The 72,089-nt window shown below is 35.6% G+C and overlaps 1 protein-coding gene across 1 annotated transcript; it reads left to right on the top strand.

Moving 5' to 3' along the window:
- Nucleotides 1-21,092: 21,092 nt before the first annotated feature.
- Nucleotides 21,093-64,372, top strand: LOC110449555 (putative methyltransferase NSUN7). The gene is made up of 10 exons (XM_021496503.1): nt 21,093-21,111; nt 28,652-29,366; nt 39,835-39,893; nt 50,562-50,845; nt 55,671-55,854; nt 56,294-56,498; nt 61,637-61,780; nt 62,408-62,509; nt 63,380-63,630; nt 64,052-64,372. Exons 2-10 carry the CDS (start codon nt 28,886-28,888, stop codon nt 64,370-64,372), a joined length of 2,031 nt encoding a protein of 676 aa, XP_021352178.1. The 5' UTR covers nt 21,093-21,111; nt 28,652-28,885.
- Nucleotides 64,373-72,089: the final 7,717 nt, after the last annotated feature.

Genomic DNA, 72,089 nt, shown 5'->3' with positions numbered 1-72,089 from the left:
TTGAATTAAGAATATCTTTTAACGTAATGGAGATATATAATAAGGATAATATGATATAGCGCTATTGTTTATATATCAATCTTTATTAAGCAATAGGCATAAATGCCTTTGTGCATCATAACCAACATACATGATTGATTGAATGGTAACAGTTACAAATGGTACATTTTCGGCACATGGACATTGTGACGTTTATAAGATATCTCTTAAATATTAAGATATGTATCAAGTAGTTAAGAAAACTTTTCTTGATTTTAATTGTTATGTTTGTGTGCCATAGAAAGGATAATGCATTGTCTTCTTCATGTGCTGTTTTGCCGCAAAATTGCCTAACCTACTTTAAAAAGCTAGAGTGTACGCCCAATATGGTATACATCCTCGAGTCTCCAGGGGCTATACGCTCACTTTCGCTCTCTGCACCTCTGGAATATGTCATAGCAAAATTGAAGGCACGAAGATAGCTGTTTGATTGGTCTCGGTTAAAATAAAACCTGAGTAATCGCCAGGCTGATACCTGTACTTTGAAGATTACAAAGGAGCGACACTCGACTTCAAAGCCAGTCAATTTTTACAGTTACACGACCGCGAGATTCTTTTGATGTACATCAAAGGATCGATTATTTTGTTTTGTTTTAATTTTGTTTAACTTCCTATTAATAGCTAAGGTCATTTACGGATGTCCAAGGGATCGATCTAGTCTTCCTGTCTCATCAACATTGTAGCGCACACACTGAGCCTTCAATTTTGCTATTACATATTCCTGGGTGCAGAGAGCGAAAGTAAGCGTAACCCTTGGATATCGAGAATGTATGGTATGATGAGCTTGACAAAGGAAACCATGGCGTGACGTATATGGTTTTTGGTAAGCTTTTGATCTTGTTGACCACAAAATTCTATTTCAGAAAATGAAAATACAATATGGATGTTCAAAAAATGCTATCTGATAGATTTCAGTAAGTAACTTTTAAAAATGTCAAAGTATTGTTTTGTAAATCCACAACCGCTGTTCCACAGGGTTCAATATTCGGGCCCTCGTTGTTTTCAATACTCCGCTCGAAACATTGTACATATATATATGCAGATGATGCCACCTTTTACATAACGTTTATTCCTCCGTATTTGAACATACAATAGGTATGGAAAATGTACACAAGACAAACTAAAAGTGTATTGTACACAGATAAATTGATGAATTACATAACAAATCGACTAACAATTTTTACCAAATTTCAGCAAAGGAATCGAGTGGCGTGTCCAAGGTAAAGGGACGTTAAACAGCGATATTTTCTACAATGAAGATGATACACCAGTTCTGGCGTAGATTCAAACTAAACTAGGCGGTCTGCGCACAGGCGCACGTAATTTCTATTAATAATGATCTTGTAAGACTTTCCGTCGCCTGGTACGTTGGTATATAACGTACCAAGCAATATCCTCGGTATCCAGGGGTTACGTTCACTTTCGCTCTCTGCCCCCCTGGAATATGTCATAGCAAATTTGAAGGCACGCGGCTAGCTAGTTGATTGGTGTCAGATGAAAAAACCTGACCAATCACTAGGCTGATACTTGTCCTTTAAAGATTACAGAGAAGCCACTCCCGATTTCAATGCTAGTCAGTTTTACCGTTACGCGACCGCAAGATTCTTTTGATGTACATTACAGGATCAAACTAGCCTTCTCGTCTCATTCACAAGGCGGTGCACTCTGAGCCTTCGATTTTGCTATGACATATTCAAGGGGGGCAGAGAGCGAAAGTGAGCGTAACCCCTGGACATCGAGGATGACCCAGTGACTGAAAGTCTAACAATATCAAAATTAATAGTAGTTACGTGCCTCTGTGGTCTGTACATCTACGAAAGAAGTTGACCCACTTATGTTTCGTCTCATCGGAATATCGTATTTGATAGTAATATTTTATATTATGCAGATGCCCACTGTTTGTCTTTAAGTTTGTAATAAAGGAATTTTACACATTGAAAGTTATTGGAAGAAACTTTCCCCTCTCCCCCTCTTATTCTTTGTATAATGTATCATTGGCTGCATTGACGTTTAGTTCGCCGATGCTGATCTTTAAACATATAGACCAAAAAATGTTGCTCTTTCCTTTTTCTGAGAAAGGGTTTGGATCCTAACAGTGGACATTACTCTGCAATAGTCACTATTTGCCATTAGTTTATGACCCAGAACCCCATGGACTGGGACAAAGGTGCCTTTACAGTATTAGCAAATGTATGGTCGGGTTGGTCCAGTAGGTAACTCTGGTCTTCTAAGCAGGCGGCTGGGGTTCGATCCCCGAAGTCGTCGTACGCATGGATATTAACAGAAAGTGTTTTATCTCCTGCCCACACAACTCCAACAACCCAGGTGGAGTATAAATTGGTCTGGGGTGGATGTTGCGGTATCTGTGCTGCAGCATTCAAGTGAGGTGGCACTATAAATGATGCCGTTGGAAGCACGGTCCCACTACAAACAGAACACGTGACATCTCCAGCACAAACGCAGGCATGCATACATAGGGAGATATTAGCCATGTGGCATATGACTAGTAGTTAGCGCCTGATAAGGCAGCTCCTGTGAATTCCTCGAAATTGTATTGGTAAATGTATATGCTAATTGTATTAATTGTATTAAATTGTATATCTATCTACTGTAAAACGCTTTAGAGTGGCTTATGTTACATGTAGCTAGATATGGCGCTATATCAAATGTTGTATATTATTATGTATGTATCTGCTAAAGTGAACATATATATCACAATACATCCATCACTTACTCTGACCTTGTACATTTACCAAGATTGTAAATCACAGCTACCTACACCATGTGGGAACATATGCTCAAAACTTTCTTTACTGAACAAGTAAAACGTTTCTCAAATAAACGTAATACCAATAAATTGATAATGGGATCAAACACATACTGATAACGTCAGTAGAAATATAATAACTCCGGCATGTTAATGTACGTATCGATCCCGCGCAATCTGTATTACACCTGAGTGTTACTCGACATGTATAGCATTTATATTGGTATTAAAATAATCAGTCAGATGATCCTTTTCAGGTGTCGGTATAAAAAAAATCTTAGTATCCACCGCCATAAAAGTCATTGTTTGTTATAGGAAAAATACGTTGTAGGGGAGACAACTCTAGCACCTGATGTAACTTGTGTAGAGTATAGAAAAAAAAATGAAAAAAATAAGTATAAAGAATTACCGGTTGTTCCGACGCTCGGTATATCGCCATTCTACCACTTACTGTCCTTTATTTGTAAAAAAACTAGTTTATTGTTCACATGTAAATAGGTTCCGCTGTGATAAAAATGACTAAATAACAATATAAAACAAATGCGAATGTGCATTTCCGCATTAGATTCTAAAAGTGGGAATAGAGAGGTAACAGAGTAAACAGATGTCCGGTTTCAGTAGGTAACAATGCCTACACATATCCAGATCAGACAGGAAGTAAAATGTATTATGAATGATTTGGGAACAATTTATAGGTTCAGTTACCCACGTAAGAGCTCTAGTGTCAATACATGTCTTTCCGCGTAACGTCTCGTAAGGACATCCGCGAATAATGTCTCGAATGAAGAACCACATATGATATTTTGGAGAAACCCTCATAAAATGTCTCGTATGGATACCACACAATTACATTGTCTACAAACATATAATGTCTCGTATTCGATACCCACATTAATTGACTTGTATGGTTACTCAAATAATTATATTGTCTCGTATGGATACCAGCATATCATGTCCCGTATAGATACCCAGATATCATGTCACGTATATAAACCCACATGTCATGTCCCGTATAGATACCCCCATATCATGTCACGTATAGGTACCCACATATCATGTCCTGTATAGATACCCACATATCATGACCCGGATAGATACCCACATATCATGCCCCGTATTGATACCCACATATCATGCCCCGTATAGATACCCACATGTCATGTCCCGAATAGATACCCACATATCATCTCATGTATAGATACCCACACATCATGTCACGTATAGATACACACATATCATTTCCCGCATAGATACCCACATATAATGTCACGTATATATACCCGCATATCATGTCCCGTATAGGTACCCACATATCATGTCCTGTATAGATACTCCCATATCATGTCACGTATAGATGCCCACATATCATGTCCCGTATTGTTACCCACATATCATGTCCCATATGGTTACCCACATATCATGTTACGTATATATACCCACATATCTTGTCCCGTATAGATACCCAGATATCATGTCACGTATATAAACCCACATGTCATGTCCCGAATAGATACCCACATATCATATCACGTATAGATACCCACATATGATGTAACGTATAGATACCCACATAGCATTTCCCGTATAGATACCCACAAATCATGTCCCGTATAGATAGCCACATATCATGTCATGTATGGATACCCACATATCATGTCTCGTATATATACCCACATATTATGTCCCGTATAGATACCCACGTATCATGTCACGTATGGTTACACACATATTATGTCACGTATGGATACCCACATATCATCTCATGTATAGATACCCACACATCATGTCACGTATAGATAACCACATATCATGTCACGTACATATACCCACATATCATGTCAAGTATATATACCCACATATCCTGTCCTGTATAGATACTCACATATCATGTCCCGTATGGATACCCACATATCATGTCTCGTATATATACCCACATATGATGTCACGTATATATACCCAAATATTATGTCCCGTATAGATACCCAGATATCATGTCACGTATATAAACTCACATATCATGTTCCGTATGGTTACCCACATATGAGTACGTATAGATACCCACATAGCATGTCACGTATAGCTACCCACATATCATGTCACGTATTGATACCCACATATCATGTCCTGAATATATACCCACATATCATATCACGTATATATAACCACATATCATGTCACGTAGAGATACCCACATATCATGTAAAGTATATATACGCACATATCATGTCCCTTATGGATACCCACATATCATCTCATGTATAGATACCCACATATCCTGTCCCGTATAGATACCCATATATCATGTCCCGTATAGATAACCACATATCATGTCCCGTATTGTTACCCACATATGAGTTCCTGTTTGGATACTCTCGTATAATTTTCGGTTTATTTATATTCACGTAGAGTGGTTCTCATGCGCTTCGTATTTTAATTGTAGGCCCACATATCATGTCATGTATAGATACCCACACATCATGTCACGTATAGATAACCACATATCATGTCCCGTATTGTTACCCACATATGAGTTCCTGTTTGGATACTCTCGTATAATTTTCGGTTTATTTATATTCACGTAGAGTGGTTCTCATGCGCTTCGTATTTTAATTGTAGGCCCACATATCATGTCATGTATGGTTACTCAAATAATTATATTGTCTCGTATGGATACCCGCATATCATGTCCTGTATAGATACCTACATATCATGTCCCGTATAGTAACCCACATATCATGTCCCGAATAGATACCCACATATCATATCACGTATAGATACCCACAGATCATGTCACGTATGGTTACACACATATCATGTCTCGATTAGTTACCCACACATCATGTCCCGTATAGATACACACATATCATGTCACGTATCTATACACACATATCATGTAACGGATATATACCCAAATATCATGTCCCGTATAGTAACCCACATATCATGTCCCGAATAGATACCCACATATCATTTCTCGCATAGATACCCACATATCATCTCATGTATAGATACCCACATATCCTGTACCGTATAGATACCCACATATGATGTAACGTATAGATACCCACAAATCATGTCATGTATAGATACCCACACATCATGTCACGTATAGATACCGACATATCATGTCCCGTATAAATACCCACATATCATGTCCCGTATGGATACCCACATATCATGTCTCGTATATATACCCACATATTATGTCCCGTATAGATACCCACGTATCATGTCACGTATGGTTACCTACATATCATGTCCTGTATATATCCCCACATATCATGTCCTGTATAGATAACCACATATCATGTCACGTATCGTTACCCACATATCATGTCCTGAATAGATACCCACATATCATATCACGTATAGATACCCACATAGCATGTCCCGTATAGATACCAACATATCATGTCACGTATATAAACTCACATATCATGTTCCGTATAGATACCCACATAGCATGTCCCGTATAGATACCTACATATCATGTCCCGTATATATACCCACATACCATGTCACGTATAGATACCCAAATATCATGTCAAGTATATATACCCACATATCCTGTCCCGTATAGATACCCACAAATCATGTCCCGTATAGATATCCACATATCATGTCCCGTATTGTTACCCACATATGAGTTCCTGTTTGGATACTCTCGTATAATTTTCGGTTTATTTATATTCACGTAGAGTGGTTCTCATGCGCTTCGTATTTTAATTGTAGGCCCACATATCATGTCATGTATAGATACCCACACATCATGTCCCGTATAGATAGCCACATATCATGTCACGTATCGTTACCCACATATCATGTCCCGTATAGTTACCCACATATCATGTCCTGAATAGATACCCACATATCATGGCACGTATAGATACCCACATAGCATTTCCCGTATAGATACCCACATGTCATGTCCCGAATAGATACCCACATATCATCTCATGTATAGATACCCACACATCATGTCCCGTATAGATATCCACATATCATGTCCCGTATAGTTACCCACATATCATGTCCCGTATGGTTACCCACATATGAGTTCCTGTTTGGATACTCTCGTATAATTTTCGGTTTATTTATATTCACGTAGAGTGGTTCTCATGCGCTTCGTATTTTAATTGTAGGTCAGGATGATTGAAGAGAAATCTGTTGTACAAATAAGTACATGACGATTTAATGGGCTGATTGTTTTTGTTGACGTCAGTAAAGATTGTGGTGGTATTTTGTTGAAAAAAATAACAACATAACATAGTTTTTAAAGTTACATAAATGACATTTCTCTATTATGCCAAATGACTTTCAGATATATATTCTTACCAACGAAAAACAAGTGTTTTAACATTCGAAAGGAAGGAGCTTATTCAAAACGCCTTTTGTTTTCTCTCTCCTACTATCTCCTACTGCACCAGATGAGCTTTTGGAGTAAGCTCCACAGAGTGCACATTTTAAACTGCCGTTTCTAATTACTTTTTCCTGATTACTGTGAGACGTGTTCATAGATCTAAGGGAGATAATTCAATTATAATACAAGGTACGTGTGAATGTCTCCCATAAACATGCATTACATATCATTTATTTACATGTTCATTTCACACGATGTGGTGTTACAGTAGCCCTGGACCGTGACTTTGTGTACTGTTTGTGTTTTTTTACGTTTCTTTTTACGGGGGTATCTGTTCTACGTTTTTTACCCCTTTTACGATTGCTTTTAACGTTAGAATTTGTCATTAAATTTTGTATCTTAAAATAATGTTGATTCGCTGAGAAAACTGTTTTTAATTAGCTGATACTTTTCTTTCCTTTGATTAGTTAAGTTGATACGGCTAATGCAATATTGAATAGCACTTATTCGGCAACGATTCGCTTTCAGGGCCGCGCTAGGGCGATATGAAGTTACGAGCTATAAAAAAAACCTTAACCCAACAATACCGAAGGGATTTTGTGATGATGTTTGTTTTAATACAAAAATAAGAGAAATCAACGTCCCTATATTTTCATCTCCTATCGACCCCGTCCTTAGGCCTTGAATTTTACCTTTATAAATGTTGTTATTATCCTTGTATGACCTGACTGGTACATTTTGTATTTGTAGCTATTCTGGTATTGTACATTGTATTATTACAACCAATGAACGTAATTGTGATAATAGGTAACTATTTGTCCACAAGATAGCGGTTGTAGCGTCATATTAAGATGAATGTCTGGCGGTTATCTATATTTACTAAAACAATATGTGTATGAACTGATCATCGTTGTAAGGAGATGGGTATGGACAAGTGTCTTTATCCGACATAAGATTAAAACTGTCTCTTTACTTGTACCAGCAGATGCCCTAGCCTACAACATATAGTCTATGTCCACAGATCCTTCAGTCTTTCAGTATCGAATGGTTCAGTTCTATTATATTTTTGTTCACCTGAAGTTTTTCTTCATTGGCCTACATGCAATTATCATGAAACAAATTATTAAGAATTGTGCTCTCTTTGCTTTCTGGACAAGTTGAAGCTAGAGCAGGGTGTAAATATTTAGAAGGAAGTAGATCTAGGTTCAAGATTTTTTTTACCAAGATTCAAGATTTTTTATTCACTCCAGGCACACATTTTGTGTGTAGCAGGAAGTCAATCTTCGGATACGTTTTATAATTGCAGACCAACTGGATGGATTGGTGCATTTTAAAGCAAATGCATACATACAAAGAATACATACTAGGCATAGCATAGCAAATCATAGCATGCATACATATAGCATCATACATACATATAATATCATACATACAAATGTACATATAACATCATACATACATATAAAAGCATACAAACATACATATAACAGCATCCATCCCTACATATAACAGCATATATATAACAGCATACATACCTACATATAAAAGCATACATATAACGGCATACATACCTACATATAACACCATACATCCCTACATATAACACCATACATACCTACATATAATACCATACATACCTACATATAACAGCATACATGCATACTATAACATCATAGATATATATTATAGCATACAAACATACATATGTACGTATAATAGAATACATGCATACATATAACAGTATATATGCATACATATAAATTCATACATGCATACTATAACATCATAGATATATATTATAGCATACAAACATACATATGTACGTATAATAGCAGACATGCATACATATAACAGTATATATGCATACATATAAATTCATACATGCATACTATAACATCATAGATATATATAATAGCATACAAACATACACATGTACGTATAATAGCATACATGCATACATATAACAGCATACATACCTACAAATACCAGCATACATACCTACACATAACAGCATACATACCTACATATAACAGCATCCATCCCTACATATAACAGCATATATATAACAGCATACATACCTACATATAAAAGCATACATATAACGGCATACATACCTACATATAACACCATACATTCCTACATATAACACCATACATACCTACACACAACAGCATACATACCTACATATAACAGCATTCATCCCTACATATAACAGCATATATATAACAGCATACATACCTACATATAACACCATTCATACCTACATATAACATCATACATATAATAGCATACATATAGCAGCATACATATAACAGCATACATACCTATATATAACAGCATACATACCTACACATAACAGCATACATACCTACATATAACATCATACATATAACAGCATACATATAACAGCATTCATACCTACATATAACAGCATACATGCATACTATAACATCATAGATATATATATAATAGCATACAAACATACATATGTACGTATAATAGCATACATGCATACATATAACAGTATATATGCATACATATAAATGCATACATGCATACATATAACACCATACATAAATTAGCATACATGCATACATATAACAGCATACATACATATATATAACAGCATACATGTATGAAAATATCATGAAAGATACATATAGCAGCATACATATAACAGCATACATACCTACCTATAACACCATACATACCTACATATACCAGCATACATACCTACATATAACAGCATACATCCCTGCATATAACAGCATATATATAACAGCATACATACCTACATATAACCCCATACATACCTACATATAACACCATACATCCCTACATATAACAGCATACATGCATACTATAACATCTTAAATATATATAATAGCATACAAACATACATATGCACGGATAATAGCATACATATAACAGTATATATGCATAAATATAAATGCATACATGCATACATATAACACCATACATAAAATAGCATACATGCATTCATATAACAGCATACATACATATATATAACAGCATACATGTATGAAAATATCATGAAAGATACATATAGCAGCATACATATAACAGCATACATACCTATATATAACAGCATACATACCTACACATAACAGCATACATACCTACATATAACAGCATCCATATAACAGCATACACACCTACATATAACAGCATACATATAACAGCATACATACCTACAAATACCAGCATACATACCTACACATAACAGCATACATACCTACATATAACATCATACATATAACAGCATACATACAACAGTATACATACCTACATATAACACCATACATTCCTACATATAACATCATACATATAACAGCAAACATACCTACATATAACCCCATACATACCTACATATAACAGCATACATGCATACTATAACATCTTAAATATATATAATAGCATACAAACATACATATGCACGGATAATAGCATACATATAACAGTATATATGCATACATATAAATTCATACATGCATACTATAACATCATAGATATATATAATAGCATACAAACATACATATGTACGTATAATAGCATACATATAACAGTATATATGCATACATATAAATGCATACATGCATACATATAACACCATACATAAAATAGCATACATGCATACATATAACAGCATACATACATATATATAACAGCATACATGTATGAAAATATCATGAAAGAAACCTTCCGGCACTGATACGGTACCGATCATCGCGTTACATGGCACCAGTACTTCAGATCAAGAAGGGGCCGTGGTGGCCAAGTGGTTAAGGCGTTTGACATTCTGCTCCCATAAGCCCTCCACCACTGGGTCGCGGGTTCGACACCTACGTGGGGCAGTCGCCGTCGGTCGGTGGTTTTTCTCCGGGAACTCCGGCTTTCCTCCACCGCCAAAACCTGGCACATCCTAAATGACCATAGCTGTTGATAGGGCGTAAAACACAAACAAACCAAATCAGATCATGCAGTTCGGTAATCACGTCCAACTGCAGATGTTGCAAGTACAAATGCTATTCTTGAAGTGGAAAGAACACTTGGTTGAGACTGGGGGTATTTGTACAAATAGCAGGATGTTGCTTCTGAGCAAGAAGTAATAGCGAAGTTCCTCGATTATATTTTCCGGTACGTGTTTTACTACACTGAGCACCGTACAAGGTGCTACTGGTTCTACCACTGCACTTCCACCGATGCCATTCGGATGGTGACATGTCCATATAAGGACATAGCATCAGAAATTGACCACTATCGATTTTTCTTCTACTCTTAGTTCGATAAAAAAAATGTGTGTCTTTGGAAAATAATGATTACGAAATACTGTTAAAGACAAAACAAAAACAAAACTTATTACAAACAAATCACTTTATTTTGTTTTACATTCAGGACTTTTTTAATAAAGTTTCACTCCATTACTTTTCGGAGGTTTTAAACACCATGATGAGTAAGATTTAAAGACCATGAATGAGCCATTCATATATTCTCGTCACGATCGGATTCAACGTAGATCATTATTTTAACCGCAAGTCCGTCAATGATATCCATCTATTTTATGTACTGAGAAAATCTCCGTTTAGTCAATTTCAATCAGAGGTCGACACAACCGGATGTTAATACTGAAATAATACCGCCTTTGCATATATAGTGGGCAAAATAAAATAATTGATAAGTAATAACTTTAATGAACCGTGTATAAAATCGCCAAAGTTTAGATAGATCACAAGACCGTAATAAACTCGTTTCTTATAAACAGGTATCGGTATTTGTTTTCGAGGACGGTTTCTATGTAATTCAAAATGTCGAGGTTATCCTAAGGTAACAGGATTTGCCGATCCTAACATTCAGAACAAGTAGAAAAATCATGAAATTAAACTTCTTGAAATCAAGGCAAGACTTAAAAATTCGCATCAAAGCAATTAGTTATTATTTTACATCACCCTCGAACAACAAATGTCTCATTGTACAATACCTCTCTGTAACGTAATATGGTAATCTTTAGTATCAAATACGTGCACAGGGACATGAGAATTTGTAACAGATGTATTTGGACCTAAACTGAGGTGTTCAGAGAAATTTTACGCACATGTACATTTGCATTTTAGGGCTTACCGAAAGTCGCTCTAAACCCCTAAAACGTGTAATATTACCCTGAACACCTTAGTTTAGGCCCAAATATAGCTGTCACGAATTCTCAGGTCCCTGTGGTATCAAACGCAATCAACACGGCACACGATATTAAACTAATAAACGCATTCTTCTATGTCACATGTACATGGTTATCATGAAGAACACCAGTTCTATATAGTGTTCAAAGTGTATTACAAGGGTGTATGTTTCATACATATTGTTATTGGGTTTGTTTTCTTCTGAAAAACTCTTTTTAAATCAAGGTCATATTTCTTCAAAAATGAAAGGAGAAAATCAACTTCAGATGATAAACATTGGTCCATATATATGCTCCTCAAATACATGCATATTGGTTGAACTGTAGGTGAATCGAAACAGTTGAATACATGTACTTAAACAACCGAATGATTGCTGACGTATATGGTATACATGACTGAAAGGCATATATATATAGATTTAATATAAAATACATACAACAGTGTACTATTATCAATAGTCGTCGTAGACTAATGGTATGACGTCGACAACGGTGAGTTTTAAAATGAGATGTGTCAAACAGTGCAAAGTTCGGCTAGCTCGATCGAGTGTGGTTCCACACTACGGCATATAAACACGTCGTCTAAGGGTTTCCCCCGGTAAACCGTCATTTTGTGTTTATCGTAACTCAACGTGTCGACATGGACATCAACAAACACCGTAAATAACACGTAAGAAATCATTTACGTCGAATATATATTAATATGTATAATAAGAAATGCAAATCAACAACGTCCCGGACATGACTAAATAACTTATTTATATACTACAAGAAAGCTAATGATAGCTGCCGTAAGCTTGGTAAACACACTTCACCGGACACCTTAGCTTGTCAACGGTACTGGTCAGTGGTCAAGTACCAACTTGTGGTCAACAACAAGGAGCTTTAATGGATTGTTTATAAGAAACGGTCTGACGGGTTTATGTCCTACCACATACCGGCAACACGGATTGTTTAAGCTTTTAAATCGTCAATTAAGTCAAATGTGTTTATGTAAACTCCTTTCTACAATAACCGAAAAAGCAGATTTTAATTCAATTTCATGATACTGTTAAAATCCGTTCTTGACATGACGTATTTAAATTCTCCCTTGGTGTTTCCATTTCAATGACGGACGTTGGATTTCCCCAGTGACGTTCGTTTTGTTTTACAGTTATTCATAAGTGCTTAATTCCAATGGACGGTATTTAATTTTGTGACTAGAGAATCTCCGATGGCTTTTAACCCCCAAAATTCACCGGTTTCCCCTTAAATGATTTTATGGGTATTTCAGACTTGAGGGGTGGGGATGTGATGAGGGGGGAAGGGAAGTTTGGCAAATGGCCCCCTCTTGTTAGTGGTACATGTACGGGGTATACACGTAGCGCTTACATTCAGGGCGATGTATTATAGCTAATTAAAATCCTTGTGGTTGTTCGTACTGAAAGTATATATGTAGTCAGTGTAAATATATACATATTAGCCATACTTGATAAAGAACAAACATATTTCGCTACATTAAAACCTTTAGGGACATACTACGCACAAAACATGTTCAAGGGATTTATTGACCGAGTGACTGACCTCAAAGTGACCACGTACCACGTGCACTGATGCCGTTCACGAGGATTTCCAGGCGATTATCATTGTTTCCTATCGTCATTCTCGTGTCAACATTTCGATAAAAATAACTCTGCATTATACAACCAAAAATAGTGTGGTTTCAATTAATTATCTTAAAATAAAGACATAAATATCAATCTATTTTCGGCAGTCTGTCTCTGATTATTCGGACCGAAACTCTCCCTTCCAACGATGATCGCCCGTTTGAAGTTTGAATCGATTTTAGAAGTTGGGATATCCATAGGTTTCCCTGAACAACGGGCCCGGTCCAGACCATCCCTTATTAACCAAAGGGACCAGATAATTTGTTACAGCTATATTTGGACCTAAACTAAGGTGTTACTCTGAACATATTAGTTAAGGTCCAAATATAGCTGTATCAAATTCGCAGGTCCCTGTGTTATTAACTATCGAAATTGTCCGTTTTTAATTATGTTGCGATTTTTTTTTGTAATTCAAATATTGCCATGTATAGAAATTCAACTTATTAAGAGCTGTATATGGCTGACATATAGATAATTCATGAGCAACATGTATACATGTATCTTATTCAAAGCGGGTAATATTTTACTTCAAATCAAGTACAGACACATATGTATCAGGAGTTGATGTGAGATAAAACTGAAAATTGATGGTACGCCATACAGTATTGTAAACACATGTACCCAGTCTCATAAAAACGTGCAACTAAGTTATTATGAAAAAGCTCGTAAAAACACTTGACAAAGACATTTATTTATATCAATCGTATTCCCGACCACAAATCGGGAACCGTCAGCACTTTCCGTAAACGGCTATTTATCTCGTTTACGGAAAGTGCCGACGGGTCCCGATTGTTCTCGACCGTATATCAGATGTCAATCCTACTAAGTCTTTGATTTTTTTTTATTATCATTGGGCAGAGGGCACGAGGAAACGCTGCAGCCAATTCTGTTGCATGTTTCACCTAGATCTATACTACGAAGTAAAAAAAAGGTTTCAGTTTCTCGAAACATCTAACAAAGAGGTTTTCCTGCTAGTTAACGTAAATTAACTGAAAATGAAAGGCCTAGGCCTTTTCATATATCTTTTCATATATCGGTCAATATCTTCAATCTAGATTATTTCCCAAAAATGTTTATATGAATATTCGATGTCTACACTGAGTTTCGAAGATTTCTCTGTCTTTGCTAGTCAAACGAATTTTGGACCGTCACAAAGTGATTTTTTTCTTTCTTTCTTGTCCTGTTACACTAGAATAGTAAAATATCTAATCAGAATATTTACGGCAACATTTGTCAGTATGGTGGCTAATTAGTGCTATTTTCGCTTTTTCGCGGTTGAAAATGACTGCGAAAAAGCGAAAATGGTACTATTCAGCCACCATTCTAGCGGTGTCCTGCCGACTGTCTGATTAAAATAATAAAACTTAATAAATAAATTAAAATATTTTGCGACCATATTTTGCATCCAACGCTAGGCTTAGGTATTTAAAAGTCCTTTTAGACAAAGATGCGTTCATGGAATGCAAGATCTATTTCAGAAAATATTTTTCTTGACTCGGAATCCCTTCAGCGATTTTAAGTTAAGGAAACATCTAAGATAAGGTATCTTCATTAAACCGGGGGCAGAATAATAGAAATTCCAGACCATTCCTAAAATATTTCTACAAAGTAAAACGGTACATTTTATTTGTGTTAAGTTGAAAAATGCAATCGATTGAATCGAGCTACAAATCACCATTGGAAAGCGTACTAAATGGCGGGAAAATAAATGCCTTGACGTCAATATCCATTGGTCAATATATTTGTGATCGTCCAATAAACGACCACAATATGCACAATCGCGTAACGTCACACAAAATGGCGGACGGAGGCTGAAACCAAAACAAAAATGAGAGCACTATAACAGGCAGCAGTATGGGAGGCTTTGTAACCGCAATATGGGGTAATCTTATTTCCAATATCAAGATAATTTACACATACATTGTAAGTAATTTAAAGAATATTTGGACATTGGAACTTTTCATTTACCAAATAAGCTGTTTGGGTCTATGACAACGAAGTTCAAGTTAGTTTGCAACGGCATGTTTGTTTTTCGGACAAAACGTCACAGATTATAATATAATATACAAGTTTAGATTAAATTTGTATGTATATGGTGGGCCATACAAGCAGCTACTTGAGAAAGTAATTGCTTCCTACGTATACAGAATTGGTCACTTTCGTAGGGCTGCTTCCAGATCAATGAGATGTGCAGTTGGTCACACGTCAGTTTTGAATTTTCACAACCAGCTTCTTTGGCAATCTTTTTAAAGTAGGCCTAAGTTTGTTTACATTGACACCTAGGCCTAGATAGGAAAAGTCTTTTAGCATTCCATGATAAAAAAAATGTCTGCTGACTGCTTGTAATGGAAAAATCACATAGATTTACAAAAAAATCAATATATATATATATATGTGTCATAATTAATTACTTTGTTGTTAGGTTGGTTGCATTGTTCGCTGATCTTATTTCTGTTACATGCCTGATGTGCCAGTGATAATAACTAACTAATGCTTGACCAGATTTTACCCAGCATTTCCATATCTTTGTAATGGAATGCTGTGTATAGATATGGGCCATAGGGAAATCAGCAGCTAAACAAATCTATCTTTGACAGCCAAGCCCAGTTCTATTGAGAAGTAAAAATCTATCAGACATGGGTCATATGCTAATAACAGTATTGGGCATTAACATCATTCATCTCAATATGTCTTGATCTAACTTGGCAACACAAATGTTTATTGATACATTCAACAACGCAACCCACTTTGTGCGTGGTTGGACTATAAATGACATGTTGGCCCTTCAGAACGAATACATCTGGTATTTATTTCGAAGGATGGCTTAAGTGTTTTTGCAGATTTGCATTTGAATATTTCATAAGTATCTGACAAATCCTTTTTTTAGGAACCAAAGTTATGTGAATGCAATCAAGCTGAAGATAATATTATTGCCTTAATACTCCAAAAGAAAAAAAGTCTTATTGTATATTATAAGTGAAGACAAGCAGTGCATGTGCCACCTATATCTGGAGGATTATGGGATATGCTGCTTAGGCAGGTATGTAGGCCAAGTAGAAACAGGTAGGCTATAACAAAGAAATTAGTATGTAGCCCACCCAAGTGCAATATTTGTTCCAAAAGGTTCTTCTGTACAGAAATGTAATTAATATGCCATAAACATGGTTTAGGGGTTTTGGAAGGACATAAATCTATCTTTAAACGAATAGAAATTTCTTTTGAAGGATATATATATTTTCTGTTTTATGTGCTTCTGGTGTGAACTTTCGTTTTCCACAGTTAAATTACTATTTTACAGCATCTTTATTTTTCAGGCAGGTCAAGTCAAATAAAATCTCACCTTCCAACTAGATAGTGTTACTACTAGATGTCATTTTACAAAGACTAGAGGAAAAGTGAAGTGTCTGGAGTTCAATTGTATATTTTAAGTTCTAGCCTGTGGACTGATTTCACAAAACTGTACTAGTTCGAGCAATATTTTCATATTAAATATAGAAATTTTCACTAAACTCAACATCAAATTTATAAACTCCAGACTTTAACTCATTTACCCCTGAAGACACATTTGAACTCTTCCAGTTCAAAGGTTGGAATAGTTCATTATGAAATTTCAGGGGTGAATGAGCTTATTGGGCTTCCGTGAAAATCAAACCCCTGCCTAAGCACACAAAAATGTAAGGGTTCACCATATTAGTAAGACAACAATTTGAGTAATATGCATTTCAACATTTCATTTCTCCAATCCCTCATCTGTCTTCAGGAAAAGATTTATGAAATTTTAGGGACTTTCACTCTATGAAGCACTATACATACTCTTGGCTCAGAACACTCTTTTTCTGCCAGTCTTCAAGGCCTTCAGCTAAGGTACCTACATTATTATTTTTCTATTTAGAATTGCTAAATTTTGAAGGATGTAATCATCACATCAAGTAAAAGAATACAGTTGAATTATAAAACAGACTAAAAAAAGAGAAGTTTTGATTTTTTTAAAGAAAATAAAGGAATATTGTTTTTGAAAAAATTGCAAAAAGTCGCAAGGGAAATAATGTTATTCAGTTACTATATATATATATATATATGAAACAATGCAAATTCACAAAAGATAAAATCCTGTGTTATTGATTGATTGGTTTTACGTCCTCTTCACTACCGAGTAGTTCGGTTATCCAGCAAACGAAATTATTAGAATATATCACCTTTTATACCTCTCTGAAGATTTTCAAATCGTTCGTACTGATGTGACTGCCTGATCAGAGTCTTGTTAAGATACTGTTGTTGTTGCAATAATGGCAGTTGAGTCCTGCCCTATACACATATTTTGTGTGTCAGAAAAGTAATATTAAACTTCCAACTTATTGACAGTGGCTCAAGTTTAACCTACTTGAGCTGGGTTTTTTTTATTAATCCGTGATCAATTGTAAATAGGGGCTTATGATTTCACAAAAGTGTTTGTGTCCATTTACTTTGAAAAGGAAATTTTAATAAGAAATAGATTTTCTTTCTTTTGCAAGAAAGCAAGGTTTAATCAAATCTTGCCTTTACCCCTTGTAATTTAAAGTGCCTCCATTTCATCTTGTTTATGAATATCTTTATATTTGTGAGGTGTTCTGTTCAGTTTAAACGTTTTTTTTATAAATAAAATTGATAAATGCTAGATTTAATTTCATGCCTCAGAAATTTAAATCTCACTCTCAACTCCTTCGTTGATGCCTGTGATTTATGAGCTGTGATCAAACATAATTTGAAAATTGGAATTTCATGATTCAAGGTGGTATACCTTTAAGATATTACGCCTACAACAAGATTTAAATAATTTAGGAACTAAACGGAATGTCATGTTGGCTTGTCATGGTCACTGCAGGGGTAGGATGATCCAGTACCTGTGTATAACCTGTATACAAAAGAAATAAGTTCAGACCTGGCAGAATGAATAATTTGTACATCCTGCCATAGCTTCGGAATATTCATTACACGATTATCTTAGCGAAAAATGACTCGGCTTTAGCATGATACATGGTTAAAATATCAAAATACTTCACTTTTGAGACAGTTGCCTGAACACTTTCTAATGCTTTAAGTACATTGTATTATTGGGTATACAACCGTTGTCAGTATAATGTGACCAGGCAGAATGCTGTGGTGCTGACTGTCTTCGGCATGGTGTTTCAATGAGATATAGCACTATAAAGTCTGCATCAGATCCGCGCTATTACAAGGAGGCAAGTACACAACATACCCTGTCTCCAGCATACATACACACATGCACGCTTACAGTTAAAAACACACAGAGGTACGTCCTTAAATAACCTTATATTTTAATAGGACGTTAAACAAAATAAAACCAAACCCCTGTCAGTCACTGCCTGCCCAAGGGTATGGTTAATACTCAAACAAATTAGTGTCCAAAAAATTAACCTGTATTTTGGTTCAACTTTAGTGATAAACTTCACAGAAGTACAAATTGTATACCCATTGGATGAAAAAGAATTGTATTAAATTTTAGAGTCACAAGGTCAAAGTTCAAGGTTACAGTTGAATAAAAAGCATTGTTAGAATAGCTTCGTCTTTGAACTTGAAAACTTTCCAGAATGACTTCTATCTGTAAGATCACCAGCTCTATTGAATTTGAGGTCAAAGACCAAGGCCGCAATGATCCATTGCATTGTGCATTTGTTTACGCATGGAACGTTTCTACCAATGACATTTAAAGTTAAATGGGATAACATTTTTTTGGTAGTCAACAGGTTAAAAGTTAATGTCACAGTGACCCATTGTGGTAATATTGTTTCTGGACACTAAAATGTATTTCAACCTAGCTATGATCTTGAAACTTGAAATAAGTAGGTCACTGTGACCTTTGCTTTGACCTTTGATGAGAACCTTTCAAAAAGGTTGTTTGTGGTTTATCTTCTGTACTAGTATTTCACCTGGAGTAACCAGATTTGTATGCAAGAACATGTGCATCCTCGACACTTCAGGGGTTACACTCACTTTCGCTCTCTGCACCCCTGGAACATGTCATAGAAAAATTGAAGGCTCAGTGTACACCACCTGGTGGACGAGACAAGAAGACTATTTTGACCCTTTGATGTTTATCAAAAGAATCTCTCTGTCACATTTTGAAGTAGGGTGTCACTCCTTTGTAATCTTCAAAGTACAGGTATCAGCCTGGCGATTGGTCATTTTTTTTTTACCCGAGACCATGCAATCAAACAGCTATCTTGTGCCTACAATTTTGCTATGACATGTTCCAGGGGTGCAGAGAGCGAAAGTGAGCGTAACCCCTGGCGTGTCGAAGATGGTACATGTTGGGATGGTGAATTGCAGGGGGACTACAGATGGCCTTGTAATACTTTGCCTTGTTATATATCTTCAAATTTTCTTTTGCTAAATTACCAACATGCTACAATATAGGGTCCTTCTCCAGTTGATACATAAAAACATAGTAACCAACCTCACATTTGTTGAATATGCCATGGCCTTCAAAGTAATTGATCTGGACCCCTGGGTTGGGCAGTTAGCAGGGTTTTGCTGTATGCAGATCTCCAGTAACAGTCCCTGAAGCTTATCTAATAGCCTACAGTTAAAATTTAATTTTGATAAATGAAGAAAGCTGTGCCATTAAGTTGTGTGGTAGACCTGACTGTGTACATTGTAGTAGGTTGTAGATAATGTAAGTTTCGGGTACTAATGGGATCAACTATGGCGATGTCAGCTCAAACTCTCGTTAATGTCACCACACCGCCATTGACTTGTAACATTATCATTGCTAGATATATATATATATATAGCATGGTCAATTTAAGGTTGGTAATTTTAAACTGCATGTGGATTTAAGCAACAAGTACCAACAAACAGGGCATCGGAACAAATATGGGTAAGTGTAGGGATCGGAAGTGTGGCTTGTTGTCGACCAGTACGGGTATTGACTGTGCTAGCGATGAACCCTCTCCACTCAAAAGGTCATTTACATAAAACCACACAGACCTTGCCGTCACAATAAACATCCCGTTATGAATCACACCAGAAACAATCACCCAGGTATAAAACCACAAAAGTTGCTCTTTTAAGCCCCATTTACGGATACTTAACTCTGAAGTTGTATGTAAGTTTTAACGCTTCGTTATTTTATACTGTAGTCTACTTATGTTTTCTCGCTTTCAAAATGTTCTCTTTTTGAAATTCAATCTAATGACTTCTACGTGCATTCTGTTACAAGGTGTTTTAACTTTTGGCTGAATTGTATAGTATGCGGGATAGAAATTATAAGTTTATTTTAATGAAAAGTTCTACAATCTGTAATGATCTGCCATATAAAACAATTTACAAATAAATTGAAATTATGAGATATTTCTTGCCATATAGACCAACACTATATTGATATATACTATATATAATATATCAGAGTATCATTTGGTAAATTATTGTAGTTCTGGTTTATTATTTGAAGTGCATGCCAACATTAAAACTTTAAACTGATTAGTTACGAAGTTACCCAAACTTTTTTCAGTAGCTTTAAGAGATTCAGATATATCTTTTTGTCTTATTTCAGTTTGAAACTGAATGTTTTATCTAGCCAGTCTGTTTCTTTCAGGGAAAATCCTGGAGGGGGTCGAAATTGGGGTCAATGACCCCTTAAAACTGAAATTGACCCCTCCATGTTCCAATTTTCTTTAAAATTTACATAGAATGGCCCTTCTTAATTTTAATATTTCAATTTGTAATGTCACTGTACTTTCACTATAGATGTTCGATATTGTACGCAAGTACATGTTCGTGTTACAATTTATCAAATATGCATGTGATGGTGTTATTAAAGACATACACTACATAGCACCCAGGGTATATGATATTGAAAACCTATATAAGCTGGTGTCCATTTATTAAAAAAACACAAATATTATGATAATTTTCTATGGTTTTGTTAAAATCTCATCTGTCTGATCAATGAGTAGAACTATGACTTTTAACCTGTGACATGATCCAGTCAGATTTCACCCATCGCTATACAATGACATGCCAGAAAAATTACCAGCGTTCAAATAACATTGATTCTCTTGTCATAAAAACGGTATAACCACTATAAAATTACCTTTCCGCTTCCTGAATTGTATATTTTGTGGCGAATAAATTCAATAATTGCTGTGGCAGTACACAAGATCTTGTCTGTTGTCTCTAGAATAACATGTCATTCCTGCGGATTAGCATACCAAGCAGTGTTCCGCGTACTTTACTATCTTTGCAATTAAGGATTTTTTTCTTTCTTTTCAGCAGATCAATAATATGCTGACAAAAATCAATCCTCATTTCCTGTCTCAATGACAATTAACTTGTGCATGTGGCATTGCTATAAATTCCTGGTCAATACGGTTATGGGTGGTGCTAGCTAGGTCTTGTGCATTGTTGGATTTTAAGTTTGCTGACTGGCCTGTACATCATTGATAGTGGTACCAGGGTATATATCTTATTCAGGATTGTGCTTGTGCCTGTAGCCATGTGTGTATTTCTTATATGACAATGAAGAAAATGAAGTGTGGAAGTAAATCATTACACGTAATTTCAAAAAAGTTACTTTAACACTAGAATGACAGTTTGATTAACTTATAATGTAGAAAACTTAATTAAGTAGACACAAATTTTATTTTATTATCAAATTTTAATTGATCCTCGCACACAAATGAATTGTCACACTAAAGAGTCTATCTGCTATAGAAAACATTCAGAGAATTTCAATTAGTGTAACGGTTAAAGTGCAAAAAAGGGATAAAATCAGAATATCGCTAAAATTTGCATGTTTGCAGTAATATCAAGTTGCTTAATATGTTAATGCCCCTACTACATGAGATACATGTATATAGATAAATATGTGACACTTAGTACCATAATTATCATAAAAATATGTTGTATTCCCAAACATAATTAAATGCCCAATACTGAGGCCAAAGGTCAAATTATTATATTTAGCCTTTAGTTGTTTCATAATCACAGGATACAGGGCTCTTCTGACGCTTTTAGTTCTAAACAAACATTTCTGATAACTATAACTTTCATTTAAAAATTTAAAAGATCAATAAACAGAATTTGATTTAAACTTAGGAAGGAAGTCTGGGTATTAATAGCAAAGGTTTCTGTCTACAACTTTCCGATTTAATGAGTAAAAGTTAGGGTCGTATTGTTAGCTGATGGTACACATCCTAAAAGTAGGGTTGAATTGTTAGCTGGTGGTACACATCCTAAAAGTAGGGTCGAATTGTTAGATGGTGGTACACATCCTAAAAGTAGGGTTGAATTGTTAGCTGGAGGTACACATCCTAAAAGTAGGGTCAAATTGTTAGCTGGTGGTACACATACTAAAAGTAGGGTCGAATTGCTAGCTGGTAGTACACATCATAAAAGTAGGGTTGAATTGTTAGATGGAGGTACACATCCTAAAAGAAGGGTTGAATTGTTAGCCGGAGGTACACATCCTAAAAGCAGGGTTGAATTGTTAGCCGGAGGTACACATCCTAAAAGTAGGGTTGAATTGTTAGCTGGTGGTACACAATCTAAAAGTAGGGTCGAATTGTTAGCTGGTAGTACACATCCTAAAAGTAGGGTTGAATTGTTAGCTGGTGGTACACATCCTAAAAGTAGGGTCGAATTGTTAGCTGGTGGTACACATCCTAAAAGTAGGGTCAAATTGTTAGCTCGTGGTACACATTCTAAAAGTAGGGTCGAATTGTTAGCTGGTGATACACATTCTTAAAGTAGGGTCGAATTGTTAGCTGGTGGTACACATCCTAAAAGTAGGGTTGAGTTGTTATTTGGTGGTACACATCCTAAAAGTAGGGTTGAATTTTTAGCTGGTGGTACACATCCTAAAAGTAGGGTCGAATTGTTAGCTCGTGGTACACATTCTAAAAGTAGGGCCGAATTGTTAGCTGGTGGTACACTTCCTAAAAGTAGGGTCGAATTGTTAGCTGGTGGTACACATCCTAAAAGTAGGGTCGAATTGTTAGCTGGTGGTTCACATCCTAAATGTAGGGTTGAATTGTTAGCTGGTGGTACACAGTCTAAAAGTAGGGTCACCAATTGTTAGCTGGTGGTACACATCCTAAAAGTAGGGTCGAATTGTTAGCTGGAGGTACACATCCTAAAAGTAGGGTCGAATTGTTAGCTGGTGGTACACATTCTAAAACTAGGGTCGAATTGTTAGCTGGTGGTATACATCCTAAAAGTAGGGTCGAATTGTTAGCTGGTGGTACACATCCTAAAAGTAGGGTCGAATTGTTAGCTGGTGGTACACATCCCCTAAAAGTAGGGTCGATTTGTTAGCTGGTGGTATAACACATCCTAAAAGTAGGGTCGAATTGTTAGCTGGTGGTACACATCCTAAAAGTAGGGTCGAATTGTTAGCTGGTGGTACACATCCTAAAAGTAGGGCCGAATTGTTAGCTGGTGGTACACATCCTAAAAGTAGGGTCGAATTGTTAGCTGGTGGTACACATCCTAAAAGTAGGGTTGAATTGTTAGCTGGTGGTACTCATCCTAAAAGTAGGGTTGAATTGTTAGCTGATGGTACACATCCTACCTTAAGGGCTACAGTAGATTCTATACTATATGAGGCAAGCTCTCACATGGTAAAGTTTTCCTCATTGTTCAATGTCAGCCTTTTAGTTACGAGTCAATTTTCTGCTGAATACTTCTCGACTATAGCTTCAAGAACATACCGACCAAACTTGCTAAAACACAACATGAATTTCTGCTTTATGTTTTTCTTAAGAAATTTAGAAATCTTTTTCATCTTTTCAAATTATTTAGAAATGTTGGTCTTTTGACTGACGCTTCCTGAAAGTGTGAGTTTGTAAAAGCAAGAACGCAAAAGCAGTTAGAGATGTCTATAATAATATCCAGCTCCATGAATTATTCTATTGATTATTGTCTTGCAATTTAAAAAAGGCTGGAAATTGAATGTAAACATTTGTCTGTTGTCCTCTAAATTGTTTGAAACTGTTGGTGTTTTTTTAATTAAACATGTATTATGATTATTGGCCTCATTCATTGCTGTTTCATGACAGCGTGACATGTTTACATATATACACAATTAGTGTGCCATTCCGTTGTCTCACATTTTTCGAATTTGTCAACAACAAGAATAGAATGTTATCAATTTAACATGACAATTATGTTTGTCCCTCTATTATAAATGACCCTGTTTATTACAGAAATGATCAAAATGGTGCCGTCGATCAGACACCCGGGGAGATACAAATTTCTATCAATAACTCATGACGAGTAGTTTTGACTTTCCACTACAGACTGTTGACATATTCGAAAATTTGTTTGAGAAAACGTGGAGTTATCAACTGTTTGGTTTACGACTGAACAGATTGATAAGTTTGTATATTTCACTTGAAGATAGGGCTATTCAGACTATGTATTGATTGTTAATACTTGTTAAGTGGCGCGGGGTGGGGATCAACCAAACAAGGGGGTCCCCAGGTTGTCCCCTGCGGAGGGGTCCAGGAATCATAGCGAGGGATTGAGCTTGGTAGTGTCACTCAGTATAGCGAGACTAATAACGGCTGAGTGGTTAGTAAGTTGTTTTTAATATTTCATTATAAGTGTTTATATAACAAGTCAATCAGTCCACTAAAGATAGAATTCTTATATATCACTTCTTTAATCATTCCGTGGGTCTAGTCATAGAAACTGTTCCTCTTGTGAGATTAGATTGATGTGAATTTGACTCAGGTATAATCAGTAAAGGTTTATGTATAAGCTGAACAGGCCTCTGACGATTCCATTGTATTTATCTTTGTGTTGAATTACTAAATAGCATTCTGTCACTAGTGATGGAAATCTTTGGGTCATCAGGTGCATTAAGTTGGGTTGGAACCATCAGGTCATTTGGTATACTGGTTGTTTGGCTGTCTTCAGTGGCTTTTAAGAATACTTTCTTTTTCTGGTGAATAAATAAAGATGACTCAACTAATGGATACATAATGTGAAGTTTAACTCATTCACCCCTGAAATTTCATAATGAACTATTCCAACCTTTGAATTGGAAGAGTTCAAATGTGTCTTTAGGGGTCAATGCGTTAATGCATTGGCTTGAATACATATATGTTAGCAGGTAGACTTACATTCGGAAGGAGACAATTATTGCATGCAAGATTTTGATATTAAACTTTTGGATTCATTTCAAACCAGGTTTTTCATTTTTCTAAATACTATGTAAAAATAAGTATTCATGATTTGAGTTTATTTGTTATGCCCTCGCATCATTGAAGTGTCTGCCTGCATTAGTCAGTAGAACTAATGTCTATGCTATTAAGACTACTACTGAAAGTGCAACAGTTATCAAACTTCACATCGTAAGGAATATTATGCCTTTATATGAATGTAGGTCACTGTGACCCATTTTTGACTGTTAGTCTTGCCAAACTCAGATTTAGGGAAGGCAAATTGAAACTGAGGGGGTTCAGAGGTGAAACCCTGGGTTGGGGTATTACATTTTTTAGCATGAAAATATTGGGGGTGGGGCTATAGCTCCTTTTTTTGTGTTGGGCAGGGAGTACAGGGGACAGGAATGCATCAAGGTTTACGCTTTAAAGATTTTAATTTGTATTTTAATTTCTTTATTTTAGTTAAATGTATATAAATTACTTATTTGTGTTAAAACAATTCAGATTGACTCTTTTGTACCCATGCAGATCACTACATGTCTGAGATGCATCACTATTCTGGTTTATTACCTATTTCTCATGACATTTAAAGCTGTGCAACAGGTAGGCCCTCAGATAAATCCTATCTGCCTGTTTACTGCTATCTGTAATAGGATAAGGTAAATTGCCCATTTATGACCCGTCGGAATTTTGTCAACAATTTTATTTTGCTAGAAATAACCTCTACCTGAAACACATCCCTATTTTATTGTTGTATTTAATGTCTCGTTATAGATAAATACGTCATAACATTCAATATTCTGGTCTTCGAATAGATCTTCTTTTATCCTAATAATGTCACAGTGTTTTATTGCATTTATTATTAAAAGTTGGCATTTTAAAACTCTTTTAAGTGGTGTGTACTGACTTGTATCTCTAAAGCTCGCCAAAGAATTGTGATGCGGTAGACTTGGTGGAGTTTAATTCTATAGTTCAGAGTTTGTTCCTAATAGATTGTATTCATGTATATCACTGGAGTACTAGGGTTGGATCACTGGGATAGGTACTCGATGAAAGAGAACACTCTTTATTATGCAACAAAAGAATATTTCTGTTGCACTGGTTTAAGTTTGTGATACATTGAAATAAATGATAGAGAATGTTGGTCAGAAAAGTCACATCTGTGTTAATGTATGATCCACGGGAAATATGACCATAGTGTAAAGATATATTTTCTTTTCTGATTTTTTCCCATCAGCTTAATTGTAATCTGAGTAAGTTCATTGATCAATTGTCTGATTAAATTGATTATTTTTCAAATTGATATCAAGGAATATGTTTAATTTCTACCCTAAGAGTTATTATTATGAATTAAATATGTTGGAAACATTATATCAAATGTATCTTAAAGGCACAAAACAGGATATGATGGACCTGCAGTCTGACAGTGACCTTGAAGTGACCTAACCAAACACTAGATCTACCCCCTGTTAAAATCTCTGGTATTCCTGATATTCCAATTAGATCACTGCTAATCTCTATGTACATATATATAGAACTCAGGCTTATTGGTTCGGCCTACCCTACATTGTATATACTTTAACTTAATATATTACAACTTCAATTTATATGCAGTATATGTTTGAAATGGATGCCTTTCTATATAGAAAGAGCTTTAATAGGCAATGCCTGTGCCCAATCCTATTGTTAATTGCAACTATAAAATAATTTTGAAATGAAATGTCTGGGGTCAAGAATAAAAAATATAACTTATTAAATGTAGACATGTGAACATCAGAAAATGGTATCTAATTATATAATGATAGCCTACAGAAATGTTTTATCTAATAGAGTATTATGAAAGAATATAGAGTATTATGAAATTCTTTTAAGAAATTAACTGCTAATTGGAATTTCCCATGCTGTAAGATTTTCTTGTAAAAACCCTTTCATTAATACTTGTTCAAATCCAATGAGAAAATATTGTGTATAACCTATTTACCTAAAACGATTTGATATTATGTTTCCTTAATAAGGGGTTTAAAGCCCTATGACCTCATGTTTACAACTTGTCATGATCAGTGGGTGTATAGCACACAGCTACTTGTTTTCATTCATAAGACTTCTGATTAAATTCCTGACTAAGGACTGTTTTTATCTGACCAAAGCTTATAACCACACAGTACGTCTCAGAACGACCTATTCCTGTGTTAATCTGTGTGGGGTTTTTACCTGTGAGCGAGGTTCCATGTTGACTGTTTATTGTACTGGTAAGGCAACAGAGGCCATATCAGAATGGGTAATGTGATTCAATCCACTGGAAACCTGGGTGTATATATAAGAACAGGTAGACCGATTGATCCTGAAAGTTTGATGAAGTCAGGTGCCCAGTAGCATGGGAGTATAAATGTTTGCCCTACTGCCTCTGTGTTAAAACCCTCTGATACCTGGCAGTCAGCTGTGTGTGATTTAACTCGCACAGGTAATTTCTCTTTACAGAAAGCAATAAGTCACTGGGGATTGATAGCGGCCCACTAGAACTATAACAGGAGCCAGGCATACCATCACCTGGGAGATTGTATCGTAACCTGCAGGTCATACCCTCTTCTGCCTGATTGACAGCTCCTGTAGATGAGCAGAACCAATCACATACCACTTTTCTAGGATCAAAAGCCAAACTCGTGGAGACGGAACTGCCCAACATACTGGATTATACATCATCAAAACATTAGTATGTCACCAACAGCTGAAACTTTCAGCTACTCTTTGCCGAGTCGGACGCACTCCAACGATAGTGAGAGGTTTGCTCAGCAAGCCACCTCAGCTGTAAGCTTCCAGGCTGCCTCACACAATGAACCATTGAGAGAGGATAAAAGAATGAAGAGTAAAATGTCTGTAGCATCCGTCAGCATTCCTGGGGACAAGGAGTACGAGGAAAATGGAATAGACGATGATCACTTGGACCTCGATCCGGAACTCCGAGCTCGTTTTTTCAAGAAGGAACCTTGTCTGTACAGTCACCAGTGTTTTATCAAGGCTGCCAAAGTTTTCTCTGCGCTCAAACATGACAGTAAGGATGAAAGAGAAAATCCCTACCTTAAGCGTAAAAACCATGATGCGCTGAAAAGTAAAGTGCAGGATATACCAGAACTGAATTTCCAAGATGATATGGAAAAGAGGCTTTCCTTTGAGCTGGCCTTCAAAGCCTTAAAATGTAAGTATTGAACAAATTTTTGTTTTAAATACAGTGTGAATGGTTGGTGAATTATTGCATGTTTTAATTGTAGATATTTCTATGCTTTAAACACCTTACAATGTCGACAGTATACTGGATAAATGACAACCTTTATGACCACTGATTATCCTATCAGAGGGTTGAATTGTTTGACTTGTTAGCTGTCTATGGCAAGTTTAAGCTTAACTAACTGTTAAGACTACTCTATCATGACCACATTGTTAGTGCTAACAACTTTTCTGAACTTAACCTGTCTAAAATGACCATATGTTCAGTGTGTGATAACCTGTGTAATACAACCCTGAGTTCAGTGTTTGAAAACCTGTGTAATACAACCCTGAGTTCAGTGTTTGATTACCTGTGTAATACGACACTGAATTCAGTGTTTGATTACCTGTGTAATATGACCCTAAGTTCAGTGTTTGACAACCTGTGCGATATGACCCTGAGCTCAGTGTTTCATTACCTGTGTAATATGACCCTGAGTTTAGTGTTTAATTACCTGTGTAATACGACACTGAATTCAGTGTTTGATTACCTGTGTAATATGACCCTAAGTTCAGTGTTTGACAACCTGTGTAATATCACCCTAAGTTCAGTGTTTGATTACCTTAGTAATATGACCCTTAGTTCAGTGTTTGCTTACCTGTGTAATATGACCCTGAGTTCAGTGTTTGATTACCTGTGTAATAGACCCTAAGTTCAGTGTTTGAATACCTGTGTAATATAACTTGAGTTCAGTGTTAGATTACCTGTGTAATATGATCCTGAGTTCAGTGTTTGATTACCTGTGTAATATGACCCTGAGTTCAGTGTTTGATTACCTGTGTAATATCACCCTAAGTTCAGTGTTTGACAACCTGTGTAATATCACCCTGAGTTCAGTGTTTGATTACCTGTGTAATATCACCCTGAGTTCAGTGTTTGACAACCTGTGTAATATCATCCTAAGTTCAGTGTTTGATTACCTTAGTAATATGACCCTTAGTTCAGTGTTTTATTACCTTAGTAATATGACCCTTAGTTCAGTGTTTTATTACCTGTGTAATATGACCCTAAGTTCAGTGTTTGAATACCTGTGTAATATGACTTGAGTTCAGTGTTAGATTACCTGTGTAATATGACCCTAAGTTCAGTGTTTGATTACCTTAGTAATATGACCCTTAGTTCAGTGTTTTATTACCTGTGTTATATGACCCTAAGTTCAGTGTTTGAATACCTGTGTAATATGACTTGAGTTCAGTGTTTGATTACCTGTGTGATATGACCCTAAGTTCAGTGTTTGACAACCTGTGTAATATGACTTGAGTTCAGTGTTAGATTACCTGTGTAATATGACCCTGAGTTCAGTGTTTGATTACCTGTGTAATTCAGTCAGGTGCCTGACCTTGGACCTTGCATTTAGAAAGAGAGTTGCTTCACTGTATTTAATTTAGACAACCTATATCTGCATTCATTATTTTCAAATATTCAAATGTTTTTTTTAGGGATGACAAATATGAAACCCTTGAAGTCAAACATTTGTGACTGTCAAACCCCTGTGGTTAAATAACAGACATTTATGGCTGTCAAACCCCTGTGGCTAAATATTAGATATTTGTGGCTATCAAACCCCTGTGGCTAAATGTCAGACCTTTGTCTGTCGAACCCCTGTGGCTAAATATCAGACATTTGTGGCTCAAACCCCTGTGGCTAAATGTAAGACATTTGTAGCTGTCAAACCCCTGTGGTTAAATATCAGACATTTGTAGATGTCAAACCCCTGTGATTAAATGTCAGACATTTGTAGATGTCAAACCCATGTGATTAAATGTCAGACATTAGTAGATGTCAAACCCCTGTGACTAAATGTCAGGCATTTGTGTCTCAAACCCCTGTGGCTAAATGTAAGACTTTTGTGGCTGTCAACCCCCTTTGGCTAAATGTCAGACATTTGTTGCTGTCAAACCCCTGTGGTTAAATATCAGACATTTGTAGGTGTCAAACCCCTGTGATTAAATATCAGACATTTGTAGATGTCAAACCCCTGTGATTAAATGTCAGACATTTGTAGATGTCAAACCCCTGTGATTAAAAGTCAGACATTAGTGGCTGTCAAACCCCTGTGGTTAGATATCAGACATTTGTAGATGTCAAACCCCTGTGATTAAATGTCAGGCATTAGTGGCTGTCAAACCCCTGTGGTTAAAAGTCAGACATTTGTAGATGTCAAACCCATGTGATTAAATGTCAGACATTAGTGGCTGTCAAACCCCTGTGATTAAATGTCAGACACTTGTTGCTGTCAAACCCCTGTGGTTAAATGTCAGACATTTGTAGATGTCAAACCTATGTGATTAAATGTCAGACATTAGTGGCTGTCAAACCCATGTGATTAAGTGTCAGACATTTGTTGCTGTCAAACCCCTGTGGTTAAATGTCAGACATTTGTATATGTCAAACCCATGTGATTAAATGTCAGACATTTGTTGCTGTCAAACCCCTGTGGTTAAATATCAGACATTTGTAGATGTCAAACCCCTGTGATTAAATGTCAGACATTTGTAGATATCAAACCCCTGTGATTAAATGTCAGACATTTGTAGATGTCAAATCCCTGTGGCTAAATGTCTGACATTAGTGTCTGTCAAATCCCTGTGGTTAATTGTCAGACATGTGTGGCTGCCAAACCCCTGTGGCTAAATGTCAAACATTTGTGGCTGTCAAACCCCCATGGTTAAATGTCAAAGCTTGTGGTTTGAAATGTTCGGCTTTTGTAGTGTGACGATTCCATCTTTCATCTACTACCAAACCTATGTGGTCCAAAAATATAGATATTTGTATTAATTAATGTGATTGTCACTTATTGGATTATGAATAATTAAGGCAAAATCATTGGAACTAATAACTGGAGTTAGTATGGGGACAAACTATTGAACATATATATAATAATATGAGTATAAGCTTTTGATCAGTCTCAAATGAATGCCTTCCTCAACATATGTCCCTGGATACACATATCGAGTGAATGGGATTAGAATATTCATTCAGAACATATCCCTAAGCTGTTACATGTCTATAAGCCTGTGCTTCTAATCAATTAGCTGTAATGATTGACTTTAATATAAAAACTTACACGAGAGTACTTAAGTATGTGGTGCCAAGTGTACAGTCAGGTTGTATTGACTTATTGCTACTGTTCAGGTTCAGTCGATTCAATGCAATCGTGAACCTCAATCCGCTGTCATTGGCTTTAAGCTGTCACCAGCTTTCCATTTTAAGGTATCTAAAAAAGATAACATAAAAGATGATTAATTAGAAGACATATATTTTATTAATGGACAGGAAAATAAGTTGGAACATGAACACGATTCAATTTGAAGATATGAATTGATATACATTTTAAGGATTGAGTTTTAAGTGAATATTAGTTTTGGCTGAACTAATTTGTGACTGTCATCACCTGTCACCAAAACAAAATCGCGTAAATCTGTCATACTTAATGAAACAATTTACCATATTTCACAAATAGTATCACCACATGGTAAAACCAAAAAGTCTGCACTTAAAAACTAAAATGCTTTAAGGCTTCAACAGGTGCGTTTACAAGTTTATACTTGTTGCAAGGGTGCTTTTATATGAAATCTGTAAGAAACGTAAAAATGGAGACAGGGTACTGGTTTGACATAAATAAGAGCTCCCTGGTACGTACAGTATTATGTACTATAGAAGAGACGTTTCTGAGTGTGATTCATGCGTACATACACATAAAAATAAGTCAATTTACTGAGTGCATTAGTTCCACCATTTAATGTATCACCATTCACGGATATGTAATATCACATCTGTGGCCATTAGGTCGTTTATAATCCTTTACGAGGTATTACAAAAACATATGTAACTAGTATATATACATAACTATCTTTAAACATGGCCAAAGTCAGACTATCGTAGTGACATAACCTTTAGACACCGAACGTTGACCTCTAAGTCAGCATTACATCACCTGGCCCTCAGTGTAGGACAACAATAGGAAGGAACATGTTGGTAACAAACTTGAAGGAATAAAGGTTTAGTGTGAAAGTTTTAAATGATAATAAATGTACGTTGAGATCCTGTGACTGTGACGGTGACATATATACAGGTCAGGTTGTACAAACCAAACTTATATATATGTGTGAAAGCAATTATCCAGGTTTATGTAAATTCATGCTAATTTTCAAGCGTTTTAGACATCAAGGAGTGCTATCTCTGGCACCGACTTTCACAGTTCAGACATTAAATTCAAATTCAAATTGTGGTTGAGTTTGAATCTGAGAACTGAATGGAACATGGAAACGTCTTGGCCCATTATCATGCAGATATAATCTTACAACCTGATATATAGCACATGGAAGATGTTTGAAAAATCAATATAATTTGTACATATATGCACAATTCTTTTGAGAAATACTGTCAACATGCATGTACACAGCTTAATGTGATCAGTACCTAGTCATAAACCGCGTAAATGACAATTTATCAGCCAGATAAATACAATTACCAAACATTCAATGAATCTTTCCTCAACATGTATTAAAAATATTACAGTTTTAAAATCAATTTAAGCATTGAACCCTTATATTGTAAATGTCCATTACAGAAATGATGTTTTCCGTGTGAAGTTTATTATTGGGACGATATTCTGACTGGTCGCGTCTCGTTTTATCTGTCGTCTAGTCTAGATTCGTCGTATAGCAATGGTCAATCATCCTTTTATGGCTCGGCCAAGCGTGTAATAAATGCGATATATAGGGTCAACTAGACATGAAAGGAAATGGGGCCATAAACGTGGCCATATTGAACCTGTATAATGATTGGTACCTGTTAAACATCAATAAGTTACCATCAAACCCATCATAGGACCGGCAATCAATAGTGTTAGTTATTTTCCTCATATTTATATATATGTACATTATAATAGCTGGTTGGGGCGTTATGTTTGTGATTTAATACAAGGTGTGAAATTTAAGCTTTATAAGTATCATATGGATATGGGTGCCTGTATAATGGCACAACAAACCTGGTGAATAAGCTAGTCGGGTGTCTGGTTCAAATACATGTATGGGACAGCTGACGGAGGAATCCTTCAGACTTCGTATTCAAAGACTACACAAATGGCTCTCAGCATTTCTATAGCCAGTACAAGCTTTAACCTGTGTTCATTTTAAATGTATATAGGGTTCCACAAATTAATTTTTAATATGTATAATTTTATAAATATATGCTCAACACATACTTGCCAGCTTTTTGAGATTTCCATTGGGGAGATTCTGCATGCTCAAAATTAAACATAAAATAAAATGTGTGTATATATACCCCCCAGAGACAAAGTAAACCTTAAATGACATATTTTGAGTTGTTCTTTCAGCTGAAATCATCAGATCTAAGAATATAGGAACATTTGACATTTAGGGTCCAAAATTAGGAGTCTACCTCCTAATAGGGAGGGTTGGCAAGTATGTCAACCTCCAAATTTTCTATTGTCAGCGTTAAGTCATTGTATCTCTATACTACCAGTGAAATTGTTAACTCATTCACCCCTGAATTAAGACACATTTGAACTGTTCCAATTCAAAGGTTGGAATAGTTCATTATGAAATTTCAGGGGTGAATGAGTTAAACACCTCACTACAACACTGATTCAACACTTTCAAGTTGAGAAAGATAGGGGATAAAGCATGCTGGTATATATACTTGCAATAATGGCAGCCAATGCTGTTCAGAACGTCTATATAGCCAACTTAACCCTTTTTACAAAAAAGTTTTGACTGAATAATAGCTAGGATGTCGCCACCAAGAATTGAGCCCAAGACCAGCAATGTTATGTTTAAATAGTCGTGTCCATGTTGAATGAGTCAGCAATTAGCAAGTCAGAGGTGATATTCACATTTTGGAAGTATTACATTTACATACTACTTGTCTTCAATAAATTGATTGTGTATTCCACACCTTATTTTTAAACTGTGAATGTATCTCGTTTCTTTTTAAAAAAGCCTTCTTCCCTCCCCAATTGCAAGAATCAAATAAGAGTAAGACACGTAAATGTATGTAAAATAATGCGTTAATATGAATATCTCTGATCTGACTATTCTGCGTGATTAAACAATCTTAATTGAAAAGAAATTGAGGAAGGTGTATCGTTGCTAATTTAGGCCAAAAAAAAATATGACTGTTTAGGGTTGCATTGGCAAAAAAACTAGGGTAGGTAGGTCGATTTTTTTTTATTTTTTTTGTATTTTTACGATCCATGTGGTCATGTGATTATGACCCTACTATTGTATGTAAAACAAAGAATTACATAAACAAGGTTCATTTGGAGGCAAATTGTGCTCCATATGCTGACATTTAGCACCAACACAGAGCTGGGTGCCATTTTGAAAGGCAAGAAACCCTCTTACAAATTCGAAAATCAGCAGGTTTTAAAAAAAATAAAAAATAAAAAAAATTCTACCTTCAAAAAGTGTTGGGTCGGGGGTAAAAAGCTAGGGTCGGTCGGGAACCCTAAACAGACATACTTTTTTTTTTTGGCCTTTCACATTTTTAGTTTTATAAGGTGCATATATATATATAGCCTATAGTAACACGAACATAAGATGATGTAACTCAGATATCAAACAAGATTATGCAATGTAGCACAATAAAACTTCATACATCACGGTAACTATAAAGTAAAAGAATTTCTTCGTGAAAAACTAGATGTTGTTGTTTGATGTTTGTGAGAGATTTGTGCGATAATTATGAGGAGACAGACAAGAGAAAGGTAGCCATATTCATCTTGATAGCTGTCAGCTTCGTGCTGGTACAGATCAATTCTTATCGCCAAGAAGTGACCAGACCAATGCTGATTATACAACTTGCTTGCCATAACATCAAAGAGCTTTATGAGTTTCAGACTATTGATTTAGTAATCACTGTTTGAATCCCAGACCCCAAACCTTTAATCATGACCATTTCATTGGTCCCCAGTTTTCGTATTTTTCGCCATCGTACATCATTTTTCAGCTTGGTTGAGTAATGGGGACAAGAATAGGTGTTCACAGGTATTTGTGAGTTGGATAATGGAGACCTGTGCGATTATAGCCAATGATTGCTGTGTTATTCACGGTCAATATTGTCACCTCAAAATTACAGGCAAAAGGTTAGCACTGTTTGATGTAGAGAAAATATATAGGGGAAAAAATAATGCTTTTGTAAAATATATATATACCGTGTAAATGTACAGGTTTGCGAAATATGATTTTCCTTTTTGTGATTTATTTTAAGACCTTAAGATGTTTTCTGTGTGATGCAGAATTTGCTAACTTGATACATTTTGGATTAGAATCATGATAAAATTATTTGTGATTTTGTACAATAAGTATATATTCCTTGATAGCTATATATATAGGGAAAGATAAAATGGGTTTTGGCCTCTAAAGCTTAAACTTCAGCATATTAGGCACACATACATACCGACAGCAACTAGACTGTGTAATATACTTAGAGGGTTGATTTTAAAATTAAAACAGGGGTGTTTGTTAAAAGTTTGGATGAAGTGAACAGGTTAAATGATTTAACTATAGGGCCGACCACTCCTACACTGAAGTATATTGTACCGTACGTAGCCTGGTACTCAATAGATAGGGGACCTCAGGCAGACCTAGAAAACGGAGGACCAGAATGGATACCTATGTTAAGATTCTGTGTAGGGTACTTCAGAATCAAGTACTCAATTTTAATCTGTGTTATTCAAATAAGGAGACCTCTGATATCTATCTAACAGAAATCCAGCTGGCCCACAAAAATGATAAGATATGAGGAAAGGAAGGCACGCGTTTGACTGGAAAATTTATTTTATAAGACTTTCTGAGTCAACCTCTGATCAGCTTTTTGAGAAAAGGTGATTTTTTTTTTTTTTAGATTATGTCAATGATCCTTTGTATACTGAGAATGCTCAATTTAACATTTCGTAAAAAAAAAAATTGGGGGTGGGGGGGGAATTGACCTTCCCAACATTCAAAAGTAAATTTGACGGTGTACGTACTACCATACATAATAGGACATTGTAGTAACATAATTGGCCATGTGGTGATTGAATTGTATACCTATATGGTTCAAGTGAGAGAGTTTACGAGGGCGGGGTGAGGTACACCGTTCCATTTTGCTGGCGATATTGTTTTCGGCACACAATAGTTTTGTTTACACCTGTAGCGGTCAACACCGACAGAGTTACCTGGACCTTGAACAAAATATCTTACCTGTTTACAGGTACTAAAATCTATACAAGTCCTACCTGTGTAAGTTATCAAACAGTGTTTATAGGTATACATAACTGTTCTACTCGAAAGATAATTTTGTTAGCAGACACTGTTAGCATAAACATGGACAGACCACCCCCGGAATTCTTTGTGGGTTTGCACAATTTCAATTTGTTGCCACTGTTTCCATGTTTAAGTGATAAAGTCGACACACCTATATTTATTCACGAAACTTAACCACATTCCTTAGACACCCTTAAAAATTTAATGCGTAGCTAATTTCTTTAAAGGGTGTGATTTGATTGTTTTACTATAAAAATGTGCATACAATCAGATATCTGTTGATGAATTTTCAGTCACGATTGGATTTGCCTGAGTGTGTTTGGAATTAATTTTTGAGTTGTGGAGAAAAAAAAATGTGACACATTTTGTTCACATTTGTAAGTATAAGCATCACAAGGGTATAATTAACCTGAGAAGAGAATGCAGTAGAGATGTTTCAACATGTTCTGATTAGATTTAGCGTAGCCTAGACGAGGTGTGACAGAGATGATAGCCCTATCAATATACCTGTATTTACAATGTTGATTTACCTTGGTCATTTAATGGTCAAAAGTGTGAACACTTCCAATCTCTTTGTCAAGAAACAGCCACTTACAGAATAAATTATACCCCCAGTAGAAAACTGTTTACTCAGTCATTTTATTAAAAACTCCTATATATAAGTTTGATTGTCATTATCAGATGTCTGCTAATGACCATATGGTCCAATCCTGTATTGAACTCTGAATTTTTCCAGTTGCAAATCAATTTTTTTTTTTTTTTGAATAAGACCTGATTGCCCATATAAAGTATAAATGTGATGCGTCTGACCATATTACTCTGACAGGGTCGACGGGCCTTATTACTCTGAGCACCATAACCGGGAGTCTGTGTAAACAGAACTGCTCTTTCTCCAATTACCCCCTTCACAAAGAGCCGATTATATTGTTAGAAGGTGCCAATACCACCCCCTGGTCTATAGAATGAATGGCCTAAAAACACCCTCTAATCGATTTTCATTTCTGCTAATCACAAGTAATGGATGGAAAACATTAAAACCTAATGATTGAAAAAAATACAAAGGTGGACAGAAATTCATTGGTAATGGGCAGGCTTATTTGTTTAACATAAATCTAAATTGGGGCGTATATGGATCTCTTTCGCCATTATATCCTAATTGAAATATGTTTGCTTGCTCTTTTCTCCACAACTTAAAAATATCCCAGCGTTCATGTGTGAACAATACATAAAGGGCATCAGGTTCATGTTGACTGTATATATAAATGTATGACGTTCGCTCATGACACGTACAAGGCAGTCAATATCTTGTACCAGCTCAGGCGTTCGGCAAATATATTAACTGCACTTTGCATTGTCCCTGTCCAAACTTAACCACAGATGGGTACTTCAAGGCTATAGTAGTAAGCCAACTTCTTCAGTTGACTTATGACAGTTTGCTCTATTTTGAGAAGTGTGTATTTGAATTTCATTTACATCAAAGAAATTTTAAATATTCTGCATAAAATGTACACTTTACTTAAGCATATGGTATAGCTATACGGCTTTGTCAAATTGTCATTAACCTTTATTCCGCCAAGTGCAGCATATTTCATTTATAGAATAGTGAAAATAAAGTTCATAAATTTCTGCTTGGACGAATAAGTATTTTTAAAATTTTCACACTTAATTACTGACCAATCAGATAAAGCATGGTTTAGTTTGAAAAATAATAAACAATGGGCATTGTTAATTTTTGACGGTGCATATTATACAGCATATATCCTTGTCTCAGTATTTGTTTTATGAGAGATGGGTGATCTGTTGGTGAAAGCCAATGTCTGTATGATTAGCAAAATGTAATACGGTAAGCAGAAAATTCTCTGCATGTTTAATGCCAAATATCTAAATAAGAGAATCATACCAAAATTTTGTAAAATACCATAGGTATACCATTTAACCAGATCTCGAACTATGTACTTTTAAAAACAAAATGCTTAACCCTTGGTAGCATTTTCCTTCATCCTCGACCCAGCCCTTCTTATTACCACATATATACTGTACAAGACTTCTCAAACAATATAAAAACATTTACATGAAAGAAAGAAAATTATGCATGTTGTTTATTTCATTTTATTTTGTGTTGACAGTTCAGATGCTGTATGAGGAAATCTTGGACGACTGTGCCTTTTTTGCATTATACCCAGAGGTGAGTATTTATCTACCTTAAACTACTTTCTTAATATTGTTTACTCTAATGCTAGCAATACTTGGTTCACATAAGTCCAAAGATTGCTCATGGAATCTTGAAGACTAGAAAATGAAAATGACTCGGGTGACAAAAGAGGTCAGTATTGGCAGAGCTTTACATTTGATTAGATATGTGAAATTGACTGAAAGTTACATCAGACACATATAGGTTCTGATTTGCTAAATGATGTAAAAAATATTGATTTGCTGAAGAGTGCATGATGCTATGCTTTTGATTGGCTGGAAGGGGTGTAGCAAAATGCATCTGATTGGCTGGAATTTTTGTATTTGCTTCTTCTTTGCTGCAGGGTGAAGAATCAGGTGTATCTGATTGGGTGAAGGGTCTGATTGGTTAAGGGATAATGATACTTTTGCATGCATCTGATTGGCTGAAGGGTATAAGAAAATATTGCTGCTGATGGGCTGTTGGTTGTATGATGACATTTTTCTGATTGGCTGAAGGTTGTTTGATGGTATTTTTCTGAGTGGCTGAAGGTTGTTTGATGGTATTTTTCTGATTGGCTGAAAGTTTTAAATATTTCTTGGATATTCCTTCACATAAAATGTCAAAATCATATGGAAATTCAATGCTGTTTTTACTGTGACAAGCCAAAATATATGTTAAGCTATATGAAGCTAACAATGCTGTAAGCCTAATAAGACATATGAGCCACAAGTCTGGAGTTTACTTGTTAGATGAACCGTTTACAAACACAGGACAGGAAGCTAGATACACTGTATTAAAGCGAGGTATATAAATATTCAGTGCTTTCCAGGTGAGTTAGAAACCTGAACACCTGAGATGTATTTTGATGGGATTATGAGTGCTGGGTTGAAGTATTGCCTTGATTCTGCACTTGTACATGTCCTGGTCTATAGAGAAACGGGATTCACCGGGCACTGCTAATGGATCGGTATTGTCCGCCGTATATATAAGAACCTTGCAAAACATTTCTTAATGACTTTGGGAGCATTATAGACTTGTATGATGTAGCAGGTCTAACTGGTGGGGAGAAACTTGGGTGGGACTCGGAACCGCTGCAGACGCAAAATGTCTATATATGATCAATGTTATTGTGGGCAGACGGTTGATGATGTTTTAACGTTGTCAGACTCCGGATTTCTTTATTTTGATTGATTCTCTATGGACATTGGCTAGTGGCTACTGTTGTTGTTAGTATAGAATGTTTACTTTCCATGATTGATTACGATGAATAATATCTCAGCTGAATCAATTCTAGTTGAATAGTGATGAGAAAAAAACAAAATAGGCAGGCAATGATTGAGAGAGATTTTTACATATTTCCCATCTCTCATTGATACTTGGAAGAAAATTGAGTGTAATTTTTTATCCAGAGAAACCACATGCCTAATGTGAGAGTGTCACTCTATGGAATGAAACGTCAGTATTTGGAGAACCTTTATCTTGAGATATTTCCGGTCTAAAAAGATATGACTGCTGAGAGAGATTACATGCCGAAGGCAAGGACACCTGTCCTCAGAGAACTGTCAATCTAGAAACTGTTTATCTTCAGAGAACCACCTATCTGGGGAGACTAGTTGTCTTGAGACTGGTCACTTTTCATGAAAGATATGTCTTTATTTTTACTTAAGCTAACTGTCCAGTGAGGACAATATATCTTGAAAGACTAAATACCAGGTACATCAAATTGTCTACATACCATTTGGCATTACAGTTTTTAGATGGATCTTTAAAATATAATTAACTGTTGAGTATATTAAACATTTTTTCATTATGAATATGGAACCTCGGAAAGTCCAATTAGAGTACACATGCAATTGTCGTGGGTGGTCAAATGGTCATCCACCTTCTATGATTTAAATGTTAAATACAGCCATTTAATGACAGTGCACTTTTGGACACATTCAAAGATATGCCGTATCTGTCTGTTCATCATATCTCTTTGAGATCTCTCATCCACAGGACAGTGCCCTTTTATTTTACAAAAGTTGTTGTAATACATTATCCATTTCCTTGATTGGAAATTTAAATGCAAATTTGAAAGATAATTAAGTGGGTGGTTCTCCCTGAAGCTCTGAGCAATGACCATTTAAATACCAATCTCATTCCTTAGTATAACAGTGACGAGGCAATCATAGTTATTGATAAGGTCATTTTGTGTCATGTATTTTGTCACAGCGAAAGAGAAGAAACCAAGATAAAGTTTCCTTCAAATAATAATGTTGTAGTTGAATTATTCTGAAGATTTATCATTGTAATTTTGTTTGAGATCACAGTTTGCTCAACAAATGGTTTTCTCAGCTATATGTCATGTACTGTCCTCATATTAGATACAAAATATTTGGCCAGAAGTTATTGCAGTGTTGTACTATAGAAGCTAATGTTTGTAATTAATACCTGGGTTCATTGACACAAAAAGTGATTGTAGCCAAGAAATATCAACTGCATTTCAGTATTATATTCCTTTTATCAAAAAATATAGAGGATACGTTCCCTGTAAAAATAAGTATCATTTTGGAAGTATCTTTTTTGAATTTTGTATCTTTTTTGGATTTGAAAAATTCTTTATCATACCGTGACATGGGTTGTAATGTTATAGTAAGTTGACCGCCATTTCAATATCTGTGGTCGTATGTGTGTGTATGTTTGGCCAAGATAATGTCTATCATGATCTATGTGCTTTTCATTACCTCTCCATTCATCAATCGCCTGACATTCGGACATTTCCGTAATTGATTCTTGTGTGAAAATGTGTAGGTAGCGACCAGATGTTTGCTCTCGACAGTCGATGACGTCAGATTTCTGATCCCTTCTTTTTAATATGTGATCCGAGCTATTGACATTTCATGCTATGTTAGGCAACAATATTATGGTTATAACATCAACACCAGCACCCCGATATCGGATTTGTGTAGGCTATATATTCTGTTAGTGATTGTACAGTGGCTGGCTATTCTAGTCTAAAACAGGCAATATGACAGTTTTAGCTTTCACACTTTGATAAATGTCCTCCTCAAGTGAAAATCTGTCTTATACTTCTTTAGAAAAATGTTAATCTTGAACGGGAATGACAGATTTAATCTATGTTCATTCCTCTGTGTCTGTGCACTTTGAATTCCATCATGTCGGTCGTGTAATTGAAAAACATCTTTGTCAAATATACATTGTTGTACATGTATAGCTGTCATGTACATTTTATTGATTAGATGAATATTTATTGGAATTGTTTGTAAAGGGTTCGTGCATGGTCTTGTGGAGTTGCTGAGGAATGAATGTCAAATTGTTGTTCCCTTCAATTTAAAAATTGAAAAGCAAATGGATGCATCAACCTGTATGCAGGTCGGGATATCATTGTAATTCAATATCTAGCTTCTAAAACAGTCCCATATGGAGGACAATGTACAATGTTTTGTATAAACAACAGTAAGGACAGTCTGAGTGATGGAGGATGACTTGTTGCTGGGGAAGACCTGGAGGGATGTACATGTTGTGTTCTACCTTAACTCATTCACCCCTGAAGACACATTTGAACGCTTCTAATTCAAAGGTTGGAATAGTTCATTATGAAATTTCAGGGGTGAACGAGTTCAACAAACAATTCTCTGGGTCTTCCCCATCACCTTGGGACAACAGATTTGACTGCCCCCATTCAACTACAGAGCACCTGAATACTGATGGTTCCACTGTCGAATGAGCAATAGAGACATTGAGATGATATTGCAGCTATAACAATAAATCTAGTTCTTTATTGTTGTTCTGGCCAGTCAATGAATTCTTGGCTATTTTGACCAGTCAATGAATTCTTGGCTATTTTCACCAGTCAATGAATTCTTGGCTATTTTGACTAGTCAATGAATTCTTGATTGTGTATTCTTGATTGTTCTGGCCAGTCAGTGTAAAAAAACAACATTAAATAACATTCATTCTACAAAGTAATTATGATTCTTCTGTTTATGTTTTGCTTCTTAACAAATATTTCCTTTAATTCTAGCTCTTCCCTTTTCTTCAGTGCAAAATTTACCAATTCTTAATATCCTTAGTTTCATTTTGAAAACCTGAAGCATCAATTTTAGAGGTTTACAGTGCTGCTCAATTCAAGAATTTCTTTTAAATATTTGACTTTTTTCAAAAGTTTGCATTTGAGTTTGTCTAAAGTATATTTGTTCAGACAGGACAAGGTTATCTCACCTTCGTGAAGGTATATACATCTAATACATTCATTATTCAAAGCAGTCTGGCTCAATCCTCTCCTGTAGCCTTGGGTCTATATATATGTATACGAATGTGTTTTATTCAGTTTACAGTTGATTGGATGTCTGGGTAGGCTGTCTTTGTGGTTCTGAATAGGTTGTAGGTGTTAATGATGCATACCTTCACTTTTGACTTCTGATTGAGTGGGATAGTCAAAGAGGTACTTCGTAAAGAGTACACTTACTGTTAAACAAACCAACACATGCAATTGATTTCTAATATTTCTTGATGAATTGAAACCTTTTAAACTCATTTTGCAGAATGATATTTTGGCCTGTACATTAGGTAATAAAAACAGCTATAAATCATGTGCGTTATTCGCTCTATTTACAGCCTGATCGAAGGGCAAATTTAACGATAATATCTAACCCAACTTATACAACTGTAACCATTTTCTTTATGCTATTCCTCGACAATAAAGAATATGACTACAATAAGCATGCAGACCTTTAATCAAAATAATACGGGGAAAATGTATACAGCTATCATATTTGTAGAAACCTAATGGTAAAACGAAAGTTTTTATGTGGATTGTTTGTAACAAAGGCAGGAAGACAAATGATTAAAGCTTTGACCCGACCAGAGTGCGGAATAAAAAATAATAATGGAAGGTCAACACAGAACTATAGCTCTTTGTACTGATACATTATAACCAGGTTATTGTTGTTCTCGTAATTATTGATGAGTATTGAGGGAAATTTGTTAAATGTGGTTTGAATGATTTATTTGAATAAATATTAATACTGATTTGATAATATGATATTAAAAAGACATTTTCCCATGAGATTGTGTATATATGAGCTTCAACAGCAATTTGATGATAATTTCGGGATGGAATTTCCAATCTCTTTATGATGACATTAATCATTATAAACCAATTTTAGCTCCATTACTTAAGTCTTCCCTGTTTGGTGGGCTAGATATAGTAGATATTTATGATCAGGTTCTTCAGGAACTACAATAACAAATTGATATTTTGACACATTAAAGTTTCATTATTTCCTTCCAAGATTTATATTTCAACACGTTACCAGTTCATTGATTTTATTATTATTTTCTCCCCAGATTTATATTTGAATATGTACTAGCTCATTTAAAGGACGCAGATTAGCCTGGTTAATGAAATATATATCACCTATCTGTCACAATTTTCTTATAAGTCTCTAGCCTGTGCTATTGAAATGAAGTTTATAAGTTTGAGCTCTGTCCATCGCAGACTGTCTGTCAGTGTGTCGTGTTGTCTCGGTGATATCTCGTACGTTTTATCTCCTGCCATTGGGAAATTGTTTGTGTAACGATCTCTTGGGATTGTGGGGTGTTTACTAAAGCCATCCAGCTTCTTTCTCCAATATATGTAGAGTTATGGCCCTTTGTTCACCAATAAAAAAGGAACAGAACCAGTAGGGTTTCAACTCTTGACCTTTACTCTGCCAAACCTACGCTTAGCTGATGTAGCAATCTAGGAATTGTAAATAAATAGCACCAAAATTTGTGTCCAGTAAATGGGCCACAAAGTCTATGCATAACCATTGTCTATATGTAAGGGAGATTACTCTAAATAGAAAAAAAACTGAGAACTCTTCTTCCGGATTACAATTAACTGATGCAGACTATGGTACCCTTAACGTGTAACAAAGCAAAAATAAATGAAAGGAAACAAAGGGTGTGCATATCTGAAATTTAGCTCTATTCCTACTTTCACTATTGAGCAACATGATGCAGACAATGCTCAAAGTTTAAAAAGTATAGGGACCATTTTTTACATAACCCTCATTCTGGGTGAAAGCTTAAGGGTAACATGTAATCTCATTGGAAACCATTTATTACATCAAGATTTACTCAGGTATTTATTGTCTGATGTATATTTTAGTAATTTTGAAAATTATTCTGTTCGACAAATCATGCTTGGATATTTTGTTGAATTGAATTTCATGAAAGAAATTATTTTCGCATTGTATGGTGTTTCATTTTTAGAAAACATGCTTATATTTGAGTGTTGTAACTGTTCATGTACTTCTCATACGATATTATAGTTGTTGTACTTCTGTAATTTGAAGGACTTTGAAAGTTGATCAACACTTCAGTTATGTTATATTTAAATCTCTTTCATTTTTAAGTACACACGAGTATACTGCTATACTAATGCATCACATTATCATGTAAAACATTAATAGGCAGCCTCAAATCATTCAGTTATAATGACCGATATTTAAACAGATTCAATGCTTTTCATTTCTGCTGTACTGTGAGGTTTCTTCAGCGATAATGATGTTGGATTTTCGTTAGAAAGATATTGATATCTAAAACCTAATGAGTACCACTTGGTGTAAATACTTCAACGATAGATAAATGTGTATATAATACCGTCAAGTAGGCCTAATTAAATATTCGGTGAATTCATGACATGGAAATATGCCTGTAAAATATTGATAAACATTATTATCACGATTCAAACAACTGATTTGTCTTATGACTGGTATTAATTTCTGGACAAATTGATAGAAGACAAGTATTTTATGTTTAAATATTGACACAGTTACATATATAGACCGCTGTTTGGCTTGCTTATCGGGCTCCGTTTTGTGATATTTGGAAAGATAAACATTTGCGGTTTTCTCGGATGATCTCTATTTAAATCTTTAACAAAGCACTGTTACACCTGAAGGTGTTTGATTCTTTGGAAAACGTGTGTAAATATTGACCATAATTCATACACAAGGCAAGCAGGGTATACAATGTAACTGCATGAATGTATTTGATAGAGTGTTTTCTCATGAAATCAATTGGTTTTGGATTGTGAGAAGGTGTGCTATAGACATTATGTGACGGATAACATTCTAACTTTCTAACTAGTGGTACCATTTTTGATGCAGGATTCATTTGTGCAGCACTTGCACATCGTATTGTTTCTCCCCCAATTTTTAAGGATGCTAATATAGTGTCATTTATTTGATAAAATAAACCTCTTTTGTCCTGTTTGTTTTACCCCGATATATTGGCCTTGTGTATCGTCGCAATGGTATAATATTTCCCACTGTATTTATTACATGGTTTTCTCCTTTTAAATAGAGAGAGGACTCTAGTCTATTGTAATAAAACAACAGCCTTGCAATGCTATTTTGAGCGCTTTAAGGTTTAAGTTGTATAGTCATAGTTAAGAAAAATTCCTTATTATGTAAATAAGATACAGTGTAGCTGGGTAGTCTAAGATCTGAAGAGCAGGCTGTGTAGGGTAAATGATTTAACAAGAGAATGTATTAACTAGTATTTTTTTTGACAATCAATGCAAGTGCTGTTGAACAAGTACCATTTTTTACCATATTTTTATTCATTTTATCTTGGATAGGAAATCAGAGAATGTCTGAATGTGTTTTATAACCTTGTGTATGCCAGAAGAGGTGTTTTGACATAAGTTATGATTTCAGTACATTTAGGACGTTGTACATACAATACACAGTATATTTAGTTGGACCCAAAGCATACATGAACATGACACAATGTGCTTGTCGTGATAAGTAAACCTATTAGATTTCTCTGTTCACACAGAACTTAGTATTTCAACATTCATACGTTTCCTTCTGATCAACAGCTTGTACAAGCTATAGGGCCTTATGTAAAACTGATTTAATCAAGAAGCTTTCAACCCCTTGAAAGTCTGCAATTGAAGAGCGGGTCACAATATACACACAAAAATGTTACATTTCATGTAGGTACACATGAACTTTATATATATATATATATAGAAAAGGTCGTGTGATCAAATATTTTGTTCAAATTTGTAGTGGGCAAAGTTACTCAGCCAACAAAAGATGTCTCGTTTGGTGTATTTGTATTGACGTGGCTAATAATTTATGTTCTCCTATTTTGAATTGGATGAAGTAACTAATTTTTATTGGCATATCTTTTTGTTTTGTTTTCCTTTGTTGTTAGAAATGGCAGCTTAAGTGTGTAGTTTTCCATTTTGACAACAGTCTTCATGAAACTACATGGTGATTAATATAAGTCGGTACACAAGAGTACAGTTTGTGTTGACAGAAGGAAATTTCTTTCCTCTGTAATCAAACAGCGTTTTCTTAACATAGGGTTTGTAATTAATACAAGGATGTTTTCCTTGGTTAGGCAACATCCCTAAATCTCTGTACTTTATACATAACCCACAGGATACAGGTTACAAAGTCTCTGTTTGAGGAAGGTAAGGTTTTACGACTGAGTTTTAATAAAGCTTGAAGAACGTTTGACGATTTCTATTGGTTGTAATACCTGAACAAACCTTTCATTCTGACTAGAACAAAGAAAGGCTGTATTGTCCGAGCGATTGGTGGTTGATGGGAACCTACCTTGCAGCTAGATAAGTCACATCGCTGACCCTTGTCCAAGTTGTGCCACAAAAGTGTGCTAGCTAACGTACGTTACTCACAATACAGCTCTGTTGGTTTTAATAAAAAAAGATAAACGTATCTCCAATATCTCGACTTATTAAACAGTATCACACATACAAAACAATGGCACAGCTTTGATTTGGACAAGGAATAAATCAAATGCTGACAGATTCAGTGATAAGTCAATGGCATGCTGTATGCCATTTTACCAGGTGCCCTTATTTCAAGTCCTGCATACTGTTATGATGGGAGTGTTATTTCAGTATGTAAATGGTGGTAATGTTACCAGGATTGACTTCATTTTGCTACAAATGGTGGCAGGTTATAGTGGGTCAATGTTTGACGTGATATTTACATGTGTATCGTGATGTTTACATGTATATGGGTAGACTTAAGTTTGGTGCACAGGTATATGGCTCTCCGACCTTCATGCTTACATTTGCATGTCGGCAAACTTGATTGCCTCATGAATGGCTTTGACCTCCATCAGAAATGTTCATGCATGCATCAATACGAAGTGAATCATTCAGTAGCAACTAATTTTTAGGAACAAATATAATTACCTTAGCCCTTTCACCACTGTAGACCATAATGGACTCATCCAGATCAATGCATGGTAGAGTCTACTAAAGTTACATAGGGGTGAAAGGGTTAGTATCTAATTTCCAAACAGCTTCATTAATCTGTTATAAAATGCTTTTTTCCAGGGGAACCGTTCTATAGTATTGTTCCCTGGAGAGTAACGCTAGCTAAACCAGGGAACTACACGTACCTCTCAGACAACACAAGAGAAAAGTTCTCTCAAGAAAAGGGCATAATAAATTTAGTTAATTACGTGATTTTTTGCCTTGCAAACCTTTTCTGATGGTAATTAGCGAATTCCTGGACTATATTTCTGAGTTATAGCATTAGACGATCCCTGAAGCAAGTGATAAATTACGTTAAACATAAGAATATATTACCAAGAAAATTGTTGTCTTGTGGGTCTCTTGAAATTCTTTGCTCCGTTTGATACAAAACCATAGGTTAACAACACGACCAATGATTTTTCCTTCACTTTTCGAGACATTACACTAAAATTAGCTATTTAAGCCTTTCATTTCACAGACGGTACTCAGGACATACAGTAAATATACGTGTGTACATGTATACTATGAATTATAGTAAAACAAAAGTATATAGTAAATAAACATAAATGTTTTATGTGTCAAGCACCTGTGGTTTGATTCGGTAATTTTTTCATGACTAAACTGTTATGTCAAACTCCCTGTTGCTGCATGAACTGTACTTAATAGAACAGTAATGGCAGATTCTGTATACGTTCTTGAACTAAATGCTTTGCTGTTCTGAATTTTCCATTTCAAAACTTTGGTGCTGACGTCATTTTACTATTATTATTGTTTGCTAATTAGGTGTCAAGTTCAGAATGGGAAAAAAATACGAACTTACATATATAAATGTACAGAAAACTATGACGTCAAAATGTTTTTTATCAGGTTATACCATCTGTGTTTTCCTGGCATTCATTTTATTTTGAAGTTGCAAATTTGTATAAAATATAGACAGATACCTTTAATTCATCTCATACATATTGTAGAGCTCATTCATAATAAATGCATGCAGATTTACAGTGAAAAAATGGAGCCTGAAGATTTTCAAAAAGGTCTGACAAATAGCAGAATGATATATCAACCTGAACGCACCTTTCATTTGTTTAATGATAGGTGTAATAGAACATCACATAAAATGTGTTTGATAAAGTATAGTAGCTGTCCCTGTGGACCCAGCAGTAAAAAGCTTGTTGTTAATGAGTGTGGTGTTGTGTTGATGTAGAGTAATTAAAGATGGTGACAGAACATTTCAAGTTTAAAACACAGCATTCTTTGATGATTATTAAAAGTCTGCCGGGGAAATTATCACAAGATTTGTATATATCGGGATCAAAAACAAAAAAAAAGATCTTTTCCATAACTATTAGAAAATCATTAAATGTGATTCCGATATTTTTTTGTAGCATGTGGAAGATATGGGCCTCGTCATGGTGGTCCTGTGTGACTACCAGGGACGCAAGTTCCAGCAAAGAAGCCCCTCCTTGGGGGAGGACCTTGACCCAGTGGCTCAACAGGTCGAGGAAGCTATCGCCGAGTGCAAGATCAAGCTCAATGCCTGCTTTGCCAGACATAGGATCAAAGCTTCCGCACCCTCAATAGAGCACCTACTGCCAGACCTGGTCAGGTCCAAGGAGGAAATCCGCTCACAGATGCCAATGTATCTCTGGGTCAACCAGAACAAGCTAAGGTATATACATAACATTTCATATATGCACAATGTACAAACATACTAACTCAGGTATAGAACTGTCAGTCCATTGATCTAGTGGTCAGCTAGCTAGAACATACTGACATGTATCTCAGGTTCAAAATTCAAATGGTCCTATTCTAATTCTAAATCCCAGCGGGTCCATGAACGTTCTTCGGAAATGAATGATGTTGGTATCATTCTCCAGCGACCTTCTGTAAGTTATGTGGAAAGTTTTGGCTGGAATTAATATCCTGATGTCACTTCAGACTTGTAGCATCAACACACTAACAAGGAAGAGGTAGCATCAACACACTAACAAGGAAGAGAGGGCCTGAGATTTTTGTCTTTGTATCCTCTGCAGGTTCGGGAAAACCATGCAGATATAGGCCTACTATATCCACTGCGTGTAATTGTAATATTCTGCAGGTGGGCCCTGCTAATAGTCACCTAGGGTTTTCTTCGTGTCCTAGCTCTGTTTAGGGGACACTGAAGGAATCAGAATTGATCTGGTCTCATTGCAACACTTGGGATGTGTTTCTCACACCCTTTACAGGTGTCACTGTCTCCCGTTTTTACTGGGAAAGATAAGTGTTTCACCCCCTAGGGGAAGACAGCCTCAGAGCCTTGGGTTAGACAACTAAAAAACATCACCCCTCGGGTTGGAGATTTCTCTGTCACACCCTCAAGATAGGGGAAGATTCTATTAATCCTTTCTCACTCCGCGATCCCCTCCTCTTTGATAGTCTCTCTGGGAACCCATCTTCATGTAACTTTAGCCGTTGTTAGAAGTTTAAATCCCAAACAATTTTGTGTTTGTGACCATCATAATTTGAATTTGTGTATGTTTCCTTTATATTGAAAAAAAGGTTTACACTTTTCAATAATAAACCAATTCATTAAAATGCAGGAAAACCTACTTAACAAATTTAAAGCTTAATTTTAAAAAAGACACGCGTCATTTATTCATTGAAGTGTATTACCACATCGATACAAAAGTACCCATTCCTACATACCTTTGTGTAACTATAGCGTGCTTAAATATTGTATGAACAAATAAAGCACACCTTTTGCCGATACATTGTTTCTTTGTTTAATTGAAAACAAACATAAATTGTTCAATAGAAAGCAAATGTTTCGATATCAATGATATTTGAATTCCTTCCTGAGCCTTTGTCTCTGTGTGGTCAACAAGTGCAGTTCTGGAAATATCCTAACAGATGTGTCCTTTAGATATTGTTACCAACGTCATAACAAGGCTTTAACAGCTTAAGCCCTTTGGAGAGCAATGATGGAGTCAAGAGATTTCATCTGTCGGTGTTCACACAGTACAGAAAGTCAGAACCATAAATATCAGGCTGATGTGGACCGTCTGTAGGCCGAGGTGATGATGTACGAGAGTAGACTTGTCGACTGAACGAACACATGGAGGTCTTATAATTCCAATGTATAGACAGCACTATATTGTCAGAGTATATATTGGTACCATAATTTCAGGAAAAAATGTCATGAAGAGCTTACAACCAGTGCATGTAAGACAAAAATTACAACACTTGTATTATCCAACACCTGTACACCTGGATCAGGGTCATAAATCCCTGGCCATCAGCATTTCTTCATGTGTAAACATCTGATTGGAGGAGCAGATTGACTTTCTTGGTAACTGTAGCTGTCAATCGCCTATGTCAATATGTTAAAAGCAGAAGAAAAAACCCAGCCATAAATATTGAAAAAGCACTTGGCAGTGGGACCCTAACTGTTGTTTGGGGAGAATAAAACAAACACGTAATCTTGACAACAGAACAGGTTTCCTGGTCACAGGTTGTTATTAGAGGAGGGCAGCTGAGATTTATACTGGCATTTATTTAGTGTCCGAAAATATCAATAGCATGAAAAGGACGATCAATTATCAATGTTTCTGACTGCTTAAATGTGACAATACCGAGTCGCTGATCTTGACAACAGTATTTTGTTGCCTGTTCAGCAATCTTGATTTAGACGTATGACATATTGGAACACTTAAAGCATGCATAAGTAAGAAGAATGCAGTGGTGCAATATGTTATTGGTTAAACAGACAGATATACAATTTGTACACCAGTAAACATAGAAACAAGTAACCAAAACAAATATAAACAATACTAATCCAAATTCAGACTTACACAAGGCTTATAAGTTATAGCCTCTAAGCAGGAAAAATCCTTGTCTTTTAAGTCTTTTCTTGAACCTGGAGATTGTTGTTCTGTGGGTGCAACCAACTTCTGCTAGGACTGGTTAAGGAATCAAACCCAGGACTACTTGTTTGCTTGCTGTGGACTCAATTTTATATTTTTTGTCTACAGATGATTAGTTTTTAAGTTCAAATAGCACCAGAAAACGTAATACAAACTCCAAAGTCAGTGTTTTGTTTACGTTTTTAGAAAATGTCACGTGCGACGACTAATAAATGCATTCTGTTTTGGACTATAAGGAAACAATTCACCCTAAAGAAATACTTGTTTTCATATAAATTCCAAAGGTAATTATCATAAAATGTTAATATGCTGGCAAATAAATATTCATTTGAAGTGTAAGATACTGCAAAATTCAAGCCTTGATCCCATTTGGGTCCTGACATTTGCAAAAACCGGAACCGCTGATAGGTGACTTCAGAGTGTTCTAAAAATATTTCACGTGAGCCCCGGGTGCTAATTTTTTTGTAAGAAATGAATATAATTCATCCCAAGAATTTTCAATGAATGAATAAAATGATGGTTTGGAGATCCGATTTGGGTACTGTCACCTTATCCTACCAATTATAAAAGGAATTACCTGTTAATCTATAACCATGGTCTACCATATACAAGTAACCACCTGTGGGTCTATGTGTCTGTAACTATAGGGTCATCTGTAGGACTCGCCATCACCTGTATGTATATACCTGTATAAGTCTATACCTGTACAAGTCTATACCTAGGGTCATCCTTAGGACTCCTCGACTGGGTCAGTAAATAAATAATGGAGTGTTTAATTATGAGGGTGGAGAGATATAACATGCTTTCTTATTGATTCTGGCCTGGAACTTCGGCATGTAACCTCAACATAACCCTATTGTCTTTCCTGGATCATCATCGATGAACTGGCATCTTGTGTTCCCAGACTCCTCAACTTGATTCGATACAAATGAATGTACTAATAAGAAGTTGTAAGGAACTTTAATATTTTGTCTGCACACTATCACCCACTTAGTCGTCAAACAGTTACGGTTTAGGTCGGAACTGGTTCTCGTGCAAACATTTAAAAGTTCTGTCAAGTAAAGGAAGTTATGGTTTCTACATATTTTTGAAGTTTAAAGCTGCTAATGCTTTGACAAAGTGACTGCTGATAAACTGTTGCTGGATATTAGGGCCATCGGTAAATCACACTTTGTAGATTAAAATCCAATAAACCTTGTTTATTGAAGTCACAACAGGCTGCATAAGCCAGATAGGAATCCAACTAGATATTTATTACTTGAATGGCATTTTAATTTGGTTTTATTACAGTGGAGAGATTGGGGTAAAACTGATATTGAGCTGGTGAGGTGACGACCTTAGTCTGCACAGTGTTACGTTTGTTTACGATCCACAGGTGTTATGTAATCACATTGATTACTAGGCTGTGTACAACGTCTCTAACATGAAAATCGGCTGTTTTGTCAAGGTCATTGTATATCTTTCTGAAAACACAATATTAGCTAGAAGAAGAAACAGCATCTTGGGGGGAGGNAAAGAAATTTCAGCTTTCATTCATATGTTTGTGTGAAGCCAGCAGGGTTATATGTACAGTAGTGTTAATACCCGAGGATTGCCGAGGGTTTTACTTAAGCTTCTAGCTCATGAGTTGTGAATTCATTCGTCTCTTTCACATATAAGTATGAAACAGCACTTTTCTGTCAAATTCTCTCTTCAAGAAAGCATTCATTTTGAATATTGATGTGGGAAAATTTCAATTCCCTAACAGCTTCTATATTTGACCTGACATCATTGCAGGGGTGTACCATACCACTAGCCCAGCGCCTTGGCCTAGTTGATGTTATGTTGGGGCTAGCAAAAATGTTTAATATAACTGTTTAGATATAGGTTGGACTAGGTAGAAATTTTCAAAATTAAACTGACCTATAGTACTCTAGAGACGAAACTGTAAACCGCCATCATTAATTAAAACTGTGATATTTGGCATTTTCTTATCATAGACATTGATACATCATATTTTAATAAATGAAAATTCCATACACTCCCCCCAGTTGTTCTGCTGACAATACACACGAGGCACCAATTCCTACATCATTAGCTAGCTAGGCTGACTATCGCAACTTGACATATAGTGGGAGGCATGGCCCCGGACATAGCAGTTTGAGTTGTCCTGTCTAAATTTTTGGTTAGTCTGAGTGATAGACTGAGACAAGATAAATGATGCAAGAGCAAATTTGCTTTCAGATTATCAATTTAGCTCTTCATAGTAAACTAATTATTGTGGTTATATCAACATATTCTTACTGGGCCATGCTTTCTTATAAATTCTTTGTTATATCTTTATAGAAGTTTACATAGATTCAAGAAAACAATTATATGTCACATGAAAAAATATTGAAATAAATGTATATTTTTAAAAGTGAAGATTTGCTAAATAACCCGTCTAGTGTAGAGTGAAACATCATTATACTGCCTCCATTTTCTAGCATTATTTTGGTGGGTAATTATAATATGTATAAGTTTGTTTACCTGGTCACCTTTTTGTTGTTTTTTCCCTGTTTACAGTTTGTTGTGCTGTTTATTTCATATTTGTTGTTTTTTCCCTGTTTACAGTGTATCGGAAGCAATGGAGCTGTTTAAGGACGAGGGGTTCACACTGGTGGGTTCTGATGACTGTGTGGAAGGGGAGAAGTTCTGTGTAGATTCTATGTGTAGCGATGTGTTCCAGTTCCCCCCAGACAAACGCGAGTACCTTCTCCAACATGACCTTGTCATGGCTGGCAAGGTCGTTCTGCAGGTAAGAAAATACACATTGCAAATTACAGATCCATCATTATCCACCGATGACAAATGGTGTGTTATTAGGTCCTCTGTGCTTTAGGTAATTTGATCCTTTTTTTACAAGAGGTAGTAATATAGTTGGCTGCTTGGTATTGAGTTGTACAGTTTGAGCTCAACTCTGTAGGAGAACATATTTATTTACTCAATCACCCCTGAAACTGTATAATGAACTGTTCCAACCTTTGAATTGGAAGAGTTCAGATGTGTCTTCAGGGGTGAATGAGTTAAAGATCATGCTTATTGCATCATGAGATCAGAGAATATAATTTGCAGTCTTCTGTCATAATCATTATATTGACCTAGCTAGCTTATTGTTTATTATATCACATTTTCTGTTTGATATTTTAATATATGTACTATTTTCACCAAAGTATAATATTTTCTGTGTTTTTCAGGATAAGTCCAGTAGTGTAGCTCCGCACTCGGTGAAGTACCTTATAGGGGACGATAGTGATGTCATACATGTCAACATCGGGTCTGGGATGACCACTGCCCATCTGTCTAGCCTCATGCAAGCTGGCTCTGGCCATATTTGGGCATTTGGTAACAAGTCATCATCGTCACAATTTCAAAAGAACATGGAGAAACTTGGCATCAAAGGTAAATATTCCTAAATACAAGGCCCAATCGCCAATGCTTTGACTTAAGCTGAAGATGAGTTTGAGCAAAATTCTATATTGGACATGACTTTATAATCATGAGTTTTAAATTCAGCTTGAAACAGACTGCAAATTAAAGTAATCGTTCAGATCGAGGTAAACTCCTATTGTTTGTGATGGTCGGTTGGTTGGTTGAGGTGTTTTACGTCTACCCTTCACTGACAAAGTTGGTGTTAAGTCGACGTGAGAGGGGTAAGTTGCTGCTTACCAGGCCCTTGGAGATCCAAATGTTCTGCCCATCCAGGTCATGCTCTCAGGTCGGACAGCTCCTTAGATGCGGACAGGCTGTCACAGCTACATCGGTCTACGGAACGACGTCCTTTGTGTAGTCCTTGCTGTCCTCCTATGAGTGTTTGTGATATATGAACAATGTTTATTAACACCCCAATACTAAGTTAAAGTTCTGCTTGAGACAAAATCCAAGTGTTTGTTATAACGGCCTGTTAAGTAAGCTCATCTTGAGATGAACTCCAAGTAAGTTTCATATAGCTAGTGTGGCCTGATAAGTTTAAGCTCAGCTTGAGACAGTCTCAATGTGTTGTTGATTTATGGCTCGTAGTACGGCTACTTACTTACTTAAACATTAAGATGCAAACAAGCAGCTCATTTAAGATTCTATTGGCATGAAATTGATTTTCTTTAACTGTATATATGAACTTAACTACCCTAGTGGTCCACAAAAAGCCAACTCTTTGTCCTGAAATACTAGGAAGTTTTAACAAAACAGCTGGTAATAGCAATGCAATGCATATTGTTACAAAGTTCCTTTAATGCAGTCCCATTATTTATAAGAAATTGATTTCATTATATAAATCTGACATAATATTTAGCTAAAACAAAGTTCAGAAGAAGCGGCTAAATTTGCTTTAGAGCATATAGGACCAATATATATAAATATACCTCTTAACTTAATTATTTGAAAAAGTGGAATAAAAATGTTGATTATCTGGCACGGAAATCCAATATCCTACAGCCAATACTGTAAAATCATAAATTTTCGTTGGACATAAATTTAGTTTATTTCGTGGATAACAAAAATCCACGAAATTAAATCCCCACAAAAACATCAATTTGGTATGATATAGATATAGAGGAAAATCAGAAATCAGCGAAATATAATGTTCTTGAAACAGACAAGTATATGAAAACCACGAAATTTTAACCCCACGAAAATAAATGATTCTACAGTAGTCTGTGGTCTGTCTGGTACAGGAATCGGATGTGGATATCACAAGGGTATTCAAACAGAGCTCCATCCAACAGTTACGAATTCAATAAACTAAACGAAGGAGCATCATAAACTATACCACACCTGTATGTTCTAAATCTTCTAAACTCACAGTGTTTGATACATGTTTGGTAGCAAAACAGTTAGAAGATGTATAAACAGGTGTTGTAAGCAAACCAACCGGACCAGAATTACCTACTGCCTATATAGGGTCTATACAACAGGTGGCCGGTCATGTCTGCTTGGTATTCACTTAAATGTCCAAGTACAAATATTTGATCTTCTCCAATCTTTGACAACTAAGTGAAGTCTAGAACAAGTGTTTGGATTGCTCTTGCACTTGCTATATAGGTAGGCCTGTAAATTCCTCTGTGGCAATCAACTGTTAGGTAATACAGCATTACTGTGTTGGAAGATGTCTGGTGTCGATGGAATCTTGTATATATATTGTGTTGTCACTCTATTAAATATGATATCAAAATGATTACACAATGCATCTCTCTAGACTGTAGCTGGGGGATATGAATGCTTTCAGGTCTTATGTGTTTTTCAATATCGTGGTTATAGAGTATTTATTCTTCCTTCAGACTATGGTCCAGTCTGTCCTTTATTTTGCCGTCAATTAATCCCTCTTTTGGCAGTCGAGATCCTCCAATGGTACTCTTGTTAGTACCATCTTCTGCGAGTCAAACACTCCTGGACGGGTATTCCAGGTAGCAGGGTATTTCAAAATTCAACCATGTTAAACACGATCTTAGTTCCGTTCTCATCCGGTTATGTTTACATTACAAAATGTAATTGCTAATCTATTACCCAGTGATTCAAAATCTGTTTAAGGTAATTAATCTTTTACCCTAATTCCGATTCCTTGTGGTTACATAAGAAAGATGGAGGATAAGTTGTTTGAGTTGGCAGTGGTTGAGCATCAAGTGGCGATTATATTAAGAGTTGAATTGCCACTTGAAGTCTAGTTAAGGAGAGATATAGGGGCTCAGGGATCAGTGGGGCTCAGATTGGCTATCTATTGTCTTGTATTAGGGTCCAGGTTCATTTTATATGTATAGACAGGAACAAAACACATTCTGTCAGCTTCCTGAAATTGTTTCATGGTAATAAACTTCTTTAACAGAAGTGTCTCTAAATTAGGAGCCAGCTATTTTATAACTTTTTACCAACTTTGGTTCAAATCAATACACATAAAAATGCTGAACAGTGCTTTTTCTGTTGACGTAAAGAGGCTGTAGATTATAACTCACGATCATGGAAAAATCATTTCCTCAATAGTGATGATTTATATTCTGGCTGAAGAATTTATAACAACTGAAACATATCAGGCAGAAACCTACTCGCGCGATCGGGCACTTGTGTTTATATACAATACTCATTTACGTCATAGGTTCCGTATCCCATAAAAACAGGCTTATCAAAAACACATTCCGGACCTTTCACATGTAATTTTACATTTCCTTAACAAATGATGTATTGTTGACGAAGAATTCTATACTCTGTGTGTAGCATGTTATTTTTAGGTGAAATTATCCATGTCAAAGGGCTCAAAAACGATATTGATCGCACTCTGTTTGCCCTTTGTAGTAAGGATATCGCTATTATGCGATGGTCTATGCAAGGAAATTGACTTCAGACTTTAAATCCTTCATTGATTATTTGGAAGTTCAAATTCTTACATGGATCGCTGTTTGAAATGTCAAAGCTACTTAACTTTTTCCTATTACTGAAGAGGGAGTCCTTTCAAGTCCTATAGACAGACGATATAACTGGGGTTTATATACCTTTAGCTGTCTGGTGAGGCGGTTACATTAATGGATGTTCTATCAATCGGTTGCGGAGATATGTGAAATGTTGGGTTGTATATAGGGGTTGTTGTCCTGGGTAATGGTCCTAACATGATTTACCCTGCTGATGTTAATTGGTTGTGGACATACCTGTGTCATGCCCATCCGGGATCTTCTATGTCTGATAAATTGGTTACGTCAAAAATGATGAGACATCACACTTTCTAACCTTTCCAATTTTTCAAGGGGAGAAATCAGATGGCAGAATCCAAAAATGCCCAAGAAGTACTTACAATGACTGCTTTAGGCAAAACTTTTTCATAAAATGCCACAGTTCCTGCTGTTCTTCGCAATTCATCAATTGGCTTAGAACAAAATGCAAGATGTTTTTCAAATTGAGGATGACATCTTTAGAGTCTCCATCCAAAGTAGGGAGACTGAAGAAGTTTGGGACATTATCTGATCTTTTATCCCAATAGTCTTGTCTTGAATTAACGTGTGATTTAGTTGGGATGACACACATCATAGATAGGTAATCTCATGTTTCAAGATTTAGGGAAAAATAAGTTGCTGTGAAGCTTAAAAAGATGTGAACCAGTAACAGTATTTGTATAATTTAGGTACAGAGATCTACTTTTGTGAACCATTTGCTATATTAATAGATGCAAGTTTTTCATTTTTCATTGAAAGTTGTAAAGTGTATGTAATTATGAGGTGTCTTTGCTTTAAGGTTAGGCTGACAGGCCTTAGGCCAAATGAAACGGGTCAACTTTCGTAAATTAAAATGGAAGTGTAATACTGGTAGGGTGAATTTCAACAAACCGAAACAAGGGCTGAACAGGGTGTTTTTTTGTGCTTTCTGTTCTAAGTTGAATAATGATGTATATTTAATTATTCCTACAGACATTACAATGATAGAGGCCATTCAGGGGTGTAGTGTTAGAATATAATAACCCTGTACTACAAACATCAAAGACATCCAGGACACCGCTATTACACGCCTAGCCATCAAAGAGTGTCAAACATCTTTCACTTTCCGACTTCGATCAGTATTTAAGTCAGGTCTTTGACCGTTAAATCTCAATAACGTGACACACCTGTGTAACAGAACACATTTTTTCCTGGGTGGAGTTCGATCTACTTGAAAGTGAATTCGCACGATTGGCCACCGAAATGCATGAGGTCATTATTGAACAGTTTCAAACTGACTAAGGTCATTCTGGTTGGTCAGTCTGGCCGTGTCATTGTGTAGAGGTCATTAAACAGTAATGTTTCCTTTACTGCTGCGTAAGATTGAGGTAACAGGATGTTATTGTTGGAAAACTGCCAAGTAACCCATTTCGTTAAAAACGTAACTGGGTCTTTGCAACCAGATATACCTTTTTATTTCCAGTAGGTAATATGTTCAGTAATAAAAATAGACAGGGAAAAGGAAATCAAAGTCAATGCGACATGATAAAGAAAAAGATCAGTTGGAAATAGAATGTTTTAAAGCTGATAACATTAAAAGATTGGGCGGTACGTTAGGACACATTTCACAGGATGGAGGAGTTATAATCAATGAATAGTGTACAATTTTAAAGAGCATCTTAAAGATTCCCAAATTTCTGTTTTTCATAACCTTTATTAAAAAGTTTGTGTAAGTGAGTCAACCTATATTGTTTGAATATGACAAATGACCCTAGATCACAACAGCTGCCCATTACCTGCAAGTGTACTGTTTATATACTTGCCAACTCTCCCAATTTTGGACTCTAAAATTGAGCATTTGCAACCAGTGAATTTGCTTATAATATATAGCTATTCCTATATTCAAACATCTAATGATTTCATATGAATGAACAGCACGAAAGATGCCATTTAAAAGTGTAGTTTTTCCCCTAGAGTGTACTAATTCTGAGCATGCGTAATCTCCCCCATGGAAATTTCAAAAAGTTGGCAAGTATGACTGTTACAGGTGTTACTAGTATTATAAACAGATAAAGTTGTAAACAGTGACTGAAGAGTCCCAAGTAAAACAGATATAACTCTAACTACCATTTACATTGATTGTTTCAGGTGTGAAGATGCTGACTGAGCCATTCCTCGGTGTGGAACCTGACGACACACGGTTTAAAAACGTCAAGGTCATCCTGATAACAGCCGACTGCAGTAAATCTGGAATCACTAACCCTATCGATTTCATCGTTAATGAGGGCGAAGGTAAATATTACAATATACTTTAACAGTCAAATAACTTAATTAATTGGCATGATTTTTCTTTTCTTCATTAATATTGTCATTGTTTTTGCTGTAAATTACTGGTGACATTTTTTCACTGGATATGTAAAAAATATGGATTTTCTTTTTATTTTGTTGTTTGTCAAAGCCATTTAGGTAACAAATCAACATTTGTTTACCACCACCTACCATAACATTGTTAGAATATATTATATGTCTGTATTATGTTGGATGGTTGGGTGGCGAAGTGAATAGGGCATTTGCATTTCACCAGGATGACTGGGATTTGATTCCCTGATAGGAGATGACCACGTATGTTGGTTTTCTCTCTGTAATTTCCAGTTTCCTCCCACATTAAAACCCCCAGTGACATGCTACCATCAAGGTCATAAAAGTTGTTGTAAAATTATAAAGTTTAATCCTTTCACCACTGTAGACCATAATGGACACATCCATATCAATGCATGGTAGAGTCCACTTAAGTTACATAGGGGTGAAAGGGTTGATTTGCTTTGTATTTTTGTGTGATATTAATGTAACACACTTATGCCACTATTGGAAAAATGAGTTGGTATCTTTATAATGTGGTATATATATAAATGTTGACAGACATGAAAATCCTGAAGGATCTGTCTGTGGGGGAAACAGACGAGACTAAACTGGGAGAACTGGCCGGTCAGCATAATGAACTCCTCAAACACGCCATGAAATGTAAGTCTCTATACATCCTTAAACATGTCATGTTGGTACAGTTAACTCAAAACATCATCTCAAACATGTTATGAAATGTGAGTCAGTATCTCAAACTCGCCATGAGATGGGTGTCAGTGAAATATCTAACACACCATGAGATGGGTGTCAGTGAAATCTCTAATACACCATGAGATGGGTGTCAGTGTAATCTCTAACACACCATGAGATGGGTGTCAGTGAAATCTCTAACACACCATGAGATGGATGTCAGTGTAATCTCTTACACACCATGAGATGGGTGTCAGTGAAATCTCTTACACACCATGAGATGGGTGTCAGTGAAATCTCTAACACACCATGAGATGGGTGTCAGTGTAATCTCTAAAACACCATGAGATGGGTGTATGTGTAATCTCTAACACACCATGAGATGGGTGTCAGTGTAATCTCTAACACACCATGAGATGGGTGTCAGTGTATACATTATCTCTAACACACCATGAGATGGGTGTCAGTGTAATTTCTAACACACCATGAGATGGGTGTCAGTGTAATCTCTAACACACCATGAGATGGGAGTCAGTGTAATCCCTAACACACCATGAGATGGGTGTCAGTGACATCTCCAACACACCATGAGATGGGTGTCAGTGAAATCTCTAACTCACCATGAGATGGTTGTCAGTGAAATCTCTAACACACCATGAGATGGTTGTCAGTGAAATCTCTAACACACCATGAAAGTCAGTATAATCCTCAAACACCATAAAATGTAATTTGATCTAAAGCATGACTTGCAGAAAAGGATGCATTTAAATCTCTACCTTAAAAATCTTATGATGTCCTGATAGATTTTATTTCTAAGATTATTTGTTGTTTGTTGTTCAGTTAACAAGGCACAGGCTGTGGTCTACATGACGCGGTCGGTACACGAGGTGGAGAATGAGAATGTGGTGACTAAATCTATAGAATACATCAACATGGTACAGAAGAGGTCCTTCCCATACAGAGTGGTCCCCCCTGTCCTTCCCTTTACAGGGGACGCAATTGAAAACAAGATGGGGATACATGGGAAGTACATCAAGTTCTTCCCCACAGATAAGACCAGTGGATGTTTTGTAACTGTGATAACTCGAGAGGTCAGTATGTGAAAGGGAAGTGTTATGGTCATAAAGGTTTACAGATTCCAACTCTGATTGAGAAAATAAGAATCATAAGATTTTTTTATTTTTTTTGAACAGTGGAATATCTTCTTGGTTGACTGAGGAAAAAATATTTCTACAGTAAACTCCAATTGTGTTGTACTTAATGCAACACAATTCCCACATCTTAAGGAAACGAAGCATTAATTGAACAGAAACAAGTCATCTAGAATTTTGTTTAAATTAAATTTGAGCCATATGTTCTATAGGTACTATTTAGTACTATTTAAGAGCTGATTACTATTTTAAGATACTTATTATCCAAACATTTGTTTTTAATGATTGATGAGAGCAGATTTTTTGTATTGTTAAATGGAAACATTTATTGTAAAATTGAACTATTTTCTGTATAATTCAGCCTGAAGATGCTAAGGAAGCTGCCAAGGACGTTCTTGCCCGAGCACAAGCCAAGGGTCTACTGAGTGGCAAGAAACAGAAGGAATCAAAGCTCTCTTTTGAGGACCTTAACGGGGAGGTCACAGGGGGCTTGACCAATGGCCATAGTGACACTGACAGTAAACTGCTGCACAAACGCTCAAAGAAAACGCAACGCCGTGTTCAGGTTCGAGGCACTCTGTCTGCACCTCAGTACAACAAGCTATCTTCGTATTCTAAACCCAATGCCACCAGCCCCATACATACTTATATCACCTCCAGTTTTTTTTTTGCAAAGTTATGAAAATTATTTACAACAACATTAATTGATTTTGTATGAAATAAAACTAAAGCAGTGATTTATCTCTCAGAAATGTCACCATAAAAACATTGTAAGAAAAAGGAAAACGTTTTGAAAACATTTAAATGTAAGGGTTAGGAATGGAAAACTTTAGTTCAAATTTTAAGCGTTTTGTTATACCTTGGAGTTAAGAATTACAAACCCACTTTCCCAGACCTCCTGATGTAAGGATGTTGGTCTGTTATCATTGTTACAAGTCGAGGTTCCGTCCATTACATTATAATGTATGTGCTTTCTTTCTGTGATAGAATTGTCATTCAATAAAAAAAAGTTTTAATTTGATATTTCAGAACAGTTTGAGGTTTGTGTCTTTTACACAGGTCTGAACTTGTTGAGATATATTTGTTGAGATATATTCGAATTGATGCTTGATGGTTTTAAATGTTTAATCGCATTAATACTAGATCAATTTTGATCGATGCAATGTTGTATTTAATGTAAAGTGTTTGTTTCTACATATGTATGCTATTTTCCATTCAAATTTCATAAGATTGTTTTTTTGGATGATTTCAGATTGAAAAAAAAGAATCTGTTGATTTCATACGCACAGAAACTGTTTCAAATTTTGTAAATGTTTCATCATTTCACCTGAAGTTCTTAAAAGTTATTAAGAAGCTTTTTGCAATATTTAAGCATTGGTGACATCTATACAAACCATTATGCATTATGTTCCCATAAAGTGCATGCGTGATTCAACGATCATCGTACAAAGAGTTCCATTGTGTGTGAGAACGATTTGTCAAGGGATAACATTGCATGCTTGCATGAGGTATGGTGAAACACCATGGTCACGGTAGTGAGATATACACGTCACCAGTCCCCGACTGGATGTATTGTTTATTGATGTAAACAACAGATTCACTTTGTCACCGCATTAAATTCTTATGTAATGTCATTAAAATGTATTTAAATGTTCCACAATATCATGCTTGTTTTTACACCACCACCAGAGTTAAAAAAAAAATTATGTAAGACATAAAAATTTCACATTTTTTTTCAGAGATTTTAATTTGTTTTTCCTGAACGAAAATTTCGGTGATTAAGTGACCTGGCATATCTGTGATAATGATTTCCCTATTGGTGATCATGACTGGTTTATGATACAGCACTTCCTAGATAGCCACACAGATCTGATTACACAATTCAATCAATTCTGCAATGTTTTTGATAATGCATGCTGCTCATCAATCTAACAATGTATTTGTGACCATTTGTAAGGCTAGTTTATATGAAGTCAAAGTAGCAACAAAGTCATGGTAAAAATAAAACCGATTATTAATAGAAAGAAAATCACAAATATTTGCAAAATATGGAATGAATTTACACCGAGGTCCGAGTTCAGTCAGATTGTCAAGGTCATGTAAGATATGGCCATGATTTATTTATGAATTACTAAATCAGTCACTTTTTACCTCATTGATGCAGCAAAGACAGGAAACTCAGCAAAGAAGACGTCCCAGGGCAGAGGATGTTAGAATAGTCCCCCTAACGTAGACGGGAGATGGACGTCCCACTAAGGCAGGGGTTGTCAGTTAGTGCCCCTAGCATGGGAGTGTTATAAACTGTTGGATTCTACACTGGAGGACAGACGTGTGAGGACCATTGGATTGTGTATGGTCACACTAAATCTGATGGATTCAAGGATGTTATGCAATACAAAGCATTCTAAAATAGTTCCCACTGTAATAGAAAAAGTGTCAAGACAGACAGTTCAGCTGATGTAGTCTTACAAAGTAAAAATGTGACAGAAGTAACGTCAAATATAGTTCTACAAAGTAACAAAATACCTGTAGTAAGGTGATATCCTGTAAAATGTAGTAACAAAATATACTAGTAGTAACATCAGATGCGGTTCTACAGAGTAACAAAATAATAATATAGTAACATCAAATTTAAATCTACAAAGTAACAAAATACCTGTAGTAACGTGAGATCCTNTCAATGTAGTAACAAAATATACAAGTAGTAACATCAGATGAGGGTCAACAGAGTATCAAAATAATGATATAGTAACGTCAAATGTAGTTCTACAAAGTAACAAAATCCCTGTAGTAACGTGAGATCCTGTTCTACACAGTAAAACAATATACCAGTAGTAACATTAGATGTGGTTCTACAGAGTAACAAAAATCCAAAAGCAAGTTTAAATGTCAGAGTCTTACAGAAACAAAACTGGTAGCAACCGCCTGTGTGAAATTTAAGTTCTTAGAGCAACAATTAAAATATATATACTGAAAAAGTAACAAAACATGATTCATACTGTCAGGTGTACAATGTACAGAGTAATGATATAAACAAGTTGTAATATGTCAGATGTAATTTTCTACAGATGAAAAAGACACAAAAGACATCTGTGTTGCTTTATATGTATAATATATTCTTGGCAGTGAGATATGGATTCTGTCAAAGTGATAAAACTGATATCTTCTCACACCGTGACACTGACGAATATCAAAAGATATCACTATTTAGGATCGACCAATCTGAATGACACTTTCAGATTCATTCAAATTAGCTGCAGATTTTCTGTTCAGGTACAAATAAAGTGTCGGTAGAGTAATTGGTTAGTTTCGGTAGATCTTTGCATCATACACGACCTACACAAATGATACCATTTATCAAAGCGAACCTTACCAAATTAAAGCAGAAAATGGTGGTTATTTGCCCATTCGAAATGGCGGGCCATTTTGATGTCTTTAGAATGTGACACCAAAGATTACGCTATTATATTCCTATAACTATTTTGTTGCAGTAATATTTCAATTGTTGTTAGTTGTTTTCAAATATGATAAACAGATAATTTAATGTTTCACTCAAATTGCAGAATAGGTCAATATTTTTATTCGTGTGAAAAATTTCTGTATTTTTCAGTATGGCCATTTTCAGAGAACCAAAATTTTCCACCAATTATAGCTATTTACAGCTAGTGTAAGCGACATTTGCATCAAATCCTGTCATATTGCTTCAAATGGAAAGGATAATTGTTGTTTTAGTTGAAAAATTTGCAACAGAAATTGAGAAATACTCCAATAACTAGAGGTGATTAATTATTTTATGAACATGGGGATTTTTTAGAAACCATCACAGTTTTAGGAACCCTTCAGTATACAATAAACAGCACAGACACTCTTATACACACACTTTTAATTGAGAAACCCTCGTTACACCAACCATTTATTTAGAAACCATCGCAGTCTTTATTTCATAATCCCTTAGTGTATGAGTGACTACATGTGTAGCAGAATTTCAGAAACCCTTGGTAAACTAATCGTTATTTCAGAAACGATCAGTCGTCGTTGTTAGAGAGACTCTTCAGTGCATCAATTGGGGTTATTTACCCTTTCTTTCCTGTATTATACAAAATAAAGACCTTTGTCATTATTGTATAATTTAAATCAGTTTTCAGCAATAAATAAGTATAAAATCTAACCTATAGTNTATTTTAATATGGCCATTTTCAGAGAACCAAAATGTTCCACCAATTATAGCAATTTACAGCTAGTGTAAGCGACATTTGTATCAAATCCTGTCATATTGCTTCAAATGGAAAGGATAATTGTTGTTTTAGTTGAAAAATTTGCAACAGAAATTGAGAAATACTCCAATAACTAGAGGTGATTAATAATTTAATGAACATGCAGACTTTTTTAGAAACCATCACAGTTTTAGGAACCCTTCAGTATACAATAAATAGCACAGAAACTCTTATACACAAACTTTTAATTGAGAAACCCTCGTTACACCAACCATTTATTTAGAAACCATCGCAGTCTTTATTTCATAATCCCTTAGTGTATGAGTGATTACATGTGTAGCAGAATTTCAGAAACCCTTGGTAAACTAATCGTTATTCTAGAAATGATCAGTCATCGTTGTTAGAGACTCTTCAGTGCATCAATTGGGGTTATTTACCCTTTCTTTCCTGTATTATACAAAATAAAGACCTTTGTCATTATTGTATAATTTAAATAAGTTTTAAGCAATAAAAAAGTATAAAATCTAACCTATAGTGGTGTATAGGTGTGGTTTGCTGACATTAAGGTGAAATAATGTATACCTTCGTCAACATTAAAGGACACACTTTATTTGTTCAGTTTAAAAACACTGGTAAAGGTAAACAAATATTGAATTACACATGTATGTCAGCTTACGACCCTATAAATCTTATTAAATAGGTTTGAAAAGTGCTTTAAACGTGTTAGTGTGTACAGATACTTGACACAACGTTTTAGGGGAGGGACAATAAAGGTCTATTGTCATATCTGGTACAACATCATGTTGTAGGGGAGGTACAATATAGGTCTATTGTGATGTCTGGTACAACATCATGCTTTAGGGGAGGTTGCTCAATATACATAAGTATAATATATAGTGAATATTTTTTTTTCAATTTGAGTGTTCCAGTAGTTTTAAATTGAAACTCAGGTTAGCTAAATGGAATGATTTGTTTCCATTTATGATCAGTATGTGAGAATGTAATTACATTTATCAAATTAGAAAAAGGAACAATTTTTTCAGAAATAATATATTTGATTCACTTATAATATCTGCCTTACACAATGCATTTGCAAGTTTTATACACTGACATTACTTAAAGTTGATTATAAAATATTGTGATGAAATAAAATTTAACTGATATGTTATATATATACTTCAATCTTTATATTATTTAACAAAGATTTGAAATGAAATTCTTTTACTGGCTGCAATATTGGATCCAACCTAATAACCAAATGGGACATTTCTGACAAACCAGTTTCTTTTGACAGGACGCCACATTACACTTAGCAGATAGGCTGGTTCGCACTGGCTAAACTGGAACACTAAAGTCGGAACATGCTGTATGTTTATTGTGATATCCGTTACAACACAAAGCTCAACCACAGATTTTCAAACTTTGACAGCTGTTAAATTGTATAAAATTAGGGCAAATAATACCATACAAAATGTTTAGCATTTCCTTTCATGTTTGTGCATTGTAATGTAAAATCTCTCAACAAGTAGAAATTCTTGTGTGGACCATTTAACACAGGTTTATTATATGTACTTGCTCAGATCACCTCCAGGATTCGCCTCATCGAAACTCAACAATTCTCCATTCATGTTGAACATTGCATTGAAAGCAATATTTAATTCATAACAAATAGATAGTTTAATATGTATTATGTACAGTAGGTGCAATAATATTTAATTGATTAAAACCTGTTTTATTAGCATTATAAAGCCTAACCATAGGTAAGTGTGAGTATACTTAGTTCTACCGGCCTCAGGCACCTGTACTGACACTATAAGTTTAATTTTGTATTACTGTTATATTGGTATTATTAGATGAATTAATTTCTACCGTATGTATTAAAATAATGTACTTGTGGTTTTGATGTTAAGTTATCTCCCTTGTTAGGTATTAAAGATCCCTGTTCCACTGAAAGTAAACCACCAGACTGATTCCACTCGGACATAAGCTGGACACAATACCAACCTCTACGTATAGCTACGCAAAGGAAATTAAGGGGAGGTTACTGTGTGCACAAAAAAGGTCCATTTAGATTTCTTCTGCAGTGATCAGATCCTTTAAAATGCAATCAAAACAACCCTTTTTTGCCTTTTCATCTCTGGTCACTGAGCAATCATATTTGACTGTATATTAATGATTTTAATTGAANTGTTCCACTGAAAGTAAACCACCAGACTGATTCCACTCGGACATAAGCTGGACACAATACCAACCTCTACGTATAGCTACGCAAAGGAAATTAAGGGGAGGTTACTGTGTGCACAAAAAAGGTCCATTTAGATTTCTTCTGCAGTGATCAGATCCTTTAAAATGCAATCAAAACAACCCTTTTTTGCCTTTTCATCTCTGGTCACTGAGCAATCATATTTGACTGTATATTATTGATTTAAATTGAAATAAAAAAATACCTGGATACATGAATGTTGCGTTAAATTCTTCATGAAAAAAACCCAAATTGTAAGCTGAATGACAATAGATCTGTAGGTGAAAGAACATATGTTAAGATGTAACTTTTTTCGGGGGCTGTTGGCCAAGTGGTTAAGGTGTCTGACATTCTGCTTCCACCTGTAGCCATCCACCACTGGGTTGTGGGTTCGAGGCATACGTGGGGCAATCGACAGGTACTGGCCGTTGGTCGGTGCTTTTTCTCCGGGGAACTCCGGCTTTCCTCCACCACCAAAACCTGGCACGTCCTTAAATGATCATAGCTGTTAATAGGACGTGAAACACAAACAAAACCAGACTTCCTGACATAGGGTAAATTCTTAACAAAGATAGTTAAATCTTGAAACACTAAAAGGTAGGATAAATCTGACGGTGTCAGTGATGTAATAATAGAGTTTCTTTTGAGTATTCTTCAACCTACCTGTGGCCACTTGTATGAAACATCTCAAAGTTGAGGAAAATCTCAAGCAATGAGATGTTTTATACAAGTGGGGCCTGGTAACTATGTATATATAAGTGAGAAGAAAAAGTATTCTTTAAAATGTATAAAAAAGGAAAATACAGAAAATATCTCAACATATGTTTATTGATTTTTTTTTGTTTTTTGTCAACTTCCCTTTAAAAACTATATACTGACTGCACACAGAAATTCAAGTGGGGGTCCGTAATAAGGCATGACCAAATGCATTGCTACTCAAATGTAAATCCATTGTGACTTGTATGTTATATGGTGTATTGTTATGGGGGTTTGATATGTCGACCCAGTGAGATTGAATATCGCAACATAACATTTCCTTTGTAAAGTTCAAACAGTGTCTGGTGCACAGCTGACAGCTTTAACCTTACACATGAGAAATGACACAGGTTTGGTCCAATATTAAACTACAATAGATATTACAGTGTTTGCTTTTTAATACAATATATTACATGGGAAGGAAAAAAATATGTCAGCTGGGATTTTTACTCTCATTACAAGTTCGTGTCAATTTACAAGTGATAAACCTATCCCGGTTATTTCAGCCAATCCTAATGTATATCAGATTGATAGAGGGGTCAGAAATAAGTAAATGTTAGATTTGAAAATTGAGGCAAAATGTGGAATGATTTCTAATGCTCATCCAACTTTCATTCTGAGTTCCCCAATTTTAGCAGCCTTTCTCAGAAAACTTAAGTTAATCTTAATTACAAACCATATTTCTGTAAACAAAACACCACTGGCCCAGAGATCATGAAACAATCTTAAGTCTAAAATTATCATAAGTTCTGACTTAACAAATCACAAAAAAAATATCATCAAAAGTGACGTCATGTGTGATTGACTGAGCAACAACTTAAGTTTAAGATTATTTCATGATTACTGGTTGAGGGGGCCATTTGCCTTAGTGGCCTTCAAAGTGGGTCAAGGTCATAAATATAAACAAATATGGATGGCTATCAACCAGAGCAGTTATATGTTACTGGCCTGTTAATCCTCAAAAGTATTATGGTTCGGTTAAGGTCATTTAACAGATTTGACCCTGTTGACCTTGAAAGTGGGCCAAGGTTCTTCATTTGAACAAACTTCATATATAGCCCTCCACCTTATAAAGCCGTGTTTCGCGATACTACGCTATAATCATATTCGAGTACAAATTATTTGAAATTTTAAGCATATTTGACCCATATGCCCTTAGTTCACTCACCTCTGAGAACACATTTGAA

This window comes from Mizuhopecten yessoensis, unplaced genomic scaffold (genome assembly GCF_002113885.1).
Source record: "Mizuhopecten yessoensis strain PY_sf001 unplaced genomic scaffold, ASM211388v2 scaffold4631, whole genome shotgun sequence".
Lineage (NCBI taxonomy): Eukaryota > Metazoa > Mollusca > Bivalvia > Pectinida > Pectinidae > Mizuhopecten > Mizuhopecten yessoensis.
Note: the sequence above shows the minus strand (reverse complement) of the source record. Positions and strands in the feature narration are given on the sequence as shown.

Bases quoted from the DNA above. Each gene is read 5' to 3' on its own strand.
- LOC110449555 (XM_021496503.1), top strand. From the start codon at position 28,886: ATGTCACCAACAGCTGAAACTTTCAGCTACTCTTTGCCGAGTCGGACG. The intron at 55,855-56,293 runs GTAAGAAAATAC...TGTGTTTTTCAG, and splicing joins CTGGCAAGGTCGTTCTGCAG to GATAAGTCCAGTAGTGTAGC. The intron at 61,781-62,407 runs GTAAATATTACA...AAATGTTGACAG, and splicing joins CATCGTTAATGAGGGCGAAG to ACATGAAAATCCTGAAGGAT.